The sequence below is a fragment of the Protopterus annectens genome, chromosome 9.part0, assembly GCF_019279795.1.
Source record: "Protopterus annectens isolate FY-2018-M chromosome 9.part0, PAN1.0, whole genome shotgun sequence".
NCBI lineage: Eukaryota > Metazoa > Chordata > Ceratodontiformes > Protopteridae > Protopterus > Protopterus annectens.
Window position 1 is genome coordinate 831,374,133 of NC_056743.1, and position 72,089 is coordinate 831,446,221.

Consider the following 72,089-nt stretch of genomic DNA (forward strand, 5'->3'; position numbering starts at 1 on the left):
AAAGACAAATGTTTACAAGGATACACAAATCATATCTGGAAATAGTGCCTCCCTCCCTACCCCCCACAAAAACAGACTGTCATCTTCTATGCACCCTTCTGGTGTTAAATAGATGAAATTGAAAAAATAAATAGCCACAATGATATATTTTGCATTGTTGCTGTCACATATATAAACAACATATCTCCTCACTCTACTCTCAAAAGACAGCCACCTTCTGTGTAACACTCTGATATCAGAGTGGGATAAAAGTAAATAAGCAAGAGGCCACAATAACATATTTCAACTTGGTGCTGTCATGTATGTATAGACAGCATGATTCCTTACCAATTCCACCAAGTCATCACCACCTGTATACATGTCTATGTTTTGCTTCTCTATCACAGTTTGTTCCACCTGAACAGTACACTAACTCTAGATAAGCTATACCAGTCTTTACAATTCCTGAAGTCTGACTGTGTAGAACATTAAGGAACAAATGATCATGCTGATCTCAGCCTCCAAATAAGCTATAGCAACCTTCTGAGCACACCCGTAAGAGGGGCTAGTTTTAGACTAGATGAGATTCAAGACAGGGGCTGAAGATGAGGGCCTGCCTCTACTAATCCTGTGTCAAAATCCCCATATATAGCTGGGGGGTGTGAGGGAGTCAACAAGCCATCAGAAGTTCTGAGGGCCAGATGCTCTGTGATGTATTTTTTGAAAGATGGTGTGTCAACTATTTTACTGCCATTTAGAAGAGTTATGTATGTGCCACACACACACACACACATACACTAGCCATTCACACTGCATTCTTACTTATTGGCAAACTGGAGGAACACCAGTTCACTTCTGGCATGTCTTTAGGGTGTTGGTAGAAATATGAGCACCTGAATGAAATCCACACATGGACAAAGACATACAGGTTCCATATAGAAGGAGCCACAGCCAAGAACTCAACCAAAGAACCAAGCACTGTGACATGACAACACTAATTGCTGAACTACTGTGCCAGTAATTGGTTGCCTTCACATAAAGCTTGCTCAGACCTCCTAAGACAGCCATGTGCTATATAAAAGGCAGAATAACATGGTCTAAAACTCAAATGCTTGTCAATATTTAGTGACTGCAATCCTTAACAATTTACCGAAAACCATAAATTTTACAAGAAACAGACTACAATAGGAGGCAAAATCACTGACACTCTAGAAAATCAGAGACAACTGAGAGCTCTGAACACATATTAAGACTGTTTTACATAAACCATACCTTCAGTAAAAATAATCCAACTTGTATCAAAGACAGAGATTAATGACTTTATACACTGAGCCAATGACATAATTTTACTTTCATTCAAAGATGGCCTCCTGGCCTTATCTCTGTCTATACCTGAGATGTCTGATTGCAACAGAAATAATGGCTACATTAATGCACTTTTGCCACACACAAACAGAAGTCACAACTTGTATTCCAGCTTGCTTTACAAAATACACATTAGTCCCCCAGAACAAGAATTACAATGATAAACTGTTGGGCCAATATTTCTTCCACAGATAGACCCCATACTCACTGTCTACCCAAACTATCTAGTTTGACTCTGCAAGGAGAAAATAAATGATCAGCTTAATGTATTTCTGATTCACAGAAACAGTAGTCACAGCTTGTAATCAAGATTAATTCACCCAAAGTACACAATAGTCCTGCAATGTCAGAAATATGACAGCATCTACAGACAGCCATTATTTTGTCTTCTTAATCTTCATTCTGTTTGGGATATTGTTATTGCCACTTTTTGGACAATATCACAAGCATCTGCACGTACATCTTCAGAGCCTCTGTCCACCAGATGTAATCTCTTAATTTTTTTTTTATCTCCTCTACATATTCATTTGGAATATTGGTATTATATCTAGTTGGCCTGCATGACTACCTTTGTTTTGTTTAATTTCATTCTAAACTTAGCAATAAGAAACTGAGAGCCTGAGTTACAGTTATAGGTGTGGTGCTCCATCTCTGACTGCAAAGCATATAGTTGATTTGATTGTGGAAATAACCATCGGGGGATATTCATGTATAAAGCAATTGAAAGAGAATGTTTGTTATGAGCAGTGAATTATCTTTTATTTAAATGCCTTTATTCTTGACAGAATTCTGCTAGTCTATATCTTGCTTCATTTCATATTTCAAGGCCATTCTTTCCCATTACTCCAGCTGTACTCTGTCTTTACCAATGTAAATGTGGTACCAATTTTCAGACCCTATACTCCACTGAATTGCTAGGAACTATTAATAACTGACTCATGTTTGACCTCCACACAAATTCGGTCTAGACTAAAATCAACAAAAACCTTAAGACGTCTTTAAAAGGTAAAAACATTTCTTCTCCCCACTGCAAAACCAGGCACCGCAACAATTTGCTTCTTTTTGTTTTATTGAACACAACTGCTCACTAGATTCTTAGGTAATGCAGAAACCTGACTTAGGCTACAACAAAATTGTTACATCAGCTGCTGGTCATCACAGAAAAATATCACCATTGTTTTTCACAATATACCCACCGCTGGCTTGAATTTATTTGAATACTGCTTATTCTATAGACAGATGTATTTTGCACACAGGCTAATATATACAACTAACAGTCAATGGCTCTGGTCATCACACTAAGCTGGCCTGGCATAAACCTTAGTGGATGCTCCACTCCTCTTCTGTCTCATACATGTCAACAATTCCATAAACAGTTATCAAGGATCATGTTTCTTTGAAATGCACAAGTACACTTTGGAACACTATGTCCTTTATTCTAAGATCCATCTCAAAAGATCACATAATTAAACATGCACATTTTACCTGTGGAGGTCCTATAGTAGTATACCAGAAGGCTTGTACTGTGTTTTGAAGTGTTCTGTACATAATTATGTCCATTTTTTTACACTCTCTGTATTACCCAAATGTTTAAGTAGATATGAAATCTGTTAGCTCAGCTACATTTGTACTAAATACATGTATATAATGACAACCATATGTTTGCTAGTCGAGAGACATAAACTGTATTATACCATGAGATTGGTATACTAATGGAAAAGGTGTTTCTTTTCTTAAATAATGTTATTAACCTACTTATAGTTATAAAACACAGGCTAACGTAAATATGTTACATTTTTTTCTGCCCATTCACTTGTAGACAGGTTGCTTTCCTTTACCTTACCTATCTCTTCTCTGACTTCTTTTATTTGACTTTCCGGATACCCTCTATTTTCAAACTTTTCTTTCATGGCACAACATTTACATTAAAATAATTTTCATCTTCTGTTAAGTTACTTAGTCTTTAAAATTGACTCTTTACTATATTTCTTTTTAAATTCTTGTTATGCATGTTATTATACTACAAATAACTACTGCAGTGTAATTCCTTTTTCAAAATTCTAACTTTTAGTCTGTTGGCAGATTTATAATTATATTTGTGTTTTTCACTTTATCTGTATAAGGCAAAATAATAATGTATCTTGTGTATGCATGTCTGTATTTGTCTGTCTGTTTTTATATAGCTTTAGAGTTTACCTTCCTAAGATTCCAGTAAAAACTAGAATTTCCTAATTGAACATTCCAATCAGCAAATGTAAATAAATAATAATGTCTAATTCAGAAGTGAAATGTTTCGTACATCACTAGTCACTAACCTTTATCAATGTCAGTAATTTGATTTCAGCATGAAGTAATGGCTGCCTGTTAGAAGAAGAACACTGCTCCTTTCACTTAGCAGGATCTCCTTCTAGAATGGGAGAGTCAGTCCCCAGTCCAAGCCTGCCATCTATATAGTTACAAGTGGCAGTAGACTTCATAACACACTGAAGGGAAACAAAGCAATGCAATCTTTCGCAAAATACACATTTAAAAAGAAAATTGATTGCATAATATTACAACAGATCATGTGTTTAGCAGCTGCAACAAAAAAAGAGAAACCATCCTACTTTAATCCAGGATTACCTTACAGAGAATATCTGTGGTGCCCCCTTTACCCAAACGCAGCTCATCACCAGATCTGGGTTCACAGTTATATATAACATGACATCTTTGACTTTCCTTCTTCAGCAGAGATATACTTTATGGTTTCTCACCTATACAAAGAAAAGGTATAATTAAAGCTGTGAAAGCTGAATGAACAAAGCTTTCCAGAGCTGTGAAATAAGGCAAATGACCACACTGAGAATATGCAAAAAATGGCTAAAATGTACAGTACCACTCCACTAAAGTTTACACTGATCTTTGTGTAATGTCTGTGAAGTGATTATTTTACTTCTTTTATGCACCTGTTAACCAGGTATACTCACTGGACATGAGTATCTCTTTTAAGAGTGAAAGTGGGGCACTGTCTGGTTAAGTGGCTTGCTCAGATTCACAAACTATTCGGTTACAAGAAGTAGCTCATTGACATTTAACACCTTAATCATCTGTTCTAACTACCAAAAAAATTCTGTTTTTTATGTACATACTACAGTTATATTGCTCTGCTCAGTAATAACCCCTGCTTGAAGAATCAAACCTTGCACCTTCTGGTCTTTAACCTGCCACTTAATCAGCAGGACATCATAACACAGGTTCATAGGTTGGTACTAGGCTATTGGCCCTAGGGCCTATACAAGCCTAGCCAAACAATTCTCCGGATATTTCTTCCCACAGTATTTACTTCCCTAGACCCCTGTTTAGCAGGGTGACTGACATGATCCCCGGGGAGAATTTCTTATCTCCCATCCAGTTGTCAAGGTTCCTTTTGAAGAGGGCCAAGGAGGCGCTCTGCTTGACATGTATGGGCAGTCTATTCCAGAGTATGGGGAGTATCTGGGTCAGGAACCTATCCCTCCAGCATGTTTTGTTCATTGTGATGACAAGGTTTAGATCCCTGGAGTGCATGGCTCTAAGGGATTGTTTTTTTCTTTATGTGGAGCATGTCCAACAGCTCAGGGTTTGACATGGCCTTGTATGTTAAGCAGTGATCGCCTCTTAGCAGACGATATGCCACAGAGTATAGCTGGAGTTTTTTAGATGGTTCATCATAGGGCATCTGCTTTAGGCCTGTGATTCTTTTAGTGAGGTATTTCTGCGGCCTTTCCAGTACGAGTACAATGTTGGCGAATTCCTGCTATGTATATCCATTACAAAAGTGTCATTCACTTGTACAGTGTATGAATCTTGCACAATATGCAAGTCTTTGCATACAGAGGCCTTTCAAAGCTCACTGAATCCTACCTATGTAACTCGCACACAAGTTGTGAGCCTTTACATAGTATGACTCCTTTAGGAATCTCACTAAAGCTCACCTACTGTTATTCAGTCACCTCAGGAATGATTCATCAAAGTGCATTTATTCAAGCCCAGCATAGTAAGATAATGGCTCTAAGGGATGAGTTATGGCATTTGTATACTTTGCATAATGCTGCCACATGAACAATTAGAAAAATCAGAGTAATTCTGCTAATGTTCTGAGGCAATCATAACTTTGGAGACAGAAAAATAAAATAAGAGCAAAATAAAAAGCTTAAGATTGTGCACTGTTACAAATTTCCTATTTACATGTTGGGTTTCATTTTGAAATGCATTATCATAATCCTGGGACATAAGCAACACGTTTTCAACCTGCAAAAAGGTACACCAAGTAGTAAAATGTCTGCTGTAACTGCAACAACAGAAACATATTGCTCTTTCTCTAAAGACACATCTGACTACAAAACTCACATTTTCAGTCTGCAAAACTGTATAACAAGTAGTAAATACAAGTTAGGTCTGCTGTAACTGCCACAAGCTACATTCTGGATACTTCTTTTTATTACAATAAACAGCAAGGCATTAATCATTCTCAAAAGACCCCTCTGTAGTAAATACAGGCTAGGCCTGATGTGAAGTTTGTTAGTTTGTTGCTGAGCTTGCAGTCCAAGTTAAATTGCTCGTTAGCAAGGCATGCACCTTTTCACAGTTACTTGTTTGTAAAAGCTACTGTATCAGTTCAGACCAAAGAAACAGCTGTGGATGCCCCCACCCCACCATTAATTCTATTATTTGAAATACTGTCATAGTGTCATCACTATATATTTTTTCAGTTGTTGGCCAACTTATTTTGGGGCAAGGAATGATACTGCAAACTCCTACTAACAACTAAGCTTTTTTTATTGCATACATAATTTAAAATGTGTTTCTTTTACCTTTACTTAAGCTAAAATTAAACAGTTCAGGAACATACAATCTGGGTTTACACAAAGTGATTGTATCCTGCAGGAGACAGCCTTCTGCTCTTTACAGGTTAGCTATTCTTCTTTTAATACATTCCACCTTTTGCAATACCAGATAAGTCCAGCCACTGTTTTGCATATCTTTTCAGCTAGTGACCTGATATTATGGGGTTACCTTCTTATATACCTTCTATCTCTTCTACTTTCTTTAGCAGCCACTTCCATCTTTTCATCTTGGCCTAGTAAGTCATTGTTCTAATTCAAGATACAAATATTGATTGCTATGTTATATGGATCATTATTTATTTATTTTGGGGGCAATATGCTGATTATTTAACAGTCTGCTGTTATGAAAATTCAGGTAGTACACTAGCCCTTTCTACTCCAAATCAGAGTTACGGAATGCATTAAAGTGTAACATTGTAGGTCCTGTATTATTGCTAATATATCAATATTTATAAGTTAGAAAAAAAGTTGCACATATCTTATAATTTATACTACATGTACGTATATAGATGGTGTACTGAAAAAGAAGGAATGACCCAAATATCAACACTCAGAAAGTCGAACTTGAAAATGTCAATACACTACTACTTATGTGCCAAGTAAAAATACTGGTGCATGCAAAAGAATACATTAAAAAATAGCCTTAAACATAATTTATTGCAGGGGGCAATCCTCCCTGCACCATGCACCCAGTGCTAATTACATATACTAACTTTGAGACTGTACAATCTTGGGGAAGGGGCGTATTTCCCAACCCTGAGAACTGTTGATCTTGCACACCTGTCAACCATCTCTGTAGTCGACAAAATTTTGTCAACTAAACAGATATCGATCAAAGGGGGATTTGTCCTTATTAAGTCCCTATATATATATATATATATATATATATATATATATATATATATATATATATATAGATATATAGATAGATATAGATATATATAGATATATATAGATATATTTACATATAGACAGGTGTGTGTGTGTGTCTGTCTGTCTGTCTGTGCAGTGTATGACTGAACTCATTGCTAAGCAGTTGTGCTTTTCCCTTTTTCTCCTTTCTTTGTTTTTTTGTACACTAGCATACTGCTTCTAGCTGTGTCTTTACTGCTTTACTCTGAAGCTAGCATCTTAAACTATGTCATCACAGTCACCACTGCAGTATTCATAACTTATGGGATTCTCTCCCGTGAAGCTTGTCATCCGGCCAGTCTACCAAAATCTGCCAGTGCTTTAAAGTATGCTGAATATCACCTATACACTCCTCGTGTAGCATGGGGCATAAAGGAGACGTTCAGGCATACCATCCTCAGAACTTTTTTACTGCCAGTCCGAATACTGTTTTTAACTGTCGGTCTGTTTGCCTCTGTCTATTTTTTGCTGTTTTTTCTGTTTGTTGGAATTCTAATGATTACTCCTGTTTGTTGAAGTCCTCATCATTACATATAAGTACACAGTGAGGTTTCTGCTCTTTTCATGGTTTTTTTTTGTACTGTTTTGGGAGTTAATGTCATCCAGGAAGGGTAAATGCCAGTGGGGGCGACAGACTCCCCATGAAGACTACCACAATAAGTGTCTTTTTTGCCTAGGAGCTTCTCATGACCGTACATCCTGTTTGATTTGTCAGGCATTTGTCCCAGAAACCCTTCAGAGTCAGCTTTCTCCCCTTTCATTCTATCTTGAGAACCAGCATCTTAAGCTTCTTTCTAAATATAGTATGACTAGAACTTCCTGCCCCATGGTCCGGCCATCAGTGGAAGTAGAAGGTGAAAAGGATAAGAATAGAATTTTCTGCTGTTCAGCCTCTGCCGGGTGTTTCTCCCGAGGCTGTTACAAATCCAGAGCCTCACCTGGTTGTGTTGCCAGATTTCTCTGCCACGTCCAGGTTGGAGGCTGGTGAGGATCTGGTGGGCAGCATGTCCAACAAGGCTTTGCAGGCATCTGTTACATGCATTCAGGGGGAACCATGGTTGATTGTTTCTGTGGGGCCTAGGGGGGATTCCGTAGTTTCTTCTTAGGGAAGAAGTTCCTACTACAGTTGTGGAATGCCATCCTCGGTTTTCTAAGATGGGCATTTCCTTAAAATAGTAACAGAAAACTAAACATGTTTCTTCTGCTCCTAGGGATCCACAAAGTGTGTGGCAGGCATTTATTCAGGGGTTATTTAATGCTTTACTGCCATTAAGGCTTCCTCAAGGGGTTTTGGTTCCTGCTCCTCCTTGGTCCTCTTTTTCACCTAAAAGGCCAAGGGCATTGTATTTTTCTGAGAAAGAGTTGGAGTCTGATGAAGAATCAATTACTAATTCTACCCAGATTCCTTCTCCTTTGGACTACGGGTCATCATTATCTCAAACAAACTGGCTTCGAGCAGAAATCACTTAACCCAATACTACACATGTATCCTTTTAGTTGTTACATACCTCCCTTCCCTTTCCTCTCTGCAAAAGTTTAAAGATGTGACTCGGTCAATTTTATCCCACACAAGCAATGAGAAAAGTACAATTATTCTATGTGACTTTAATATCAACATGTTAAAGCCCATGAATTTTGAGGTCTTAGACTGCCTCACAGAACAAAGGATGCAACGAGTCAAGCAACCTACCAGACCCAACCTTTGGACAAGAAACCACTACCTCATTGATCTCATCATCTCCAATAGCGCAAACACAATCTTGAACATCACAATTCACGTATCCTCATCTAGCAATCATTGCCTCATCAGTTTCTTCATTTTATGCCCAGCTCTCAAAACTAAAACCAAAATAAATCTCCTTCACATCTAAATCCACTGTCAATATTGAAAAATATCTAACTCTGTCTCTTCCCTTGACTGGGCCCCTAGTCTAGATATCACCAATTTTAATGAAGAAGCTGAACTCTTTACATTATCTCCAGTCTACAAGACAGATAGTTTCCCTTAATCTGTAGACTTTCTAACTCCAAACTGAAAGAGTGGCTAAGCCATGAGTTAAAATCCCTCTCTCTCTTCAACCTCCAGAATAAACCCTGGCACTCCTGGAAATCTAATCCATTCCAGAAAAAAGGGAGCAGTATACACATCAAAGGAACTTGGCAAAAAAGCCAGTAGAAGACACAAAACATTCCATGATATTCCTAAAAACTCCTATTATTATTATTTATCATTTGTATTATTATTTATATTTGTATTATTACTTATATTTGTTTACTCTGGAAGTCCACTGATCTCAATGGACTATTTGCAGGAACAGCACAGGTGAATAGGATCACATAAGGAATGAACAAAACATATTTAAACATACAAGGATGTGCTAAAAATACATATACATATTTACAAATGCAAAAATATGCTACAGCTTTTAGTTCAAGAAGCAGTTTACAATGTCAAAACATGGATGAAAAATGGAATGTTGCTTATTAGAGCTGCATGGAGAAGGTGTAGCCATAATGACTGAGATGGCTTGTGCTACTGGGACAGCAGCATGTTATTATATGGGGAAGAAGAGTAGAAAGAAGTGTGAGAGAGGTGCAAAGACAAGAGACGTAAGACGAATGAGAGGCAGTAAGGAAGGGGATGACAAGATGAGATAAGGAAGGAAAAAATAGGGATACAGGGGTTAGAGAGCTGCTGGGTTCATGCAACTTGACCTGAGTGAGGCAGCTGCACTTTGCATGGGTAAAGAGTTGTAAAGAGGTGTTCCTTGAGCTGCTGTCTGAAGGCTGAGTACTTTTAGATGTCTTGGATTGAGAGTGGAATGGAATCCCATAGTTTAAGTGCTAGGATGGAGTATGCATGGTCAGTGCAATAAAGTTTCCTTTCTGGAGTTAGTAAGGTGAGTTGAGATTAAGAGATACCCCTGAGATTATATGTGAGAAGGGACAATGTCTCAGGAAAAAGGCTTTGTGAATCAATGATCCTTGTAGGAGGTTGGCTCTCATATGTACTGGGAGTCATTTAGCTTTGGCGAGACTTAGGCAGTCATATTCATTACTGGGGGAGTTAGTAATGAACTGGCAGATGGTTTGTAAGGTGGTGGCATTTTTCTTTGAGGTAGCAATTATAACAGGTAGTCCATATTCGAGTTGAGATAAGAGTGTTCCTTTGCCCATGGCAGTTTGGGTGGCTTGGACATAAGAGGTCATAGATTGTTCACCCAGAATAATAGTGTGTTGATCTTTTGTGAGTGTTTTGAATGTGCACTTGAAAGTTAAGTAATTAGTCTAGCCAAATGCCAAGGCAATTAAAGGATGTGGTAGTTTCTATAGCGGTACTGTTAAAATCTTTAATATTAAGGAAGCTGGGTGTGTTGGCTATTTTTGGTTGGTTTCTGGTTGGTTCCAACTAGCATTGCTTTTGCTTTTGAGAGATTGAGTTTAAGTTTCTTGTCTATTAGACACTGGTTGAGGGATTGGAGGTCATCTTGGACCTGAGTTTGAGTAATAGAGTGGAATTTGTTTGACCTATAGATGACCATGTCATCTGCATAAATATTTAGAGATGTCTGAGGATGATCAGATGGGAGTTTGTTGATAAATATGGAAAACAGCAGAAGGGATAAAGTGGAACCCTGGGGCATTACTTTCATAAGTGAAGCTGTTTGAGAGGTGGTGGTGCATACTTTCACCTTGAAAGATCTGTTGGTGAGGAAATCTACAGACCAAGGTTTTGCATCATCAATAATGCCTATTTTGGTTAATTTGTCAAATGGTAATTTATGCTCAATTAGAACAAAGGCTTTTGTGAGGTCAGTAAAGATGGCTCCTGTCATGTTGCCTTTGTCCATATTGGATAGGATGTCATGTGTGAGGGCATAGAGAGCTGTTATGGTGCTGTGTCCAGAACAGAATCCATGTTGCATCCTGGATAGAAGCTGGTATTGATGTAAATAAGAAGTAATCTTAAATACAGCCCTAGGAAATTTTGGAAAGAAATCAATAACCTCAGAGGATGTATCCTGCCTCACACTTCTACAAGTACTTCCTTCAGCTGATCTGCAGATGATTTCCACAGACACTTTCGTGACCTCCTCAGATGTGCTGTAAACACCCCCACAAATGTTCCCTCATCCCACCAACAATATCTTCCTCTCTTACTTCTGACACATCTCATCCAAAGACATTATCTCTTTACTGGAACAATTACAGCAGGAAGATCATCTTGGTATAGATAACCTGCATCCATGGTTCATATACCACTGTTTTGACTTCACTGTTGTACCCCTAAAACACGTCTTTATTCCTTGTTTTACTACCAAAATCACATTTAATATATAGAAATCTGCCATAGTAAAACCATTGCCCAAACAAAAACAAACCGCACTGCCATAACATCCCTGTGCAAAATGTTTGAGAAAATTATCTACCTTCAACTCACAGAAAAGCTTACTAAATACTGCCTCTCACAAAAATAATAGATTCTGGTCAGGGAAGATCACTGCCATAGCCATCTGGTCTATGAACAAGGAAATTCTCAACTCAGTGGACAAAGGCATGTTCTCTGGTATACAATTTCTATAGACCTCATTAGATCCTTTGACTTAGTCAGTCACTCCTCTCTTATAATCCACCTTTCAAAACTAGGCATTAGCCCTGGTGCCATCCTTCCATTCCAAATGTATCTGACAAGCCACCATTTCAAAGAGAACTATACGCCCTGTACTTCTTTTGATGTTGCAGAAGAGATTTAGATCCCAAGAGCAAGTATTTCTAATGCCATTTGACTTGCTGATGTGCAGTAAATCCATCAGTAATTGGTCAGAGGATGCCTTGTATGCCAGACACAGGTAATTTTTGACAGTCTGTAGGACACCTAGTATAGTGACATGGCTTTGAGTCTCCTCCTCTAAACAGATGGCATGCTCCTCTACCACTCCAACCACACCCTACTACCTTGCAGCAAGATCTACAGTCAGACTTCAGTCGTCTCAGTAAGGAGACTATCACTAAAAACATCATAGTAAATGCTTCCAAAACTAACTCTGTGCTTTTGGTACTAAACAAAAACTCAGCAGATGCAGGGGAACTAAATATATAATCAGAGCAACCAACTCTTAGAGCAAGTCTTCTCTTTCAAGTATCTTGGTCTCTGGTTAGATACCTCACTCAACTTTCACCTGCATCTTGATAATGCATGTAAAACAATTAATGACCTACTTTTCTGGTCACAAAAAAGCATCCCCTTTACTCTCACACTCCACCAGGTCTACAGCAAAGAAAGGAATCTTACTTCTTCAAATCAAATTCAGCCTCATTCTTATATCAACAGTCTCTACTAAAAACTCCACCACTGTTCAAACACTAGAAAACAAAATATGTAGACTTATTACACTCTCCCCAAGAAATAAACACCACTGTATAACACTAAAAAAGGTAAACCTGCATGCAGTTAAACAAAGAGCAGGCCTGCTCCTAGGATATCAACTGTTCAAACTCCTACATGATCATACTCTCTCTCCTTTAACCTAAAAACTAATAAAACATGCCCTCACATACAACTTAAGAAACATGAACCGCTACAGTCCTAAAAACTAAAGTTATGTACTTATCATAATGATAGATCTGTGTTGTCTTACTTTCATTTGGTTCAACATGTGGGATGTCTGATCTAGTCAGATCCGACCTCAGCGCATTATAGCAGTGTATTGGATCTGAGAGTTCTGACTACTGCTCTACCCACAATTCCCTCCTACTAGCTGATTTACCTCAGACAGAGTCTGCGGACTGATTTCAAATGGTCTCTAATAATCTTAGGATGGAATGAAGAAAAAAGGGGATATTGTACATTATCCACTTTAGATAAAAATGGAACAAGAGACAGACAGGTTCTCAACAAGATCCGGTCAATTCCCAGAAGAGGAGAAATGACAATTTGGAAAGGAAAAAGAGGGAAGGAAGTTGAACCAGATGAAAATAAGACAACACAGATCTATTGTTATGGTAAGTACATAACTTTCATATCCTATGTTGTCTACTTTTGTCTGATTCAACATGTGAGGCAGATTCCCAAGCCTTGGGTGGACTCATGGAAGGACATTCCTGTGTATGGCACAGCAAAAGGATGTGCGAGTCGTAGACTGCACATCCAAACTACAATGAGATATAAATGTATGAGCTGCAGCCCAAGTCGCTGCTGCACATATATCACTGACAGGTACTCTTTTTTGAGAATGCTGTTGAAGATGCCATTGCACTGGTAGAGTGAGCCTTAGGTTTAGAATGTAAGGACAGCCCTTTTCTCGTATACATAAAAGAAATGCAATCTGCTAGCCATAGAAAACATAATTTTAAACACATGTTGTCCTAACTTTGCCTTGGAATAGGATATAAATCATTGGTCCAATTTTATAAAGTCTTTAGTGTGGTGTTAAGTAGAACCTTGAGTTGTCTGTGGACATCTAACATATGTAAGGTATGTTCTCCCTTGTTAGCAAAGTTTGGGAAAAATACTGGCAAATCAATTTATTTCAGGTTAGATTCCAAAGCCACCTTGGAAAAGAAGGAGGGATTCATCCTCAGTGAAACTCTGTCCTTATGAAAAATAAAGAAGGGCAGTTTCCATGAAAGTGCTTGTAGCTCTGAAACTCGTTTTGCTGATATAATAGTAACCAAAATGATAGTTTTCCAAGAAAGGAATTTTCAACCTGCTGAAACTGCTGATTCAAAGGGTTTTTAGGTCAAAGACTGAAGTAAAACTGTCACATCCCAAGGAGATAACGGATCACAAACAGGTGGTCGCAATAAAAACATTCTTCTAAGAAAGGTCACCTTAAGAGAAGCAGTAGATGAATCATTTTGTCCTGTGCAGCCATCTGGACTTTAACTGTAGAATAACTGGAACCTATACAGAAAATCTTTTCATTTGCTTGTTTTAAGTCTTTTTGATTGATTCCTTCTGAGAAGAAGAAATTATGTGGGCTAATAGGGAAGAAAGCCTAGCATCTCTGCCTGTCATTAAAACTGGAGAAACTATGGGTTCGTTTTAGGGACAAGAGATCTGGTCGAGGCATCCCAGTAGCATGACTGAGGAGATCAAGAGTGGGATCCATAACCTACGGTGGGTGCAGCAGAAGAGGCCTAAGGAAGAGGAAATGTACCTGCTGAGACCAAAAGAGGGCAATGAGGATTACCCTGGTCTTGCAATTCATGGTTTTCTGAATAAACTTGGTGAGAAGAGGAATAGGTAGAAATGCATAAAGTAGATCTGGGTGCCAAAAATGGCTCAGTGACTGTCCCCTGTGGAGGGATGAGGGTGAAGTAACTATTGCATTTGTTGTTGATGTAGAAAGCAAAGAGGTTGCAGCAAGGTTGGCCCCAGCAGCTGAAATTCTCTTTTGCCACTGTATGTTTAACAGACCATTTGTGTGGCAATAGTATAGTTCTGCTCAACCTGTTTGCTAATATATTGGACATGCCAGGAGTGTTTGTTGCTACCAGAAAGCAGTTTGAAGACATTGTCCACTGCCAAACTCACATGGTTTCCTAGCAAAGAGGGTACAGATTTGTTCCATCTTGTCTGTTGATGTACCAGACCACAGATACATTGTCTGAGTGGATGGCAGTAATATCCTTGGACAGACAGTCCTGAAACACCTGCAACACTAGGACAACAACTCTCATCTCCAAGATACTAATGTGAAATTTGGCCTCTATTGATGACCACATCCCTTGAACTGTTTTCCCTTTGAAATGCACTATCCCCAGTGTGGAGGTTTCTGTGATGATTGTGGCCTTCAGAGCACGTGGACAAAAATATCTACCCTGTACAACTGACAGGGATGTACTCTACCATTTTATGTGATTTCCTGCATACCTGCATAAGATGAATTCTGGTGCTGCTGTAGGACTCTCATGTGATATTTGGCTAGAACCAGTGTGATGGAACAAGCCATCAGTCCTAAAAAATATAAAATGAGTCTTGCATTTGGTCAAGGGTGTTGCATCACTTGTAAGGCTACAGACTTTAATAAGTTGAGTCTTGCAATGGGGAGTTTCACAATTTGTTGTGCAATGTCTATTTGGCAACCTATAAATTTTATGCTCTGACAGGGAGGTATCTTGTTCTTCTTGTAATTGACTGATATTCTCAACTGGTTTTCCAGAGACAGAAGGTATGACTGGTGCTGTAAAAGTAGATTCTTGGAGGTAGTAGTTAGGAGCCAATCATCTAAGTAGAGGAAGACCTGGATCCCTTGCAGCCAGTGATGAACTGTTACAACTGCCATCATCTTGGTAAACACCTGGGGAGTTGTGGTGAGAGGGAAAGGCAGTACTCTGAATTGGCAGTGATTCCCTCCCAGCCAGAAATGGAAACCTCCTAGATTGCCTCTGGATCTTGATATTATAAGTAGGCATCCTGGAAATTGATAGAGCACATCCAATCATCCTTCTGCAATAGAGGCAGAATGGACTGCACCATGACCATCCAGAATTTTGTCTGTTTGATATATTGTTTTAGATTGCTGAGAATGATCCAATATTGGTCAAAGTGTCCTGTCTTTTTTGGAACTAAAAAGAACCCGGAATAAACTCTAGATTCTAACTGGTCTGGGGGGACTGGTTGGGTGACTCTTTTGTTTAGCAGCTTTGATACCTCTGTTGCAGCAGATTCCAATTGATTGGTTGGAGTATCAGGAATCTTTAATCTTTTCTTTGGGGCATCCAAAAATGGTATTATATAACCTCTGGTGATAATCCTTTACACCCAAGAATCAGACTTTATGGTTTGCCAGGCTAAAGGGTGTAAGGAGAAGTGTCCTCTGACTGCCTCCAGAGTTCAGCAGTCAGGCAAGTATTCAGGGACATTAGTAAGGTTTCCCCATGAACGGACCATGTAAACCTTGATGTTGCAGTTTGCATGTGCCTCATGGGTGGCATCCAGTAGGATTACCTTCTCCTCTGCCTCATGATGGTCTATCCCCATGGGTGTCCTAGTGAAAACCTTGGGGCTTTTTGAACCACATTTTCCTATGTCCTCTCAAATCCCTAGAAAAGGATCTTTGAGGAGTAGAAAAATGGATTCCCGTGGCAGACAAGGTCATATTGTCCTGTTCACTCATGGCAAGCATTTCCTTTACCTTTGGTCCAAACAAGGTGGTACCATCGTAGCGGGCATTATTAAAGGAAACTTGAAGCGCTCTGTGAAATCACATAGCCACATTCAGGCATGGTGTCGCATGGTAAATTCCTGTGCCAACTGTCCTTGATGTATCATTAGCTGTGTTAGGTAGCAAAGTCATGGCCAAATTTAAGGAAGATTGCAGAGTAGACATTTGGATGTCCACCATCTTTTGGACGTCCATAGGTAAGCTATCTGAAAGAGACTTGGAGAGCTCCTTAATAAAGTTGCTTTGGAAACATGTCAGGTGTGCTAAATAGTTCAATAGTCAAAATGCAAAGGCCAATGAAGCATATGTCCATTTCCCCAGTCTGTCGAATACCCTTGACTCCCTGCTGGGGGAATGGGCAGAAGGAATTTCTTCCAACAGTTCTTTTTTTGTGGCTGCTGATACCACCATACCATCTGCCAGAGGCCCTTAGACTAATGTTTCCTATCTTTAGAGGCAATTAAAATATTGTCTGGCTTTTTGGGAATAGGGTCTGCTGCATCAGGTTCCTTCCAAGCCTTCTGAGCAATGAGATCTACTAAGACATCAGGAGGTAGTACCACCCAGGACACTGAAAAGCCAGAACCAAAGGCTTCAAGAAATGAGAATCATCAGAAGAAGGAGTTTCTGTGGACCATCTCCTCCTCTAGTTCATCAATTCCAGAATGTCTCCAAAGAAGATGTCTTTGGGGGGGAGTGGATCTTGGAGAACCTTCTCCATCGCTGGTGTCTTTAGTAACAGACTCAGGAGAGGAGTCTATATGGTTCCAGTTGCAAGTCTTTTTCCAGAGAATATGTTTCTAGGCCTCTGATGGAGACAACTCAGAGTCAAATGGAGATCTCAAACATTGTGCAGTGTCAAAACTGGTTGAGTCTGGCTTCTCCTATTGACCCTAATGAGAGGAAGGAGGTACAGGATCCAAAGGGAGTCAGGATGGATCCAAACTCAGTACATGCACCAGTCTTCCTGGTTCAGCTAAAGCCCTCTCCACAGCCTCAAAAGCTGACTCCACTAATGGAGTCGAGGAAGAACTACTCATATCAGCAAAGTTAATGGCTTTCCTGACTCCAAAAGAAGATGGCTCCAAGGAGGACCTTAGAGCTGGGCTATCTAGAACTGAAGCACCAAGGAGTAGGGACAGCTCCAAAAACTTCAGAGTCAACTCCATCATCAGGGCTTCGATTCTGGGACTCTGCCCAATCCAAAGGCAATGGTGTTGAGAAAGCGAGAGAAGAACTCAAAGCCAAAGTCTCCAAGGCCATCAGCTCTAATGTCGGTACGGTGGAGAGGTTCATACCCATATGCATCAGCTACAGAAAGGGAGACAGCATTGGAACAAGTATGCGCAGTGTCAAAGGGCCCAAGCCCAATTCCCTCCTTGGAGATAGGGCCAGGAGGGCTCCCAGCTGAATCCTAGTCATCAGAAATGTCCTCATTATTCCTGCATCCATTTTGATTAGGCTTCTGGTGTATTGACCAGACATCTAAGATGAAGCTACAGATGGAGGTCTTGAAGGTAGCTTTTGAAGTATTGGGAAATGAAACCTGGAGCTGATCTGCCCCTGAGAAAAAGAAGGTTTCAACTGCAGAGTTTGGATTCTGGCTTTAGTTGGATCTGACTGCCTCAATAACTTAGGTGCTGGACCCAGAATAGCACTTGGATCCAGAGAACTTTTCTTAGGTTTCTCTACCCTTTCTTCTGGCCTCTTTTCAGTCTGTTTATCTTTATGTTTTGCTCTTTGCTTTTTGTGCTTTGTTTTCTTTATAATATTCCTTCTCTTGTTCCATTTTTTTGTCAGAAGAAGGTGACGTGAAAGGTGCCTTCAATTCACTGGACATCCTGGACCCTGTCTGAGGAGGATGAAGTCCTTTGACTTTCTGCCCTGAAGAGCTCTGTTGCCAAAGGCAACACAGATACTGCAGCTATCCTGCAAGTAGGAAGGACGTAGGCAGTGCACAAAAAGGGAAAGGTGGGTCTTGGGAGGTTTGTGTCCACAGGTTGAACACTTTTTGAATCCAGTGGACTTTTCAAACATCAGAATGATTTTTAAACACTTAGAACAATACCAACCATCTTACAGCACTAGCAACTATCTGAAATCATATAAACAAATATATGATTATAACAATTTTACTAAGCTACAATCCTAAAAGATCTAGAGAAAATCAGTACAACACTATATACTTAACTGTTTCTTCTTCTTCTCTTTCAGCTGTTCCCATTAGGGGTCGCCACAGCGGATCATGCTAACCCATGTAAAACACCAGGAAAAGTAAAGAGATATACTGGAAAGTTCTATCTCGTGCAATCACAAAAAAAGTCTAAATTAGAAATTTAGCAAGCTAAATATAATACTTCTAAATTAACAACTACTCTAAATGGAGGCGGAAGCAGAAAATTAAGTAATGATTTTTGTGAAAAAAGGTGGAGTTCTTGGCAAATTAAATCTGGGGTAAATCAACTAGGAGGGAATTATGGGTAGTGGAGGAGTCAGAGCTCTCAGATCCAGTACTCCAGTACAAGGTGCCGAGGTCAGATCCAACCATATCCAACATCCCACATGTTGAATCAGACAACATCGGATCAAAAATTCCATAATCCAAGCTACATATCTCTGACCATGCATTCTCAATTCTCTGGTGTAAACTGTGGGAGTACCTCACACCTGAAATAAAAGACTCATTCATTTATTTCAAGTTCTGCTCTCTACTAAAATCACATTTAGTTAAATAAGCAGGATGTACCTGTTACCCCTCAAGTCAAATCACTAAAATCTACTTTAACTCTTCTCCACTCTGTCTCAACCACTAAGATCATTTGGTCCATTTCACATCTCAAATTTATTCCACTTTAATTTGTCAAATAGTATGAAACATTTGCACATATTGAAAATTAATATATTAGATTTTCTGTGTCCAAAGTACTAGTCTCTTTCAAAGACCTAGTCTGCCAATTTACTGTTTTACTGTAACATGTGTGATTATACTCTTGTCTACTTTGTATGTCTGGTCAGTTTTTGACCTCTGTCTGAGACTGAAATTGCTTAAAATTGATCAGTGCTCTATCCCAGTACACAAATTCAAATACATAGAAACATAGATAATCCTGGGACCTTAAGGCAACATGTTTACATAACAATTCTAAATGACAGTACAAAGATATCTGTATTATATCCATCCCATTTATAACTAACTGGTCCTGTCTTTTTCAGGTTACAGAGCATTTGTCTTGTCATATAAGCAACAGATATTAAAACACAGTTGTAGTTCTATATGTTCATTTATTTCTTAGTTGAGTATAGTGTGGACAAAACAGTATAGTATGTTACATCACATGACATTCTAACTCGCTAAATACAATGAGACACCTTTCATTCAGGTAGTACCTTGTTACATTAATGGAAATCATAAATGCACTGTGAGACTTCTCAGACCCTCACTTTAAAATACACTCTCAAAGTAAACTGTCATACATGAAATGCTTCTCTACCAGATAAGGCTCAAAGCAGCCTTCCCCAGATTTTCTGTTTGCCAAGAGACTACATCTCTGGCACATACATACAGCTTATCAACTACAATTAGGTACATTCCAGATGAACAGTAAATTGCTAGCATTCTCTCACGGTGCTCTGGATTGTGTGACCGCATTAAATGTTTATTATATTTCTCATAGGTTCATAGGTTCATAGGTAGGTACTAGGCTATCTGCCTGAGGGCATTTTTAAGCCTAGCCAGAGTGTGTCGGCTTTTGCTGCCCCATTGATTAATTAACTGAGCCTCTGTCAAGCAGAGCCAATGAAGTGATCCCAGGGGTGTATTTTCTGTTACCCATCTACTCGTCAAGGCTTCTCTTGAAGAGTGTTAATGAAGTGCTCTGCTTAATGTAGTTAGGAATTTTGTTCCAAAGCATGGGGAGTCTCTGTGAAAGGAATCTATCCCTCCAGCATGTTCTATTTATTGTTGTGGCGGCGAGGTTTAGCTCACTAGAGCACGTGGCTCGCAGTGACTTGGATTTCTTTAGGTGGAGCATGTCCATCAATTCTGAGTTGGACATGGCTTTGTAAGTCAGGCAGAGATCACCTCTGAGTAAGCGATATGCCACTGAGTACAGCCAGAGTTCTTTCAGTCGGGCTGCATAGGACATATGTTTGAGGCCAGTAATCCTCTTGGTGAGGTGCTTTTGTGGTCTTTCCAGCTGTTGGAAGTGTCTTGTGAGGTACATCCCAAATGGGGCATTGTACTCTATGATGGGTCTGATGAGTGACAAGTAGAGGGGCACTATAACCTTTTTATTTCTAGATGCGAGCCCCTTAGTAATTAGATGGGCCACATAGAAGGATTTCCTAACTACTTTGGCAATATGATTGGAGTGCTGGCCATGATTTTTTTTGGTTTGAATTCACTTTCATACTTCTCACCCTTTTCTAACTTTTTGAGAAACTAATCTTTTTACAGGTTGTTGGCTACACAGAAAAAATGCAACATTTTCTCCTCATCTCAGCATGAATTCTGCAAAAGGCAAAACACCATTACTGCCATCTGCAGGGTTACTGACTACCTTCTAACAGATTGTGAACTTGCAAAAACAAGTTTTGTGAATATACAGAAGCCACTCAACAGTATAAGTCACCCTTTCATACTCAGACAACTAAAAACCTTGGACTTTAGGGAAAGACTCTTAAACTGGTTCTAATGCAACAATTAAAATAATCTAGATCACGCTACTCACTGCATGGGTCTGTTACTGCTGGTGCCCCTCGAGACTTAGTCTTTGGGCCACTGATGTTTTTAGTATTCATTAACTCCCTAACTAGCTACTTAAAAAGCCTTAATGTCATCTTACCTGCAGCTGACTGGGTACTCATCAAGTCTAGTGCTTTGCAGGCCAACAGCCAAAGTAGACTACAGGTTACATTATTAAGTCATAGCAGTGACATAAAACAAGAAACTGATGGCTAAATCCACAAAAGCTCAAGTTATACACTTCACTACAAACAAAAACAAAAGTCCCATAGTAAAACATTCTGTCCCAGATAGCTTTAAGCACTACAGGAACTGGCTAGAACCCTCACCCACTCTCTTTCACGCCTCACTCTGAGTTTATCACCAAGAATGTCCTAATATAATTAAGGCTGCCTTCAAAGCAGTTAATTATGCCAAAAAAGAAAAATTATCATCTTGCTAAAATATGATAAAGCATTTCCTTTTATGTCCCCAAACATAAGCAAAAATACAAAACCCCTTAAAACTGTAGCAAATAGGATGTAGGGGGCCATCAACCTTCCATCCTTGGCTTGAAGTATCAATGCATCATATTATATAAGGCCGATTTTTACCAACTGATCACAGAAGTACTTACCTTCCTGAATTTATGCAAACATAAATGGCTCTATCCTCCAATGTACATAACACATATCATGTCTTCTGCTTACCATAACTTAAGGTCATACAGCAATTACATTCTCCTACATGAAAGTTATACTATTCGCTCACACATTTACAAATCATTCTAAGGCAAACTTCCTACTACTAAAGGACAACCTGGAAGGATTTCAACCCTTCCCCCCAAACCTGAGAAAACTGCTGCCTGTGTAGAATTGTTCATGGAAACCCTGTGCAATCATGTTAATGGCTACACAAAGACAGTTGTACCTAGCCAGCAAAAGCACAGGACAAAATAAAACAAACCACCAAGCTGGAATCCCAACATCAATAGGTTGTATAACAATAGGAAGAAAATTGTGACAAATAATAGTAAGTTCAATGCCTTGCAAGGGAAAACTCCCTCATCAATCTAAACAAGTAATTCATGAGTCTAATGAAGCCTACCAAAGCCAGATTTCAAGTAAGACTAGCCTCCCAGGCCAATGACAATCCCAAGGCATTCTTCTGCTATGTCTGCAATCTCAAAGGCAATGTACAACAATGTGCTGAACTAATGAGCCACCTACACTGAGCTTGAAGATATAGCAAATTTACTGGCTGACAAATTAGCTCCTATTCTACACCCCCCCACCCCACCCCAACTCTCCAGCATTAACCCATCCAGAAATACCCTTATCTATAACTCTCTCAACTATCACTAGAAACAGGTTCTCAATGCAGTCTCCAACGCCAAGAATGCTGCATCAATGGGCCTCAAAAATATTCCAGGATGCCTCCTTAGCATGAAACACAATCTATTAGGACCACTAGAATGACTATTTAACCATAGCCTCTAGACAGGCTTTGTTCCAAGTGAATGAAGGACTGCAACTGTCATCCCTCTACACAAGGCAGGTCAAATATGGACCTGGGTAACCACAGACCCATAAGTCTGATTAGTCTCATATGCACAGCCATGGAAAGAATTATCATGGAAATGATAAACAATGACAAAAGAAACCTTCAGACACTGGATCTAACCCAGTTTAGTGTCATCAGAGGCAGGCATGCCTGCAACCTGGTGGACTTCTTTGTCAAGGTCACCAAAGCAAATGATGAGGACAAAATGGTGCATATTGCTTACCTTGACCAGGACAAAGCATTTGATACAATACTCCACTTTGGCACTGTAGACAAACTCATGAAATTAGGTATAAAACTCTATGTCACCCACTAGGCAGCCAGCTGGCTCACAGATACAACCCACAAAATGAGGATAGTGGAGTCTAAATCCACAAAGAGGATAATCACTAGAAGAGTCCTTCAAGGCTCGGTGCTGGGGCTGCTCCTATTTGGCATCCATTTCTTTGAAGTCAAGGCCAACATCAAGGGCCTTTGGCTGACCAAGTTTGCAGATCAGGTGCATTCACCGTCAAACACGAACTGCCTCAAAGCTCTATCCCTGCACTCAATTTCAAATAGACCTTTAAAGTTGATCTATGCCTTGCCAACAAAGCATCTTCTGATCCCGCCATGATGAACCTGTTGAACATCAGCAAAGAAAACAGTTTCAGGACTATCTGATCTAACAACCTCTTCTGCAACATAAACAGTACATGTAGGTGGGACAGGTGTGTGTCTCAAAGACTACCCCTTCTCTGGAACAGACCAGAACCAGAGATCCTCCCTAATTCAATGCAAGCATATCTTGGACCAGTGAATGGGAAGTCAGAAATGTATCTCTTTTCTGGCAGCTATGTCTTTAGTAGACAGTGGCAGCCTGCAATTGCTTGATACTCCATACCCAAGCTTACATACACCCCTTAAATAACCCTAGGGTATAAAAACTTGTCAGGTATACTTGGAAAGCATGGTTAGGCTTAAAAAGGCTTCCTGTGGTCATTAGCCTAGTAATCACCTATGAACCTATGCTGACAACGTTTGGTTTGTAAATTCTAGTAAGTCCTGTGCCCTAGGTCAAAGACCATTCAAGAAATGTGACCTCTTTATGCCAGAGGAAACCCTTCGAACTTACACCTTTTGTCTGGAATAAACTCTTCACTAGGCTAGTAAACATCCCTGCATACGAATCCTTCAAATACAATTTGCTGGAATATTTGTAATACCACAAAGTGGGTGAAAATGCTACTATATGTAAATAGTGATCAATGTACTGTAATGCCCATCCCTAATAAGCTACTCCTTCTGACTCATATGAGTTTCTTTCAGTCACATATTTTGTTCTTGATAACCTGAAAGCTCAGTGTTGGAGTGCTTTTTTTTTTTGTTATTAAAACCTGCTTCTGCTAACTAAACCTTGGAGCATCTGAAGCCTTGGGAAGCCTTGGGAAGAAGAGTACTCTGTCAATCAAGTGATCAATCAATAAACAAATAGGTTCAGACATATTAATCATCTCTCTTATAGACAATATAGAAGAAGGTAGAATATTACAGTAATTGTAGCAACTAGTAAATTACATACATACTACTAATATTCAGGCTTATTACTGAACAATTAAGACATCTTATAAACCAGTGGCCAATGCAGTTCAGCACATTTCATCTAGCAAATACATGTAAAATAATTACATAGTTTAAAGAAGTTCTATATTAATGCATTAGTTGCACTTTTTGTCTGCTGTAGCATAGACTAGATTCAGACCTGCTGAATCTGGTTCTGTTTGTTAAACTGAGCACTAAACCAGGCTATCTTTTGCTGGAGAGGGCCCCCTGCACCCTTGTGGCAGCTAAGTGCAGTTAGGACTCATCTGATTGAAGGCTGCTGGGACAATGCTCAGTTTTGAGTTTTTTTATTGGTTAAATTGTTTAATTCAGTTTGCTCACTGTTTTAACACAGCTCCACAGTGTTAGGCGACCAGCCACTGCTCTTCTGTATTCATCTGTGCAAGCAAAGGAATCTGTTGCATTCTGCTAATCAGAAGTACAATTTTATACTGTATTTTGAACTTTTAAACTGTATTTTTTCTATATTGCTGTTTTTTAACTGTTCTTGCTGATTTGTTGCACTTTTTGCCTGCTATAGCATAGACCTAATTCAGACTTTAAACCAGGCTATATTTTGTTGGAGAGGGCCCCCTTGTACCCTTGTGGCAGAAGAGTGCAGTTAGGACTCATCTTATTGAAGGTTGCTGCCACATGGCTCAGTTTTGTGCATTTTTATAGGTTAAATTGTTTAATTCAGTTTGCTCACCGTTACTACATAAGCTCCACATTTGCATGGGTTTGCACTTGTTTTAATACAGCTCCACGGAATTAGGTGACCAGCCACTACTCTGCTGTATTCATCTGTTTACACATAGCACATCTCAGTGCACCATTGCGCAGTACTGCACAGTGAGGGTAACCACTGGCAGTTATAGATCCAAAACTTCAGTAGATAAATTTTCCCTTCCTAGATGCTCATGATCTGGCTGAGGACTCCTTAAATTACACTTAGCTGCGAGCACCTCAGCTGCACTTTTGCCCTTTAAACAGTCCAAGAAAACACCAAATCTACAATAGTCTCCTACAATTTAGAGAATCCTCACTAGTATAGACCCCTTATAGAGCACCCCATTAGTATAGACTCAGTTTAGAGCAACCAGTTATACTACACCCACTGTAAAAACAGGATTTAACCTAGCATTATGGATTGTCAGTTTCACTGCATTTCTCCTACCAGCCTAATTGACATGGGTATACTGAGGCAGTGCAACTGCCTCATGTACACTGACAACCCTCTACTCTTAAATCACCCAAGTACAATTTGTGAGAGATGCATCTACACTAAGAGTCTGGAATCCTTGCTGTTATATGCACAGAACACTAACACTGAACATGTTGTCAGCTCACATACTACACCTCCTATGCAAACCATGTACTCAACACATAAACCATCATACGTGGAAGTACTCAACAGAAACCTAACTAAACACCAGAGACCTTCCAAACATAAAAATGCTACACCTACCGTATTCCCCTGAAAATAAGACCGGGTCTTATACTCTTTCCCCCACTGAAATACACATTAGGGCTTATTATCAGGGGATGCCTTATTTATCCCTCCCCCCATATAACAATCTACATTTATTCATTTATTCATGTACAAAAATCGACATTTATTCATGTACACAAATTGACATTTATTTATGTACACAAATTGACATTTATTTGGTACTTTTCTGTTATTGGGCAGCAGTTCTAAGTAACGCGTTAACAGTTGTGTGAGAATTCTACATAAACAGTGCAACAAACATTTCACATTCAGAATATCTACACCTTGGCTTTCACAGTGCAATATTTCATGCTTAACAGAAAGTGGAGAAAAATCTCAGTACATGGGTATTGGAGGAGGGGAATAAAAATGAAAGCAGAAGCAATCCATTCTGTTGCCCCGATAATGGAAAAGTTATACAAATACAGTCATGTCATCTTCTTCTGGAACATTGTCATAAGTCTCCAACCCCTGAATTCTGGTCTGAATTTCTTGCAACTCCATTTCTTGTAGAACCATTGGCCCCAATCTGTCATGCCTAGCAGCAGAGCTCTCCTTAAATGAGCATTTCTTGTCCAAGTAGCCTGCTCGTAGTGCATTGGCAACACAGCTGTCAGTGATTTTATCCCATGAATTTTTCACCCAAGTCATGACCTCTTGCAGGCTAGGCTTCACAAAGTTTCCATGCTGATTTGTCTCCATTCTATTTTCAATGTAGTCATTGAGTTCCATGCACAAATGGTCCTTGAATGGCTTGTTTTTTGCAATATCAAGAGTCTGGCGATAGGCAGTCATTCCTGCGGGAATCATTATTTGATCTATTCTTCTCTGTGCAAGGAATTTCTTCAGTGTTGTGAGTGCTGGCTGAATCCCAGACTAACAGACCTCTTTCGCCACCTTGCAAAACAAGTGGCAGCATTACATCGACCCACTTCCTTATAACTGCTTATGTGCACCAGGCTTTTTTGGTTTCAAGAATGTAAATGCCTGAAACACGTTCAATCTTATCTTTTTTTGCCCTTACTAATGATTAGAGATGGGGTTTTCTTTCCATCTAGATGAATTGCCAAAATACAGGTAACGTGTACTCTCGTAACCTGTGGAGGGAATGTAGATTGACGAGGCACCCCTCTGACCAATTGTTGTTTGAGATCCTTGGTCCATAAACACTGCAGTTTCATCCATCGCAATCATGTTGGAGAGTTGGTATTTAGAAAAGTCAATGCCATCAACAAAGGACTTGAACGCAAGTACACGTTTAATAACTTCAGTATCTTCCAGCTTGAACAGTGCTGTCGACCTTCTTAGAGACAGTTCATATCACTGAAGGAAGCCATCCAGCCTATGCTGTGATGCTTTGAATTCTTTTGGGGATATTTCTAACTGTGATGCCATTGCAAGGGCAAATGCTTGAATATCAGCCCTGTGCACAAACAAAGCCTTTGCTCTCCTGTTAGCAATCCATTCACAGATGATGTCTTCCAGCTCAGGAAATAATGGTTGGTGACCTGATCCACACTTGCACTTCTTAGCATTTCCCTCGTTGGTCTGTTGACTGAGGTTATCGTACACTGCACGCCATTTTTGGACCATTCAGAGAACTAACTTCTTCTCTTTTCATAAAGCCATCAGATTCTTTCCACGGGCGTCCTCCACGATTCCTTTCTTATACATGACGGAATAGCTCTTTCCTTTTCCACTCATCTTGTCTGGAGGGGGGTTAACTGAAGTTTTATGAGACCGGAGTGGCAACACAAAATGGCAATGGTTAAGAAGACTCAACCACAGCTGTTCGTTATCAAGTGCATGCGCTTTATCCGCGTTGTCTGTACTTTGACCAATCAAAGTACACCTGCCAGTGTTTACAGGCCAAGGATCTCAACCGTCAAGTGTGAGTGATAATTAGTTTTCCAGTAAGAATCATGAAGGACTCCCAGGGAAAGAATCTTATGACTTTCTGCAAAGAGAAGAAGTTGGGTGTCTGAATAGTCCAAAAATGGCGAGCAGAGTATGATAACCTCAGTCAACGGGTGTCAATAATATTATTTTATAATTCAACATGTCCGTCGTGTTGTTGATGATCTTAACTGGGGCTTATTTTTGGGATAGGGCTTATATCATGACTACTCTGGAAAACCATGCTAGGCCTTATTCTCTGGTTAGGTCTTATTTATGAAGAAATATGGTAATACAGCATCTACAACACTCAATACACATAAAAACACAAGCACCAGTGTCTCACCAAGTAAGTCCCTTAGGCAAAGCACATCTAAACCATTTTTTAGTTATAGGTGACTCCATTGTGAGACACACAGATGTCCCACTCACCAAGCTGAACAAGGAGAAGGTTATGGTCATCTGTCTATCGTGTGCCAGGATCATTCAGATCACACATGCACTCAAGTCTGAACAACAAGTACCCGTATGACGCCGTCATAGTTCATTTTGGTGTAAATGACTTGAGACCTAACTCACTGGACTATATGAAAAGAGACATGATTGAGCTCTATGAATATGTGTCCCAGGCAGGTATGTCCCTTACCCTAACCAGCATTCTACCCTCAACTAGGATGATACCACAATATAAACAAAAAATGATTGACTACAACAATTGGCTTAGTTGTTGGTGTCATTCTAAGGGGATCCAGTTCCTGTCAGCCTGGGATGATGTGGTTGATAGACCATGATGCTTTGCCAGAAATGGCTTCACCTGTCGGCCTGGGATGATGTGGTTGATAGACCACGATGCTTTGCCAGAAATGGCTTCACCTGTCACCTCTTGGCTTTCAGTTACTGGCTAAGCCACTTGCCTCCCCCATAGTTCCTTTTTTTTTTTTTTTTGTTAAGGCAATGTCTCAAGAACAAAATTTCCAATGTGAAAATGTGAAAATATCACTCACAAATAAATTAAAGGTTATGCTGCTAAACACCAGGAGTTTAAATCAGAAATTGCACTCTCTGGAAGCACTCCTCACCCTAGAGGATGTTGATGTCTGTGCAGTCATAGAAACTTGGTTCAGGGCTGCAGACAGTACCCCAGCATTGCAAGACTATAATGCCCTCCACACTTTCAGACCACAAAATGAACATGTGAGAACCAAAGGAGGAGGAGTATCTATCTTCATCAAAGATAAATACACCTCTAGACTGGTTAAGCAGGAAAACTCTGTGGAGTTACTCCAAGTTCAACAAACTGTGGGGAAGACCCCCCTTCAAGTTATCGTTAGCTATAGGCCCCCTTCAAAGAACCAAGATACCCACACTGCTTATTTTGACCTACTTGAGTCGATCAAATTGCAATCAAACACTCTAGTCATGGGCAATTGTAACTATCCCTCCATTGACTGGGAAACTTAAAAGAGTACCAACATGCTTGCATAAAGGTTCCTGGACTTTGTTAACACTAATTCCCTGGAACAAATAGTATGCAACACCACAAGGAGCTCAAATATTCTCAACATGGCCTCACCAACATGGGTGACTGCTGCACTCCCACAACTGTAGGACTCTCCCTGGTTAAATCTGATCACAAATCAGTCACATTTGAAGTAGCTATAACACCTGAATCCCTCTTAGGTGAATGTAGGCTAAAAGGTTTCACCAAAGCTAATTATACCCTCCTAAGGAATGCATAGATAATTTTCAAGCTCCTCTTCTCACAGATGGCATTGATAACTATACTAAGGTATGCACGAATGCCCTGTAGAAACAGTTACACAAATGTATTGTCACAACTATACCTGCTAGGATCAAACCAAGATCCTCAAGAAAAAAACAAGCCTCCCTGGTGGACATCTAGCATTATTAAGTGATACAAGAGTGCGCGGTGGTGTGCTGCGGTAGCGTTGTCGCCTCACAGTTAGACATTGCCCGTTCAGTTCTCAGTTAGAGCATCTTCTGTGTGGCGACATGCGTGAATGGGCATTCCTTCATTGAAGGTTGTGCGTTACGCCCAGCAAGTCAGTACGTAAAAATCTACTGCCAATCATTAGCGGACCGGAGTTCTGCTGTGGCGACCCCTAACCGGGAAAAGCTGAAAGACACAAACAAACAACAGGAAAAAGGTGATATCTAAAAATAAAAATGAGAGGCCCCAGCTCTGGATGAACACCCTCCTCTGCTTGAACAAACAAATAACACAACTTGTAAAATCCTCTTAAGTTTAACTTCAAAAAGAATTCAGCAACCATAGCTAAGAATAACCATAAAGCATTCTTCAGCTGTATCTGTAACCTAAGAGATAGGACTCAGACATGTGCTGAATTAGCTGTGGATGGCATCACACACACACTGATCCTGTGAAAATAGCTAACTAATTATCTGACAGGTCTGGCAAAATTCTAACCCGCCTGCCCCCTCCAAACATTCCACAAACCATTCCCTCTACGTCTCCCCCACCTTACATCTCCAAAGAGCAAGTCATTAATGCTCTCTCCAAGACCAAAAACACAGCCTCTATGGGACTGGATGGCATCCTAGTTTGCAACTACACAGATGAAATACTATTTTATAAATGTTTTGTTGATGACATTTTTTTGGTTTGGAAGGGTGACGAAATTGAACTACAAGAATATGTTTAGTTCTGGGAAACTACTACAAATTTTCTAAGATTTAAGTTGAAATATTCTATAACAGACATTTGTTTTTTGGATCTAGCACTTACAAATACTGATGGGCTGATATCAATGACTGTCTATAGGAAGGAAGTTCAGGCTAGCAGATTTCTACATAACTGCAGTATGTATCCTGGTCTTGTTTTTAAAAGGATAGTTAAAAGCCAATATATGAGCATGAGCAGATTGACTACAGATGCAACATTATGTAACCAGCAGTTGGAAATGTTAAGACAAGAATTTCAGATAAGAGGCTATGATGAAGGGCTTTTGAATGAAGCATCTAACTATGTAGTTAATGAAAGAGATGGTGGAGCCAAACCATAGTTTTAATCAGAACATCCACAGACTAACCAAAAGTCATAATAACAATACTAAGTTTAGGTATATCATGAAATATAGTGTTAATACTATTGGTGTTACTGATATTATATGAGAAATTGGGACATGCTAACTGCTATGCCAGAACTGGGTAAAATAATAGGTGCATCTCCCAGATTTACTTTTAAGAAATGTCCTAGTCCGAAACAGAAAATATGCTATATGGAAATAGATGAAAAGAAGGACCAATCCACTAGAATTAAAAGAAAAGGTACTGTTCCATGCTATAACCATTTTTTGTAAACACATTGATCCTTCTGTTACTTTTGATCATCCACAAACAAAGTATATTTATGAATTTGATTGCGTTGCTACTTATAACACACAAAATCTGGTTTATTAGCTGTGTGCACAACATACACTAGTTTCTATATAGGCAAATCTAATAGAAATTTTAAGGAAATTCGAAAGAATATGCTTACTTATTCCTTGGCTAAGCATATTCATACCAGTGATACAGATCATGCATTTAAATTTAGAGTAATACAAAGGATACTGTTTTAACATAAGAGGTGGTGATATTCTAAATGCCACTGAACTAGCTGAATACAGGTGGATTTTAAAATTGTAGGCTGACCGTGCACCTAGATTAAATGCTTCAAGTTAGTGTAAAACCTGGATTAAAACAAAAGCAAATGAGACTAAAGTGAATGTTGATTGACTGCCTGTATCTGTTGTGTTTTTAAGTTGCTTTTGAGTGTATTTTCATATGTGTTGCTGTGTCTTTAAACTTTAAGTTCTCTGTATAACAAGTTGAGCTCTTATTGGGTGATGGGATAATGTGCTGTACTTAACTGTATTTGAGCTATGTTTTATATGTATTGAAAAGGGATTATTCCCAAAAGCTCTGCAATTTATTTGCATGAAAATAACAATTTTTTTTATTTCTGGTGTTGAGATCCATTTCTGATTGTTCTTACTATTTGTTGCATTTAAGCAACTGATCTGAAATACTCAGCTGTACTCCTTGAAGCTATTTATAAGTAGCAGTACCTGGAGTTCAAAGGCCCTGCTAATGTAAAGAGCTGTGTTACAAAGTATGTGGTACAAAGAAATGTTTTGCTTCAGTTATTTTTTCAGGTAAGCAAGCCAGGCATAGGTGTACAGTGATAAAGCCCTGCCTATGATCCAGCTAATATGAATCTGAACATAATCTTGGGCAACTGTCAGAACTGGTGTGGGTAGAAGAAAGAGGTGATGTGTCTTTGTAATCATACCTCTCTTAAAGGGAGGGGTGGGATGCATGGTCTGGTACTCATTCCTGGTGTATAATCAAAAACTAGGGACCAGAGATCCAGTGACAGCACTGGCTTCAAGGAAGTGTGGCACTCTTTACGGGGTTGCATTACCCACTGAAGCCAATGACACCCTTGCTGGCAACCATTGCAGATTGAATCCTGGGGCAACTATAGACATGTGCAGAAAGGTTAAGGTCTTAACCCTACCCAGCCTCAAAAGTTAACCCCCCACCTTCAGGATGGTGATGGCTCCACTCTCCACTGCTCTGTTGTCAATTACCACATGAATGAATGAGCTGTAAAGGGCACAGAAAAGTTTGATTAAAGTTAGTTTCACAAGAAAAGTACTGTGTACTGTAATTACAGCAAAAACAAAAAAAATAATGTACACAATCTGCAAAAGAATTAAACATTACAGTGCTTCCTATGATCATTTAACAAAGAACTGTACTATAGTCTATTAACTAGAATTCTTAAGCTATAACAATGGTTTCATAAGACACATACAAGACAGAAGATAATGTTAGAGGCAAAAGGAGGTCTGCTTGTTTTAGTTCTCAGGGTTAAGGCTATATACACTGCTAATGTACTTGTAGTCTTGGGTTTGATTCCCTCAATTTCTACTTACAATCTGTGTGACTCTGGTGATATCAACACAGTGCTCCCTGGTTTCCCCTAAAAAGGGAAACTGTGTTTAATGGGCTCACCCTGTTAACATGAAAAAGAGACTCTCAAACCATAGAAGGATGAAACTTCTGCCTGTATAATAGAGATGAATCTTGTTTTCTTTAAAAGCTTGGTTATTGTTTTAGAAAGCAGTGCATAAAATAAAGTTCTAGAAAATGTTCTACCTCTTCATAAATATTTTAAAGAGAAAACCATGTGTATGAGATGCAGTTTTGCACCTATTAGGGTTTTATTGCTCATAATGCAGAATTAAAGTCAAAGCACCTCTTTATTACACCTCGTTCTTCAAAGAGGAAATGATTGGAGCACTGGAGAGCTTTAGCTGCAAGATGAAGTATTTTATGGATCACAAATGGATAGAGTCCAAATGGAGACAGATACTCTGGTGCAAACACTGCTCAGATATTTCTATTATAGTTACATTCTTATGCAGAAGTATTATCTTACACTGCAGAGTAGTTTTTGCAAAAACAGCATAGTAAGAACTGATTTTCAAGTCAGTCTGGCGAAAAAGTGTAAGAACTCTGGAAAGTAGAACCAGGACTGAATATTCCAGAAAATTAAAGCCCAGCTCTGCTTGAAGACTGCTAAAGTCTGCTAATTTGTAAAATTTTGTAAAAAATGAGAAACAATGATGCAACATTATAGGTGTGTTAAACTGCTTACATTTTTGGGGGAGGGGGAGTCAAAAAGGTCTACTCTACAATCAGAAGTCACTGTCCTCCTTATGCAAGCAAGTAACAACTCAGATTTTTTTAATCTTTGTGTTGCCTCTCTTTTTTTGCGAGAGAGTACTTATTGTTTCTCACTTTCCAAGGCAAACTAGAGGCAAACTAGCCATCAGTCGCTAGGAGAGATACCTATCAGATGGACTTTTTGCTACTTATACTGATCTATAAGTATTGCTGCACTATAGCTGCAAGAAAGTCCTATTTTAATAAAGTTACTACTCCCCATGGTCACAGGGACAATCCTGCTCTATTAACACTCCAATCATCACTTCACTACTAGAGAAAAAGTGATCACCTGTGAATACAAACACAGAAAGTATAGTTGTGTAAGTAAACTTACCATAACAGCAGATGTTCTAATAATCACTGCTGCAGTAGCCTTAGCAATTCCTCTTACTTTCACAAGAAATGAACAACTGATCTGAAGATCTGAACAACTGAGTCCTGTCAAGATAGTACCTGTTTTGTCTGTTCCAGAGGAAGAGCAATCTCTGGGACATGTATCTGTCTGTCCAGCATGATCTATTCATGTCAGAGTTCAGGTTTAGATCCTTGGAGTGGGTAACTCTCGTGCAGTTAATTTTGCATATATGCCATATTTCCAAATGTCTGCCTACTCTTCAAAAAAAAAACACTGATCCATATCTATCAATTTTGGCAACATTTGCCATTCTTTTAGCTAGTATAGCTATAAACACTTTATAAGTGTCTATATAAAGCTGTGTCTGAAGGATCTTTGCCATTTTTAGGTAACACAGCCACTACAGCTTTCTTTCAAGATGTTAGTGTTTCCCCTCCTTTTAGAATACTATTAAACAAAATCTTCCAGATCTTTATTATTTTCTTTCCTCCTAATTCCCAAACCTCAACAGGAATATCATCTGCTCCTGGAGACTTCCCTGAAGATTGATTATACATTACTGTTTTTATCTCATCACCCCCATCTTAACTGTTAGTTGTTCAGCCTCATGTACCTCTAAACTTGGCATAATTAAGTCTGCCATAAATATTTCCATTTTTACTCTTTATTGATTTCCACATTTCCCTTCTTTATACAAATTTTCATAAAATTGATTGAATAGCTCTAAAACTTCTACAGGTTCTTTATTTATTTATTTATTTATTTATTTTTCTTTTGTTATGGGTTCCCTTAGTTTGGCGACAACCCTTTCAATGTTCTGTTGCCCAAGTCAGTGTGCTAAAAGTCTTTGTGCTCTGGATTTGTTATCAAAAAAATTGTTGCTTAACTGCAATCTTTCTAAATTCATGCATATTAGCAAAATACTCTCTTACTTTCTCTTTAGCACTCTGCATTTGTTCTCCTTCTTGTTCTGTGAGATCCACCTTATTCTGCAATACTTTAACCTTTGTCAACACTTCTATTACTTCATAACCATATCTCTTTTTTTTAACTCCATTTTAATTTTATCCCAGTCACTTCTGAAGATATTTCTATCTTCCCCATAACTCTTCATTAACTTCCACTACCCATTCTTTAAAGTCCTCTCTTTTTAACAAGTAGGTGGAAAGTTCAAGAGTCTTATTTTTACTACATTATCCTGCAATTTTATCTTAGTTTTTATTGGGGCATGATCAGAAATTGTTATAGGATGTGTGTCAAAGCTTTCAATTAAATGCACATGTTCCTGTGAAATAGCATGTCTATCTGGTCTAGCCCTGTTATTGTACATTGGAGAATAATATGTAAATTCTGCCTGAGTTCCTACTACCAAATTCATATATTCAATACCAAATTTTTTCAAAAATTTCTTCAGAAATCTACCTTATTTTTTCATATTGTCTATTCTAGGTTCACCCTGATACATACTCACTATTCTAAACCATATTCTATTCCCCACTATAAATAACATTCCCTGCTGACATGTGATTATTTCTCCCAATTTTTTAAGCTCTCTAGCAGCAGTTTTTGGTGGAATATAAATACCCCCCTGCCAACAGCCTCTTACTACAACAAATCTACCATTTTTGTTTTTTTCTTTCCCACATATATCACTATTGGAGCCCATTCAGCAATTATTGTAATTACTTCTGTTTTCATTTGCCTCTGATATTCTGCTGAATATCCATTCTGAAATCCTCTCTCTGTCAAATTCACATTCTCAGTTCTTTCCAAATGTGTCCCCTGCCGCACTACTATTTGCACTCTGCATTTCTTAATATAATTGAGTACTCTTTCTTTTTTCTCTATACCTATAAGGCCATCCACAGTCCAGGGTAATATGGGTAGCATAGCCATCATGATAAAAGTTGTATTGTTCCCACCTATTAACCATGTTTTCTTTAAATGTGTATTTCCAGCTTTACTGTTACATGCATATACTAATGTTTGGCAAGCTGATCTTTTGCACAGTTGTTTCTTCTCATCATCGTTTGAACCTATGTGACATTTTTCAAGACATTTTGTTTAAATGAAAACACTCAAACAATAAAACTAAATGCAAGACACTTCCATTCCCTATTCTAAATCTTCAAAACATGAAGTTTAACCCTCCAGAAGGGAACAATTGTCCTAAATTGACAGCTGCACCTACAGGCATTATCTAACCTAAAATTAAGGTTACCCTTAATAAAGTGCAGGCTACAGCTTATGCTCTCACTTACACTGATTGCTGTTTGTTCTTTTCTTATCTCTCTTCCCCTCCCAGATATGAGAAACAGCTTGTATGCTTTCAGAAAACATTATCTTTTAGTCCTAAAAACTGTGAATATAAATGCAAATATAACATAATTCGGGGTATATTTAAAACCAGAAAGTAAATTTGCTTATTTTTAACATGTTGTCACTTTTCTTTTGTAATCAAAAAAATAAGGACACTAATAAAACGTTCTGAAATTAAACTGATTGATTTATATGGAATATATATTTTTGTGCAATATAATATTTTTTGCATTAGCAAATTTATAGGATTCTGTTCCTTTTTAACAACCACTTTACACATTTTATATCTTATCTCATTATTTATATATTTTTTATACATTTACAATATAGATTTTTATCATGATTATGTGCTATACAAAGTGGTAATATTTAATGGTTAGAATGGTTTGAAAGTTAGGATGTTATAGGTGGATGACAAATAACAATTTTTGGAATAGGTCCACTTGTTTTTTATCAGTTTTAATGGTTTTAATACTTTCTGTCATTTGTTATTAAGGAAATTTGAGGGGGTTTTTACCACTAGAGGGAGATAGCAACTAAAAAGAAGTGTTTTAAGAAAAGCATCACAGTTTTACTTTTTATTCATTATTTTTTAATTATTATTTCTTTGATTCTGAAAGAAAAGTGACAACATGTTGAAAGTAAGCACATTTACTTTCTGGTTTTAAATATACACTGATTTATAGTCATTGCATACATTATATTTTACTTAACTTTTACAGTTATTTTGTATTTTTATGCCAATCATAAGTGGACTGGTATTCTGCTGTGGTGACCCCTTACTGGGAAAATCCGAAAGGCATTACTATATATTTGTATTATTAATTGGATTGGTTAATTGAATTATTTTACATGGGTTGCTATTGGAGGGTTTACATATATAAGAATGGTAAGATTAGTGATGTAATCATCTGATGAAGTATGTGTAAAAGGGATTAAAGCACAATGAATTAGTTAAGCATTAATGTGATTTTCAATAAAAGCTTTGCATCTATTATTTTGTCATCCGTTTGCCTGGGACAGTGAACTGCCTTTTTTGGATTTTGCATACCTGAGTTATTCTTATCTTTGTCAATATGGGTTGAGAGAGAATTGACCATTGTGTTTGCAGGATCCAGTGCAGAATTTTCATATGGTATCTTACTAAAGGAACTAAGACAATTGTCTCTGGCATTGATCCCAGGGCCTGTAGAATCAGTCAGGCTGAAATATTGGTACTGCAAATTATTTTCTTGACCTGATTTCTTATTGTTTGTACTCTCAAAAGGGGAAGTGATGCTACCATAGAGACTGTAATTCTATTGACTGGGTCAGTTGTAATTGTGATTTGTTGTGATTGATAGTTATTCCAAGATTTGAACAAGTCTGCAATACTCGATCTCGGACTTGTACCAGTTGATGCCTGGTCAAAGCAGTAATAAGCCAGTCATCCAAGTATGGAAACATGCGGAATCCTTGCAGTCTCAAGTGAGCTGTCACTACTACCATACACTTGGTGAACACCCTGGGTACATTGGTGAGACCAAAGGGCAGTGCTTCTGAATGGATAATGCCTGTCTCTCAGCTGGAAGCACAAGTACCTTCTGGATCACCTGTTCATTTTTATGTGATAGTACACATCTTGAAGGCTTACTGAGCATATCCAGTCATCCTTGCTTAGAAAGGGTAGAATGGATTGAACTGTGACCATCCAGAACATTGTGTGCTTAAATGATTTGTTCAACACTCTGAGATCTTAAATCAGTCTCCAAGCCTCTCTTTCATGGGCTCTAAAAAAATATTGAGTAAGTTCTGGATTCTTTCTAGTGTGGAGAGACCTTTTAGGTGACTCTTTTCTCTAGCAGCTTTTGAATTTCCAGTGCTGCTGCTTCCCTGTGACTTGGTGGAATATCAGGGATTTCTCTGTATAACAGGGGTTGAAGGAAAAAGTGAATAACGTAACATCTGGAAATGATCCTCTGCCCCCAAGTGCCATTTTTTTATATTTAGCCGGGCTGCTTGGTACAGGGATAAGTGATGCCCCCCCCGACTGCCTCCAGAAGCAGGCAATTGGGCCTCCATTCAGGAGTGCTGATAGGGTCTATCAAGGAAGGTATCTCCAGACCCTCAGTTTTGCAGGCTTCCTCAGCCATGGGGGTGTCTTCTATAATTATCGTCCCCCCCTTCTGCCTCTGGAGTAACTACCTCCACCTATGTCCTGGAAAGAACCCTGCAACTTCCTGAACCACATCTTTTGACCTCCCCATTAATTCCCAGAAAAGGTTCATTGAGGGGTCAAAAATCATATGCAGATAAAGTCTTTCTGTCCTTCTCACACCTGAAGAGTGTGTCTTTAACTGTGGGGCCAAACAAGAAAGAACCTTCAAAAGGAGCATTGACAAAAGATGACTTGAAGGGCTCCGCAAAGTTACACAGGTGCATCCAGGCATGCCTCCTAATGGAAATACCTGAACCCCCAACCATTAAGCTGCCTTCTGTAGCATGCAAGATGAGTCATAAACGAATTTGCAATAGATTGAAGGGTAGCCAACTGTGAAGCCACAGACATTTGAACCTCTGCAGTAGTGGTCCCTGAGAGGAAGTTTGAAAACTCCGTAATTAAGTCCCTTTGCAACCTTGTAAAATGTGCCAAATAGTTCAGCGATTGGATAGCAAAAGTCACTGAAGCATACACTCACTTCCCAAATTTGTCCAGAGCCCTTGACTCTCTATTGAGGGGATGGACAGTGGAACTCTGTTCCACATGTTCCTTCGTTGTAGCTGCCACCACAAACATGGCATTAACTGGTACTCCCTTACTCAAATGTTCCCTTCCTACTGGTGGAGCCAGAATCCTGTCCATTCTCTTGGAGATTGCCTCAGTCATATCAGTTTCCTTCAATGCCCACCTGGAAACCAAATCAATGAGTTCATCAGTGAGTGGAGTGACCCAAGAGGTAGACAGGCCAGTCCCAAAAGCTTCCAGAAATACTGACAGTTCAGGAGATTGGATTTTGACAGACCAACCACCCTTCTATCTTAAGATTTCAAGGATGTCTCCAAATAAAACATTATTGGTTGGTGGTTTTGGGCACCTTTCTCCCTCATCAAAGTCTGTATCCTCGGTGACAGACTCCTGAGGGAGTCCAAGTGCCTCCTCTTGCACGTCTTTTTCCTAGGGACTTCTTCAGGGGGATGATCCAGAGAAGTGTCAGAACAGATGACAATACCTGGTTGGGTGCTCTGGACGCTCTAAGCTGGCTGTCCCAGTGCTGTAGAATGCTCAGGATCATGAAGCAAAGACAGCTGAGATGATGAAGGTGGATCCAAGGGGGAGGGACCCTCCTGACTTGCCAGAGCAGAGAAAACCTTCTTCACAACCTCGAAAGCCAACCACTCCAAAGAGATGGAAGCCAATGGAGCTGAGAAAATGAGTTTCTGGCCCCCCAGCTCCTTCCAGGAGGAGGGAGGGACGGAAGAGGCAGGGTTAGGGTTAGCACCCATTACTAAGGTGGTATGAAGGGGGTGAATTTGAGGCTAGTGCTATGGAGGGTTTTAGTGTGAAGTTCAGGAAAGGAAACAGTTTCCCTTTCTCAATATTTTGTGTTTACAATATTTAATGCATTCAGTATTAGGTACGTTCAAACTTCTTAATGCCAGTATTTTAAGTTTGACATTAAGTAGGTTCAGTCGTAAGTAATACACTCATGTATACAGATAGATATACATAGATATTGATATATAAGAAATTGCATTTGAAGTTTTCAGAGTTACAGAATTTACAGCATAATCCAATCTGATATGTGGACAAATAGTACTTTAACCAGCATCATGAATGCAAGTGCACTCAGTTTATTTATGTAAGTGTTAATTCAGAGATGCTTTGAATGAATGCAAAGTTCAATTATTTCTCAGTTCATTAGGGAGGTGGTTTTATAGGGCAGGTCCTAATCTTGGAAAGGCTCTTTCTCCATTTTTTAATTTGGAACGTGGTAGTACAAGGACATCATTCTGTGAGTGTGTGTGTCTTAGTGTATACATTGGTTGTCAGACAGTTTGAAAAAGGTGGAATGGATACTAATGGTATTGGCATTTTTCCTTATTTAGTTATCAAAGCATTTTCTTAATTTTCTTGTTGTAATTTCTTAGAAATAGAAGGTCACCAAACAAAGGAAAAAAGACTGAGGTGAGGGGCTGTTTAGCAAAATGTCAGACTGTCAAGATGGTGGATTCTGTGCAGGAGACATCTTTTAGTTAATACTCTGAGTGGAAGAAGTGGAATGCTTATCTTACCTTTAAATTCTAATAGGTCTGTGCTGCTCACAGGTATGTTTAAAATGTGACGTGTACATGAGTCAAAGCAGAAGATGTCCTTTATTATTTCAGGGCCACTTGGAGTTAAAAACGTTTGTGTAGCCCTTACAATTCCAGAACCATTTAGAGTTAAAGGCTTTTGTGCAGAGTTAAGATTGAAAGCAGCCTTTAGCTTCTTCACTCTAGTTCACATATTTTACTGACTGCTAAAACATTTCAGCAGTTGGTATGATTGTTGGTTGATTTCTTAGCTCTCAACTGTCCAGATTTTTGCCTCATAATTTTGATGTGTTTCTTATAAAATGTGTGGTTTTCTGACAAATTACCAAGGACCGAAATCAGTAAATAATAACAAACATTTGAGTTTCAGATGTCACACCTTTCAGAAAATGCATTAAAGCAAAAACCTGTTATTCTAACAACTTTCCAAGTTTATACGAGTAATATTTAATATTGATCCCTGATCTTGAGACTTTGTTCTCCTGTTATTTTGGGTATTGTCCAGGTTTCTTGTGCTAAGAAGTTGAGAGGTATGGTTGACTTCCATAGCTTCCAAGATTTATATCATAAAGTATTTCAGGGTATACTTTAGCCATGGGCAATGCTTACCTTTCATTTAGTAGGAGGATGTGCTTATGCAGCATTGCATTAACAAGTGTGGTAAAATGATATAAAGCTTCTTCATGTTTACTTGAATGTTATGAGGGAGACTGATCTGAGCTGTTTAGCTCTGAATGGACTGTCTAAGATGTTTTTGGAATGTGCAAAGTTAGGAGAAAGTGGATAGTTTAAATAAGATCGTGCCAGTGAAAACTGGTCACTATTTGTGTGTCATCTTCTATGAAGATGGGAGTCTTTCCCTGAGTTTATGGTGTGTGTGGTGGCATATTTATCAGCTGGTAGAGACTCCACTGGAAGAAGAAGGAGAAGAAAAATGTATCAAACTAGTGTTATCTGTGCTGGAGTCTCCGAGTGTTATTATGTTGTCATCTCTGGATTTTGTACAAAATCTGAATTAGCAGACTAGAATATGTTTTACAGAAGAGACAGGGGATGCAGATAACAAATAGAACTATGATGTGGTTCCCATTACTTAATGCAACTGGGTTCCAAAATGGGTCTTTTCCTGCTTTCATTAAACTATTGCAATTGGAAGAGTCTCAGGTTTCAGGTGTTTTTTGATGATCAGACATGTTTATCAGAAAATTCAGTGTTGTTATTTTTTTTTTTATTAGAAAGGATATACAACATCTTGATGGATATCTTTAAAAAGTTAAGAGAGGTAGAAATAGTAGATTCAAACATATGTTCAAACCTATATTGAGTTTTGATTTTGAAAACACAAGTGAGTTTGCTATAAAGAAAGATTTTTTTCATTGGCAATGCCTCTTTTTTATATCAGTTGTAATAATTAAAAATAATGGACCACTGGGAGTTTATTTTAGGCAATAAGTATTAGGTTTAAATAAACATCTGTTTACAAAAAAAGGTAGAAACATTAAAATATTGCTGAGCATACTGGCTTTCAACATCAAATGCCTGTTTGAAAGTGGCAAAATTGTCGGAATTGTAGGTTTATTTTGGAAAGTCCATATATTAGTCTACCCTGTTGAGAAAGACTACTGCGGAGAAAGGTTATTTCAATTGCAATAGCACCTTCGTGGTTTTCCATGTAACCTATGATTACTGCCTCTGTTTTATAACCAGAAGGCAAAATGTAAACTTACGTAAAAAATATATGAACATCAGATGTCAATAAAAAATAAAGACATTCAAGAAATGTACTTTTTAGACACATATTAGAATATATAGGCATTTTGGATTGTGTGGTTTAGAATATGAGAGGAGGAGATTTTTGATCATTACTTGAAACCAATGAAATAGAGTGGCAATTTCTGTAAAAAACAATGATATCCATAGATTTAGACACATTGCTTTGTTGATAAGGTGTGTGTTATGTAAGGAATTTCTTACAATAAACACATGTTGGTCAAAAGGGCACTGTCCACATAGGTTCCCAAAGTCTAAACAGTTTGGTCAACTCTTAGGGGCATATTGTCAATATAGTAGTTCCCTGGAATAAATTACTTTCCAAAGGATATGATAATGCATTTTTGGCATTTAGTTTTAGTCCATGATTCTGGCACCAGTTCTTTTTTGGGACAAACCTTTAGGGTGGCTAAGTCTTTTGGGTATTCCACAACTGTTCCTAACCTGCAGCCATTTGCTAACTTAGTCAATCAGATTCCTTTACAATTGGCTATTAATTCAGAAAAGTAGATGCCAAACAGGAGAGATTCAGGGGATACTGCTTGAGACTGGTCTTTGTAGAGGTAGCTTCCAATATTTTGATCTCCTGCTCTCCTGATTTCCCGATTTCCTGGTCTCTGAACCAGTTGGCAATTCAATGTGTGATTTAGGGGGTTTGTTCCCTGTTTATTTTGCTTTTTTACCAAGACTGAATGGGTCATTTTGTCAAAAAGCTTTAGCCAGATTGAGGCATGGAGTGCATACCATTTTACCTTCATCCATTGCTTTGGTGACCCTTTTAAAAACCTCCACCAGGTTGAGTAAGCAAGATCTACCCATAACAAATCTAAACTGAGATTGGTCTTGGAAGTTATGTATGTCCTTATTGATTAGTGCCATGATAATTCTTTCCATGGTTTTGCATATGAGGCTAGTCAAATTTATGGGTCTGTAATTGGTTGGGTCTGTGGGGGGTCCTTCCTTATGCAGGGGAAATGACTTTAGGTGTTGTCCATTTGCCTAGTACAAAACCTGTATGGAGGCTGAGGTTGAACAATGTTATTAGGGTGGTGGCTAATTCATGTTTCATGCTTTTTAAGATGTATCCAAGGATATTGCCAGGACCAATAGCTGCACTATTTTTAGCTTTTGATAGTACTTTTAGGATTTGGTCTTGTGGTAGCTGGAGGCAAGCAAGTTTCAAGTATATCTTGTAGGACAGATGAAGGGGAAAGAGGAGTAAAGACAGAGCTAAATGTATTGGTCAGTAGGCTTGCTATATTATCATCCTCAATGCAGGTCACATCATTCACAATCAGCTCAGCATATTGCTGTGTTGTGCCTCTCAGATTCTGAACATAACCAAAAAAGGCCTTGTGATTGGTTTGGGTGACTATTTTAGTCTCAAATGTGACTTTGGTAGATTTTATTAAGCTCCTCAGTCATTTGTTTATTTCAGTGATAAGGGTTATATTATGCTGGGAATTTGTCTTCTTCCTTTTGGTCAAAATTATCATCCTTTTATTGTAAAGCTTGTTGATATTTGTCATATGTGTCTCATAAATATGGAAATCATTTCACTGCAATCTGCAATTAACTGACTCTTTGACCATGCACATCACAGTCTCTGTGAGTTTGAGAATCATTCTCTCTCTCTGTAATGTGGCCTGTAGTGTCCTGCACTTACATTTCTATGCTGTGAGTTCACTTCATCATGTCTAACTGTTTACAAGCAGATCTTTTCAAAATGTTAGGTTGCTCTAGTGATGTCATTTGAAAGAAACTTTACTTTTTGTTTTTATACACAAAGCAATGCTTGATACAAAAGTGTTTTGTTTATGTCTGAAATAAATCAGTAGTAAAACTTCAGAAACCCAATTTTTACACTCTCAGGTAATGTTACACTTATCCCAGAATCTAGCTGATATCTGTTAGATGTCCCATATATACACCGCATTTCATTCCAGAGATTTTTACTGTGGCAACTCTTGATTCTTTTATCTTGCCTAACAAAGAAGCTATATATATGACATCAACATGCATATCAAGTGCGTCAAACAAACATACATCAACATGCATATTAAGTGTGTCAATCAAACATACATCAACATGCATATCAAGTGCATCAATCAAACATACATCAACATGCATATCAAGTGCATCAAACAAACATACATCAACATGCATATCAAGTGTGTCAATCAAACATACATCAACATGCATATCAAGTGTGTCAATCAAACATACATCAACATGCATATCAAGTGTGTCAATCAAACATACATCAACATGCATATCAAGTGTGTCAATCAAACATACATCAACATGCATATCAAGTGTGTCAATCAAACATACATCAACATGCATATCAAGTGCATCAAACAAACATACATCAACATGCATATCAAGTGTGTCAATCAAACATACATCAACATGCATATCAAGTGCATCAAACAAACATACATCAACATGCATATCAAGTGTGTCAATCAAACATACATCAACATGCATATCAAGTGCATCAAACAAACATACATCAACATGCATATCAAGTGTGTCAATCAAACATACATCAACATGCATATCAAGTGCATCAATCAAACATACATCAACATGCATATCAAGTGCATCAAACAAACATACATCAACATGCATATCAAGTGCGTCAAACAAACATATCAATGTCTTCTTTATTTGAGTCAGTCTTGAATTTTTCAAGTCAACCAGATTACTATAGGTACTATCCATGTGAACATTAGCTTTATTTGCAGATCATTGCAAAAACATGTTTTGCTTGTTTTCCTTGGCTTGCATACTTCATAAAAATGATTATGGTGTCCATACTCAGTACAGTCTCAGTACAGGGCTAAAAAAGGTTCCAACATCCTGATAACCATAAATTGAACAAAATTGTGATATATGAGATTAACACTTTTCAAGTTTAACTGCATTATTAGACTCCTGCTTAAAATTAATTTGTTGCTGTCATACATTTTAAAGCATTTCTCACTACACAAATTACCTTGTCTAGTGCTAACAGACTTCAACCTTATTTCAGTTTTTTACACACCTACATTTATTGTAAACTACTTCATCTGAATGCTGATTACATCTGTATTTGTACCACAGCCTCCAGACTGGCTTTGTTCCTGCAGAGTGAAGGACAGCAACAGATATCCATCTCCATAAAGGAGGACCATCAACAGACCCAGAAAATTACAGACCCATAAGTCTGACTAGTTTTATATGTAAAGCCATGGAAAGAATCATCATGAACCTGATAAATAAGGAGATAGGAGAGTTCCAAACATTGGACCTGACCCAGTTTGGCTTTGTCAAGGGCAGGTCATGCCTACTGAAACTGGTGAATTTCTTTGAAAAAGTCACTAAGGCCAAGGATGAGTGTAAAACAGTACATACCACCTACCTCAACCTGGCCAAGACATTTGACACAATTCCCCACTTTATATATATTATTATAAATAAACTCACAAAACTGGGCATAAATCTCTATGTCACAAGATGGATAGGCAATTAGCTCATGGACTGGACATGTGGTTAAAGTAAGTGAATCCAGATCCAGTAAGAAGTCAGTTACTAGTGGTTAGCCACAGGGCTCAGTACTGGGACCACCCCTGCTTGGAATATACTTCTCTGAAGTCAAGGCTAATGTAGAAGACCTTTAATAGACTAATTTTGCTGACAACTGCAAGATGGGCCCAATCACCGAATCCCCCAATGATATAGATATCTTTCAGAAGGAGCTGACTCAGACAAACGATTGGTGCCAGAGGCATGGCCTAAAACTAAATGCAAAAAAATGCATAATCATACCTTTTGGGAAGTCAAATACCCCTGAAAATGACAACATTAATAACACACTCTTAAGATTGGACTCAGAGGTGAGAGATCTAGGTACACAGATAGTAGACTGAACTTTGACCACTATGTGTCCACAGTGGTAAGGAAGTCCTTATATGTGATGCAACTTATAAGTGAAAGCATTGTATCCAGATCCAAGGAAGTTATAGTCCCACTGTACTCAGCCCTCATCAAACCAATAATTGAGTACAATGCACTTTTTGGCATGTACTTGACCAGGCACTTACAACATCTAAAAGCCCTTTCCCTTTACTCTATCTCCTACCGATTATTAAGGGGTGACATATGCTTAACCTACAAAGCACTCACAAATCCAGCCCTGATATAGTTGCTACACATATGCAAGTCAAACTGCACAAGGGTCACCCGATCTAGGGATCTAACCCTGATCTGTGACATGAACAACATATGCTGGAGAGACAGACTTGTGTGTCAGAGATCACCTCTTCTCTGGAACAGGCTTCCTATTCACGTAAAGCAGAGCCCTTCCATCACCCTCTTTGCACACAGTTTGGATCAATGAATGGAGAATGGTAAATTCCCTGCTGGGGTGGCTCCCATGTCCCTTATGGGCAGGGGCAGTCTGTAAAATACTCAGAGGTATAGGCACAAACCTAAGCCATCTTCTAGCCCTTAGGGAGCAAAAATCTGGTAAACTTCAGGTAATAATTGCTAGGCGTGTAAAGGCTCTTAAGCTTTAAGCCTAGTAATCTCCTATGAATCTATAAATAAGCAGCCGTTAACTCTAGGTAGCACACCAGGTGTCCACTTTGCATTGTAGCCTTATTTTATACATAATCACTGTATATTAATCAGATCAGACAATAGTAGTAGAAGTAGCGAACGTAAACTCGTCAACTCAAAAAGTAATAATAGAAAATATATAATTCTACAGCATCACTAAGTATTTGAAAGTAATCCAAGCAAGGCAGGCAGTCTGTTTCCAGTCAAAAATCTTTTATTAAGTACACAGACAAGCTATCCAAGTAAAACAAAAATAGAGTAATAATTTCCTCACAAGCTTTCTAAATATATATATATATTTTTTATCAGACATGGGAGTGGTTTATTGTGCTGTAAAACAAAGTGTTATTGGTACACATGTTAAATTCACATCCCTTCCCCCATCAGTGTGACATTCGAGCTAGTCCTGCCCTACCTAGTAGCTGTCATAATAATATATAGCCCTAATGTACTTTAATGGTACATCTTATTTAACCAAATGATTAAGTAGATTATTAAGTCTGTGATTTTATACAAGGCAATATACTACATGGCTGGAAATATATCAACCTTAGTTCATTTTGCGATCAGAAATTATATATAAATATATACATATACATTTTGCATGTAAAAATCAGTTTCTATTTTCATAACCTATTGTTAACAAAGATCGCTTTCGTCCTTCTAGACTTCTTCAGGTCTATGTACAAGAACCCTAAAAACCTATATAATTGTATAATTAGTTAGTATTGTTATTACCATCATTTTGAATAAATACAGACATTTATTTTTTGTGTTTAAACGTTAATAGCAGCAAAATTAAGAAAAAAAAATATCTTCTTTGTGTTGTCTACTTAAATATTTGAAAATCCAATAAGATATCACACCAGTCCTTTGGAAGTGCTGGCTAGTGGTTGAAGGTGCAGGAATTCATTAAGAATATTTTAGTAATCACAAAAGCTGACAGAAATTCCCATCTACTTTTGAGTTCTGTGATGCAGATAACATTTTCTAAAACCTCCTGACCATATTCTAAAAAAAGTTGAACCTTGCATTAGTCTTTTATGTGGCATATTGTCACATGGTTTGTTATTGTCTTTACAGGCTAAATTCAGCATCCCATCCTGGTGTACTTGATTGGTCACCCATTCACTCCACTCTCCTTTAAGACTTTTGTGATGCCCTCACTCACTCTGACATGCATTCGCCTAACAATGTGGAAAGCTGTAGAAAATGGCTGATCCCAGTGATCTATTTTTTGCTTCCTGTATCTGTTGTAGGCCTTGCTTAATCAGTTTGGCTAAATAAATATAATGGAGCAAAGAAAAGAGAGAACAAGAGCCAACAGAAGAAAATAGCCTATTAGTTGATTTTATTAGCATTTTTATTCTCTAATATAATAGCATTGTATAAAGTAAATAAGTCATATTCGTTGTACTGACTAGTGCAGTTGACACCACAGCATGTGATTTCAAAATAGTCTATACCGTGCTTTTAGTCAGTGGTGATTAAGAGATAGATTGACAGATTGATATAGATAGATAGATAGATAGATAGATAGATAGATAGATAGATAGATAGATAGATATTGTTTTACATTGATTTTCTAGCCAGGATAGAGGACAGATCCATCACTGAAAGTGTCCAAGTCAAAGGGAAAAAGTACAGTAGCAAACGATTCATAATATATGACTAAAAATAAAATAATTTAAACATACATAAGCTATATCTGTGTGGTAAGTAAATGGTGATCATACAATGAGCTGGTCATGAGTTACATGTAACATAATTAGCATAAATTAGTATTTAATTGCAGTTAATAAATTCTGGCCTAGATATATAAGGCAGTTTTTATGTATATTATGTGCAAGTATATTAGGGAAAAGAAAGAATACATGGGAGGGGAGAGATAAAGCAGAGTAGTTGCTAAAGAATGTCATGAAATGAGTAGAAACAGAGTTCAAGAGGTTTAGCGTAGCAGTAGCTATCAGACTGTACTTGAAGTAAAAAAGCTTATAAATTTAGATCACTCAGGAAGGTATTAATATACTTAAATGTTTACTGTGTCACATATGTTCAGTGGGCTTTTTGTGTTACAGAACCTTTCATGTTCAAATCTGGCCTCAGTATAATAATATAGCACTTTGGAAAGAAAATACAGGCCAGTAACCCAAAACCAGAGGACAGAATTGCAAATATCTCAACAGCAACGACATACTTCCCTTTTGTGCTGAGGTATGCTGGTATGAATGACAACCAAACACTAACAAAAATGATCATACTGAATGTGATGAACTTAGCCTCATTATATCTGTCTGGTAATTTCCTTACTAAAAAGGCAGCCATGAAGCATACACTACTTAACAATCCAAGGTATCCCAGCATACAGTAGAACATTGTCAGAGATCCTTCATTGCATTCAACAATTATTTTTTCTTTGTAAGTGTCTCTGTTCTTTTCTGGGAAAGGTGATGAAGAAACAAGCCAAATGCTACATATAAAAACCTGTACAGCAGCACAGAAAAGACCGATCATGCTTGGAGTCCTGGATCCCATCCACCACTTCTGCATGCTTCCTGGTCTTGTTGAACGAAAAGCAATGCCAACAATAATGGTTTTTGCCAAGATAGCAGAGATGCAAGCAGAAAATGTTATACCAAATGCTGTCTGTCTAACCATGCAGGTTATCTTGCTTGGTTTTCCAATAAATATAACGGAGCAAAGAAAACAGAGAACAAGAGCCAACAGAAGAAAGTAGCTCAGATTGTGGTTGTTTGCTTTCACTATGGGTGTGTCACGGTGAATAACAAAAATCCACAATATAAAAGCTGGAAAAGCAGAAAGAAAAACAATGACACCAGTTAATGTTGCACCCAAAGGATCATCAAAAGACAAATATTCTGTAAGCTTTGAAATGCAGCCTGTCCTTCCGTCGTCAGACCAAGTATCTTCTGAGCACTTCAGACAGTTTGTAGCATCTGTTAAAAGAATATGAGGTAAGTTACTCTATATGTAAAGAAACAAAAAATATACTTGTGCACTACTGCACATTTCTGGGTACTAAGTACTTATTCCAAGAGGTGCAAAGAGAATGCAATATTGATCTAGAGAAGCAAAAGTATTTTTTCACTAGGGACTGCCTGATTATTTCATATGCATGCAGTGTATTATTCCTGTAATATGTAACCCAGATGCTTGTAGCACTGGGATTTATACCATTGTGCTTTTTCCATTCAAGTATATTCCTGATATTCTTTGTTGAAGTTATTGGAAATTAAATGTGCAGTGACCTTATATCTAGTGCGGCAGATCCTCTGACAATCTGTTTTAGGTAGTGAGAGAATGCAGTGTGTACTGTATTACTGCATATGTATATTTCATATGTTAAAGCATTGCTTCCTGAAGTGGCATGTCATGTGATATGCCCCTTTGTAAAAGCAGTCAGGGTAAAGATGTTGAGGAGGCTGTAGGTATTTTCTCAGGGCTAGTCTTGTTTATTAGATAATAACCTTCTTACTCCCACCCAACATGGCTTCAGACTTCACCACAGTACTTCTACAGCTCTGCTCTCATTTACTCAAACAGTATCAGAAGCCCATGACAACAACCTACTAGTTTCCTGTCTTTTCCTTGACCTCTCCAAAGCTTTTGATACTGTCTCTCACTCTAAACTAATTAATAAACTCTACAACCTTCATCTCTCCACCCCATCTTTAAGCTGGTTCTCAAGCTACTTATCTAATAGAAAACAATCCATACGCTGGAAAACTGTCATCTCTCAGTTCCTTCCTGTTCACACCAGTGTACCCCAAGGCTCAATACTGGGACCTCTCTTTTTCAATATTTTCATTAACAGTCTATGCCCTGCCTCCAACCTCTCTACAGTCTTACAATATGCCGACTCCACTCTTATTACCACTGCCCATAGCATCCCTGAACTCCTTATTCTTACCCAGGACACTTTCACATCCATAAAAACCTGGTTCACCAACAATCAACTGGTTCTAAACCCTAAAAAGACAAAACTTCTACTTTTCCTTCCCAAAACACTGGCACCTCACAAATCCACTTTCTCTATTACCTCCGACAACAATGCCACTATAAGACCTGAACCCTTTACAAAATTACTTGGTGCTATAATTGATGATGAATTAAACTTCAACATAGATATCCATCATTCCATAAAGAAAACCCACCAGAAACTTGGTCTCCTCTACCGGAATAACAAACTGCTCCCTTCTTCTGCCAAACCCTCCTTGGACCAGTCTCTCTTACTACCCTGTCTTCTGTATGCCGCTCCAGTTTTTACCAACCTTCAGTCTTCACTTCTCTCCAAACTAGTGCAAACATACAATAAAGTAGCTAGATTCACCTCTAATCTATCTAACAAATTCCACCACTGTGTTGCCCTTAAATCATTATAATGGCCCAAATTCCCTAAACAATTGTCCCTTTCTCACCTGTATATCACACACTCACTTCTTCATAATCCCATATCCTGCCTCTCCATCTCTAACATTGTGTCCCTACATAACCCCCGCTGTCAACTGCGCACATCTGACAAACACCTTCTTGACATCTATAAGCCTTCAAAAAATATTGGTATGTCCCTGTATGAGTACTCTATAGCCCACACCTGGAATTCCCTTCCAGTGAAAATAAGAAACATCCCTCATAAGCTTCAATTCAAACAGGAACTCAAACATTATCTTCTTAACACCTGGTCCTGCCCTTCCCAAGCCCCTACCTGACTTTCTGACTGATTTCTTCCTATATTCTCTTTATGATCACTTCAGATTCTCTCACTGTTTTTCCACCCACTTTCTTCCTTTCTCACTACTCTAACACTGCAATTTAGTATATCACATTCTCCTCATGTAAATACTCCTACTCAGGACCTACATCTGTTACTATGTATTTGGAATTTGTGAAAGGTATACAATAATTTTTTTGACATTGTCTATCTCACTTTTTGTCACTTGTTCATTACTACTGTTTTAAATTATCGTCCTATTGAAATATTGCAGTTTTTTATCTTTCTATTAGGCCCTGCTGTTTTGAATAGCCTGTATATGTAATTGGAGCTTTTCTCCTCAGGTCTCCAGTGAAAATGGGCCTTTGGCTCAGTTGGACCAACCCGGTTAATAAATAACAATAAATTAATTAATTAATTAATTAATTAATAAAAATAAATTAAGCATTCTAATGAGCATCCAAATGCTGCATGTTGTCTGATGTGAAGAAATATATTTGTACTTAAGAGTTCATGTTCTTGAAAGTGCATAATTTTATTTCTCAACTAGAAAAAATGGTCCAACCACAGCCATTAGGAAATCTGCTAGGCAATTTATCAGAAGGATCCAGAAAGTCAATTTAATCCGCATGATGAGTGGAACAGCTAAGAATCCTAAAAGTTACTGTATGTCACATTTCTGCATATTGTTGTGGAAAAGTATTTAAATTAAATTATTTTACATTTCAAGATAAGGACAAAGACCAAAAATAGTAGTAATTGTTAAGTTGTTAAGGAACTATAGTGACTTTCTCGTTAAACAAATGTCAACAAAAATATAATATAATATAATATATAAATAAATAAATCCTGTTGCAGTGGCTGTGATACATGTTCACAGGAAATTACTGTTAGCTCGTGGCAGTAGAAACAAGCAAGAACTGAAGTGATATAAATCTTAAATGTCATTAAAAAACATTAGAGCCAGTAGAATGGGGAAGTAATATATTTACTGTTCTAAAATGAGCAATTACTAGAAAATGAAAATCAAAATCTAAATCAAATGTAATTGAAGGAAAGAATACTGTAAAGGAGATAAAAGAAATGGAGGTGGGATCCTTACAAAAGGAAGGAGCAAACTGCATAGAAATAAATGGAATTTGTGGGAGCAATAAATGCAAAATAATGTTCAGGAGCAAGAATAAGATTAAAACTAACAGAACCTGTGCCATTTATGTAATGTTAAAGTGAATGATAATTGTTTAAAAGAATACATATAATATTGCATGAAAAATATCACTATGACTTGTCATATTTTCTATTAAAGTATATGCATCTATGTTGTGTACGGGGGGAGCTATCCATTACCCTGCCTAGTGTCCCATTTGACCATGATCCGGCTCTGCTCTTGAATATACAGATCATACTCTAAAGACAGGGATATGATAGCCTGCCACTGTAAAAATAAAAGCAATAAGGCAAGTCCCAAACCCAGACGATAAGCAAACATTAGAGAGGTTTCTATGAATAATACCTTTTTCTAATATTTTGAAACAAGTGAGCCTCTAAAATCTGGCAGATGTAGACTTAAAATAAGGCTAGGAACAGGAAACGAGATTTGAAATGCTCTAAACAGTAGTTATTGAAGCACCAGCATTAAAATAAAATGACAGAATAAGCCAGTTGTGCTGCAAGCCATTGGCAGTCAGATCAGTATAGGAGCAGAATTCCTACAAGAAAATAAACTAGATACCAGCGCCTCAAGACTGCCAACAGATGCATAAATGATGTATGCACCATAGAAAATGAATTGTTTGCAATAGTTCGGGAATACAAGAAAGTCCATGAATATATCTACAGCAAAGTCATTTAGGTAGAAAAAAAGATAGAACTAAAGTATATGTCACTGTACAAAATACCTCCCAAGATTGTGAAGGATGTTGCTTAATCTACAAAAGTATAATTTAAAACTAATACACAGACTAGGCAGATGACTACACATTCCAGGTATGTTGAGCAAAGTATATTTAACAAAGTAGCAAAGAAGCATGAGTAATTGTTTGAAAAAAGAATTAGAGAGTCTTGAGTTAATTCTTATTACCATTAACACATAAAAAGTAAAAGAATTTCATACTTGTACTGATTTTTTTTTATAAATGCAGTTACTGAAATTAGTTACAAAGACAGGCTGACCTGAACAAAGATCATCTGTAAGGAATGAAATATATCATTTCAATGAAGTAATATTATATGCAAAGCATAGTAAAAGAAATTATAGAACAAAATCAGATGAAACTTGTATATTCCTATGCACAGATCATAAAATGATGAAAAAGGAGAAAACGTAAGAATACAAGTGATCTGTGAAAGTTTCCCATCTAAAGCTGAAGTACTTAGATTAATCAAAGTCCTAATCAAGTCATGTAGAAGCCGGAACTCTGAAAAGAAAGAATTACAGATGTTTGCAAAAATGAACACGTAGACACAAGAAGGGATGTGGTGCCTTGAACTGGAAATCCTCTCCAGTCAGAACTAATTATCTTTGCAATGTGGCATTGTATGGCCACTAACTGATTGAGACTATATATATTAACTATTTAGTTTTAATTTTACACACCAGATTGTGAAAATCTTGATTTTATTGTTTCTCCTCATTTGCCCCTTACTGCTGAAAGCACTGCACTCCATAAGGCTGGGTGTCATGGTGGACCTGAGAAATAGTGAAAGCAGTTCAGCAAATGAAAATCAAAGCCATAAGGCACTCTCTGGAAAATGTTTCCACTTTAATGTAAAAAGTTGTCAACAATCTCAGCCAGATTAAAACAACTTCTGTTCATCATAAAACAGTCCTCCAGCATTTATAGGATATCTTCCAGTCACAAAGTTTGGATCATGGAGAAGAGAAGGACTGTGGCCAAACATTCCCAGTTCATTCAGCATACACAGAAATGGGAATGTTTGGCCACAGTCCTACTCTTCTCCATGATCCAAACTTTGTGACTGGAAAAGAGTAGGAGAAGAGTAGGACTGTGGCCAAACATTCCCATTTCTGTGTATAGAGAAGGACTGTGGCCAAACATTCCCAGTTCATTCAGCATACACAGAAATGGACACACAAGGTAGAATTTAAGTTTGGTGACACTAAGAATAGGGCCACGAAAACAACTTGAGGATTATTAGTCTTCCTGAAAGGCAAACAGTACAAATCCAATAAATTTATTCAAAAAGAACTGCAGCAGTTGCTGGGCTGCAACAGGATGCTGGTGGTTAAAAGAACATACAGAATTACTCAGAAGGTCAATAATCCTAACTTACCAAGACATTTTGACATAAAATATTTGGACTTCAATGACAGAGAGATGGTTTTAAAAAGGGCTAGAGAATTGGGCAATAATTTAAGCTGGCTGGACACCATGTGCAGTTTGTCCCAGATTATAGGCATGAGTAATTACATTTGTTTCTTTTAAAGAAGGAAGGTCTTTGCATCAGTGCTTAAAAAAGCAAGGGAACTGGAATTCTCTGTGCAACTCAGGTACTCTACAACTCTGACTTTTACAATTGGAGACTCTACATAGACTTTGTATTCAGCGGAGGAAGATGACAATCTCTTACTGACTCTGGGTGCTAATGTGGTCAAGGATTAATGGTCAAGAAACCAGAAAATATGGGACAGACCAGCAACCGTTTCCCCAATCAAATCCCTAGTGGGGAAAAAAGGAAAAAGGCATTAGAGCTTTGGCAAAAAATTGATCGGACAGAAAATCCTAGGAAGGTATGCAGATGACTTCCTTGATGGACTTTGAATTTGCCAATAAGTGTGCAGCTTTAGAAATCCCTAGTGCTTCACAGTATGAGTCTGAATTGACATTCCATACACCAGAAATTCCAGTACAGGATGTTTTATAACTTTTTTATAACTACCTATAGTTCTCATATTGAACAAAATGTTATAAAACATTAAGATTATAGCAGTTAATCAATGTATATTATAAATTACACATGCTGCGGTAGCGTTGTCGCATCACAGTTAAACGTTGCCTGTTCGATTCTCAGTTAAAGCGTCTACTGTGTGACGACATGCGTGAATGGGCGTTCCTTCGTTGAAGGTTGTGCGTTAGGCCCGGCAAGCCAGCATGTAAAACTCTACTGCCAATCATTAGCGGACCGGAGTTTCCGCTGTGGCGACCCCTAACCGGGAAAAAGCCGAAAGACTCACACACACATTATATGAAGGACTGATATGTTAAATTTAATATGTTTGCACAAAATAACTTCAGTGATAGTGGTGTATTATTCAAACAGAAAATGTTCTGTAAACATAAGTGAGATGAATATAATGCTTTCACATATATTAATGTAAACAATACACTGTGTAGAATTTAACTAATAAAATGTATTAGTTTTAACCACACTCAAAGAACAGCTGAAGTCAATATAATTTTACTCATTTAAGTTTATCTGTTTTCTTTCAATGTCCTTCAGAATATCTTTGTTATGTGTGTTTTTTATGGAATCCAATAATTACATTATATTCTCATGTATGTGCTTTATTCAGCTTGAAAAGAAAGACTAGAATTTTTTATTTCATTGTACATGCTTTCTTATTATAGCTATGCATTGCATTAATAAAAATATACTTGCAAATATATAGCATAATAGTGTGCATATATTAAAACTGGTTATTATCTAATTTATTTTATAATTTCATTTAATTATATTTTAAATATTAAGTGACAATTTAAGTAATGTTATATAAAACGCTATTTAATTGCATAGTGTACTCTGTTATATAAGAGCTCCTGCAGGTACTCACATGCCATTAGCTAATGGCTCATCTGCTTTCTGCCACTTGCTTGAAACAACAAGTATCCTACCTGTTAATATATCATTCTGAATACACACACATGTGCATCTGCCCAGAGCCCTAACTTTGAGTCTAGAAATCCCATCTGCTCTCTAGCTTTAATGCCAAACCTCTCTCCCCAAACCTAACCCTAAATCCCCCAATCAATCCCAAACTATAATTATAAATCCCACTCCCTAACCAAATCCCTAAATCCAATTCTTTCCAAATCTTAATCCCAAACTTTACTCCATAAATTTAAATCTCACTGTCCTTCTCTAATCCAAATCTCAGCCACACTTCCCAACCCTAATACTAGAACTCCCGCTTACTCCCTAACCATAAAAGGCAGATTCACTCGCTAACCTAAACCCTAACAATAACTATTCTAGTTGCCAACTAAAATTTAGCATAGAATTTGCACTTCATCCCAAACATTCCATACAGCTGTTGCACATAACTTACTTTTTTGGTTTTGCAAATTACATATGGGCAAATGTTGATCACAATTAGCAGAGATATGCAGTTGTATAAATATTATAGTATAAATATATAACTTTTAAATATGGTAAGCAAATTTCAAGAATGACATTGCAGTTAACACATATTGTCTAGATTTGTTTATTGCTCATAAAAGTATTAATGCTGCTTCTGAGTATGAGAGGCTGACATGTTTTATAGCACTATTGCTTGCCTACATATTTAATTAGAAATTAAACTAGTGATCACTCGTTTAAGAAATATCAAAAGTTTGCTAATATATGAACATTTTCTTTTTAAATAGTGAATTCATTTAATGCATGTTTTAATTCTTATTTTTTATCTTAGTTGCCATTTGAGACTTTGCTATTGTGTTGTATTTTTTGTCTTGGTATCTTGGTCTGCATATTTATGGTGTTTAGTAGCAAGTATCTTTAACATTTTATGCTATACGTATTTGAAAATAAGACATACAGTCCTGCTCTGTCTAATTTTAAATCAGTAGTTAAAGCATGTGCTGGATCTTGTAGTGTTACTAAATTTTATAAATGTAAACAATAAATACAAGTACTATTATAATGTAAGTAGTATTGTAGGGGTCTATATTACGAGAATGAAACCTTAGATAGTCGAATACCTAAAAGTCAATCTCTAAATAACGAAATATGAAAATTGTGAATGGCCTTTTCCACATAGAGAAACAATGTTGTTGGCCAAACTAAAAAAAAAGTTTTAAACAGGAATCAAGTGAGGGCTGTGCCCCCACACCCCTCCTAACTAAATATACCAACTCCGAGATCACTCTACATTGTAAAAAGGGCAAAATCTGCGTAACGGCTAAATGACTTGTTTTCCTGTGTAAAAATAGACTTTCGCAATTTTTACATTTCGATATTTAGTGATCGACCTTTAGTTATTCAACTGCCTAAGGTTTCAGTCTCATGATATAGACCCGTATTGCAGATCATGAGTTCATTTTACAAACTATGAGGTTTTAAAAGGAGTGTATGGTAGGTGATGCTGTCCATTTTTTAATTCTGAGCACAAAATGTTATGTTTTAGAAAAGATATAAATATCTATTTAAAGTAATATAAAAAATACACTTACAATGTTTTCTCAGCTTTCTGATGGAGCTCCCTTGGTTATAGATTTGTTTTGTGTGTGTGCGTATGTGCATGTGCGCGTGTGTGCATGTGCGCGCATGCGCGCGCTTGTGTGTGTGTGTGTGTGTGTGTGTGTGTGTGTGTGTGTGTGTGTGTGTGTGTGTGTGTGTGTGTGTGTCTGGACTCTTCTGTCTTCATTATTTTTGTTACAGATATATGAATATTATCTGCAAAAGTCTTCTGCCATTCCATTTCCGAGTTACTTGGGGGTAGGGAGATTGGTGCCAGTGAGACTTTGAAGGCTTGGAACAAAACTATGAATCTGTGACTGGCTGTGAGATGTTATGATCTACACAGTTTATCTCTCATATATGGAACAGATTTGATACAACAGTAGCTAGTAATCTGGTCATTTATCATTGCACATTTTATAAATGAGCCTTAATTAATGTGTGATAGTTAATAATAACATGTCTGCCATCATGAGCAATAGTCAGGAATTATCAGTCTCATTACAGGTGGGTAAAACAAAATCCACACAGAGAGCTATAACTTACAAACACAGTCTGGACTTTAAGAATAAAATGAACAAAAGAACAAAACTATTAATAATGCACATTTTAAGCACTCACAAATTTGTGTGAATTATAGGAAATTTGTGATTTTCATTCTAGCTAAGATTGAATGTGATGAGAGAGAGCTGGTCCCTGGAGACATAGTAAAATAATACAGATGAAACTGATTTGGCAGCTAAAGTTAAACTCCACCAAGTTCCCAGGAAATAATGAATGTGTTTGTATTGCTCCCATTTAAAAAAAAATCAGCCGAATTCAATAAGCCTTACATGGTCCATTTCTACAGTATGCATATTGAGGTGTGATGTGCACATGGTAGCAAACAGTTTTAGATTCTGTAAGTGTCATGCAGAGGCATGCAGCACAACTCAAACAAGGTAAACAGCATGGCAGCATAAGCGGCTGAACTGCATGCTAATCAATCAATTGAACATAGTACAGCTATTCAACAAGCTATAAAGCAACCATGTAGACTCAGTGCTGGCTTTCTCCTGTGAATTCCAAAACCTACTGGAATACAGTCACGGAAAGGAGAGTACATGGACAGAATGCTAGGAGCTGCTGCTGCTTTATTTCATGTGTATGTGCAACGGGCTGAAGCCTGTGCTGCTGCTACTGAAAATAGAGCTAGGGCAAAAAGGAGAAGAGTTTTAATCCCCATTTAACTTTTCACAACCTACACAACATGGAAGTTGTAGAGTGCTACAGGGTGGATAGGGATACACTACAGCAACTCTATGACCTCTGCTGTCCTCAACTCAGAGCCATGGCCAACCGAGGGGAACCCATCCCACTGGAGACAAAGGTATGTGTAGCACTTAGAATCTTAGCTACAGGTACCATTCAGAGACAAACAAGGGACATGCTTGTGGTGTCACAGGCATCAGCAACCAGAATACACCATCAGTTCCTGAGTCCTATGCTCCAGCATGCCAGTGACCATATATATTTTTCCCATACTCCCGAAGAGAAAGATAGAAATATGCAGGAATTGTATCATGTAGCACACTACCCTGAAGTACTGCCATAGATTGTACACTTATAGAAATTAAGGCACTAGTGCATGAACAGAAAGGGCTACCACTCTATCAAGTGCCAAGTCATCTGTAATGCCAAGGGAATCATCTTGAGCATGTGTGCTGGCAACCCTTGCAGCTACCATGACTCACATATCTGACACACATCCCAACTCTACCAGATATTTGCTGGGGGGATATCCCACAGGAATTATTACTGGAGGATGTAAGCTAGGCACTGGAACAGTGGCTGATGACACCAATCAGAAATGCACACACACCCACAGAAGAAAGCCATAATGAGGCACCTCTCAAGCCAGAAATATCACAGAACATGTGTGTGGGCTGCTGAAGTTATGGTTCCTGTGCCTAGATACATCTGGGGGAGCCCTGCAGTACAGTTCATGAACATGTACAGAAATATTCACAGTATGTGCCATGCTATACAACATAATCCTGAGGAAACAGCTTCAGCAGGATCAGCAAGGGGAAGAGGCACACATCCCAGCACCAATGCCAAGGTCAGCACAGTCACAGGCAGATGAGAAGTCAGAGGGAGGACCACCAGCTGCTGTGGGTGTAGGCACACGTAGGCATCCTCAGTATGCCCTTGCATTGGCTAAGAGACAATGCATAGCACACTCACTCACCACCTAGGGGCCTAAAACCTTCCTCCTGTGCACATACATATAGTAACATTGATGCCAGGCAATTCACACAACCTTTACGTCCACACATATTGGCTGTGTACTGCTTGCATCAGACAGTCAGCCCTGAACTAAACCTGTTGCAACTGCTGCATTTATAAGGTAAGTCTTGAACCTGGAGTATATTGTGTAATAATTTGAATGAGTGGCATATCATTGTATTTCATTACTTGGTACTGTAAGCAAGTAAAAGGTGGGAATTTTTTACAGAAATAACTTTAACATGTGACAGCAGAGACTTGTGTGTCTTATATGTGCTCATTATTAAGTAATAGGCCTCAAGCATCAAAGATGTACACAGTCATACCTGGGTCTTCTATTCACTAAAGGGTTCCCTATTAGGTGATCGAAGACACATTCTCTCGAATGTGTCTTGATTGAACTTTATAGAGAGAAACAGCAAAATACCAAAGCGGCATATAAGTAGCAACAAAGAAAAACTCAAACAGCAAGCCACGAACAGCGGAAAGTAAGCAAAAGGACGCCAATAACAAGTTAACGTATTTTAATAGAAACGTTTTCACTACTGTTGCACAGTAGCTTCCTCAGACAAAGAAACCAAGGCGCCAAAGCACTTTTTAAAAAGCAGAAGGTGAACAAGGTGATGTCATATCCTGTACAGGTAAACGATACACCCATAACCTGTTAATAGGAACACCACAAGTATAAAAACATAAGGGTGTTAAAACAAACGTGTACCTGTTAATGCAATGCATAATACATACTAAATATGTCTTTACTAGCAAGTTGTATCCACATAAAACAGGAACTTAACATGCAGTAGATAAGTATGTAAATATAAAATCTAAAATCCAAACTGTGCTAAAAAAACACAGAGAGAGATTCTCCAGTAACATAAAATAAATACCTAGAACGTTATTCATAGTACAAAACCAGCTCATCAAACAACGTTTTGACATACAATTAAGAAGAACGTTCAATCTTTAAATTTAAAAAGCGTACTTTAAATTTCTAATTTAAGTATGAACAATATAAATAAATAAAACCCTATAAACTTAGGTTATCCAAAAAAGTGATGTATATAACCTAAGAGTTAAGATCTAAGGTAGCTTTTATATTTTAAAATAACAGAAAAGCGGCATATAAGCAAATTCTTTCCCTGGGAAAGAAATTGCTTGGCCACCTTTGGTAGTTTGCCTTCTTCGTTACTGTAGTGTGGTCTCTGAGTTGGTGTATTTAAGTAGGGGAGATGTGGGGGGCACAGCCCCCCACATCGGGGAGTGGGGACAAAGTCCCCCACATTAGAAATAGTTTGTGGTGTGTGTGTGTTGTGTGTTTGTTTCTCGAAACAGCGATTTTTTTTTTTTCCCTGGGAAAAAAAATTTGCTGTTCTGAGTGTTTGAGATTGTAAGCTTTCGCTTACATGGGGTTGATGAATCAGCGTTCGCTTTTCTAAGCGTTCAGTGATTTAATATAGACCCCACTAAAGTGCTACTTATTATACAAATGGCAGATTGTGCCCCATTACAATGGATGAGTGAATATGCAGCAGGAAAGCAATTCTAGGATATGAAACTGCACTATCACTCAAGCACCTCCAGTATACTGTCATCCCTAGATTTTACCTGGCTAATAGATAAACTGAACAGTTGTTTAACCCTTACATCTCAGCTGTTTGAGTCCAAAACCTGATGGGTTTGTGATGGGAATGAGGAGTTGCGATATCATGTGAAGGAAAATGGAAATATGTCTTTAAATGTGTTTAGAGTCTCATAACTATTAGTTTGATAACTTTATTACAAAGAATAATAAGAAACCTACATTCATCTTAGTGTTTTATAAAAGGACATAGCTTGGAAGCTGGTTCCTCAAATGTAAGGGTCTTTGTGTGGTAGAGTAGTGGCTCTGTGTGGAGCTTCAACTTTCCAGACATTTTATGGTTCACGTAGGCCCTCTGCTGGGTGTGGCCTGAAGGAAGATTTTGTGCAGAATATTTTGTCTTATGAACAGACAGAGAGAGAAAAAGATGGATGTATTTACCAGTTGGCATTGCCTTTACTACAAAATGTGTCATAGTTGGGAAAAAGAGGCTACATGGAACTTACTTTGTAAAGAACCTGCATGTGCTGTTGTTAATGGACTGGATTTTGTGGACTTCCTTTTACAAAGCGTGTGGTAGAAAAGTATTTGTGGTAATAGACCAGTAGTACAATCCTGACTGGGTTTCTTTTCTGTTACTCTCAATAATTTTATGGTCATACTTATAAATAAACCTTAACTTCAAACTGAAAAGCTTGTATAACAGCCTGTTTCTGTTACTGCAGCCACAATAAATTTATTGACTGGTGGATGCAGAGGGCATAACTACAACTTTGTTATAATGCGGGAGACTTCAAGTTACCTGAAAGTAAATGTTCAGCCTGAGTTGTTCTTCTCCACTCCAGAAAGGAGCTCAGGTCTTCATGGTACATCCACTCTAATAAGTAAAATATCCACCTTGGTGGTAATCTCAAAAAACAGTGTACCTCTGAAAACATTCAGACTGGAAGGTAATGTGTAAGATTATTTGGTAGCATTTGAGAGATGTATGGAAACAGAAAAAGGTAGGTTCCCATGTATAACCTGGAATCACTGAAAGTATACCTTGACAAAGAGGTTATCAATGAGCACAACTACCAAAAACAAGAAAAGGAAATTTTGTCTAGGGCTATGGTTTTACCTGAGGCATAGTAGCATAAATTTCAAATTTGGATATTCACTCTAGACAGACTGCTAAGGCTACGGATGGCTGAAGTAATACATGTTTTGAAATTGTAGCTAGTTTCTTATGTAAATAATGTAACTGCAATTCTAGAAGTCTTGTCTACAGATACGTTTAATAAGGCAATACCTAGGAATTTAAAAAATTAGTATATCTGAGTGACCCAAAATCACAACATGCTTAGTGATACTAAAGGACCACCAGGGGGGTACACTACAAGGCATGTGATACCGCTTAATCTATGGGTAAAACTAGCAATGTTTTAGTAAGTGGTCACTCTTTCATTAGGTACTTTGACTCCACAATCACAAGACTGGACAAAGACAAGGTTACACTTAGTTGTCTTTCTGGTGCCAGGAACTCTGATGTAACAAGGGTTCTAAACTCCCTCTCACTGGGCAAATATTATTATGACCTAGTGAAAGTCCATGTGGGTGTGATTTACTTAGGGTGCACAACACTGAGGAGGTCATGCGAAGAGGCATGCTGGCTCTTGCAATGTATGTGTCCAGTACAGGTAAGACACTGGTCCTAAATGGAGTCCTTCCTTCCTTCAGAATGATACCTATATACAATGAGAAGGTGACTGGCTTCAAAAATTGGCTTAGTAGTTGGTGTTATTCTAGGAGAGTCCAGTATGTGTCCAACTTGCTTCACCAAGGCCATCTAAGACACATCTCATTCCATTACTTCTGTATATTGGCTAAACCAACTGCTGCCCTCATAGTGCATTTTTTGCAGAGTCATGCTAAAGGACTTCACAATGTAGCAGACATCAGTGTAGCTATTTCCAATCCTAAATCAGACCACATCGGGGTAGCTTTTTTTGGTCAAAATGTCTTAACAACAAATTGTCTACTCTTCAAGTTATCCTGCAACTTGAACCCACATATTTGTGCAATTATTGAGACTTCCTTTCAGTATAAAGATAGCACCCCTTCCATACCTGAGTTTTGTAGCTAACATGCATTCAGGTGTGATGGCAACTTCAGTGACTTTCCACATTTGCCAAGGGCCACATTACCTCTATGCAGATCCCTAGAACTGTAAAGCTTCTGCAGTCGATAATTCTGACTTTGGGGATTTCAGGCAGACAAACCTCATCAAACTATATGATGAACTATCTAAATTAACTTGTGACATCACTATAACTGATACTAACACAGTTGCTATTTATACAAAGGAGTTCTGTTCCCACATAGATGAATTCCTCAACTGGCTGTCCATGCAACAGTCAGATATAATGGGAAGTTTAAGAACAAACCATCCTTGTAGTCCACCAGCTTAAATGAACTTTGCAACAAGAGAAAAACACTTCTTAAATCATACAACAGATCTAAAATTCCTCATATTATAGAGCAAGAACACCAGTGAGGAATTAAAAGCTACTGTCAGGGCTAATAAGGTAAAACCATTAGGTTAATTTAGCTTTGAAAGCCAAAGATAAACTAAGTCCAATTTTTAGTTATATTAAGAAATTAAAAAGTAACACCTAGTAATGTTCTGTACTTATCCAGAATTGCACTACCATGCAGACATAGGAACTATACTAGCAGGTAAATTTAGTGCAAATGTTACCCCTGAAAACTATCATAATTTCACAAATTCCTACATCCCTTATACTTCTTAATATCACAAAGAAACATATACTGAAGGGGTCTTCAAAGACCAAAAATGTTATATCCATGTGACCTGAACATTTAACGAGATTCCTAATGAATTGCACAAAACATGTCCTTGTTAAATTTCTCCTTAATTAAACCTAAGCTTAGCTCCAGGATTTATCCACAAATTATGTCAAATTACAGTGATGATGCCCCTACACAAGGACAGTCCTTTCACTTACCCATAAACTATAGCCTCATTACCCTTACTAATCTAAATTGCAAAGTCATATTATGCTTCATACTTGACCTCATAAACTATGATAGCACAACCCTGTCAGGCTATAACCACCTCCATTTGGCTTTGTCAAACCGAGACCATCACTATTCATCTTTAACTTCTTCAAGAAGGTCACACAGGCTATAAATAGTGGTCATTCTGTTCACACAGATTATTTGTATTTGGACTAAGCATTTAAGTCTATACTCCATGCTGACATCATTCATTTAAGCTATAAACAAATGAAATTGGTTATTTCAAGTGCAAAAAGGGAAACTGGCTTGGCTTAAAATGTCCCACACAGGCAATTAGCCTAGTACTTTACCTATGAACCTATGAAGTGTCTTTAAAGTAGATGCATTCATAATGAGGTAGATAGCAAATTGGCTGAAAGACAGAACCCACATAGCTAAGAAGGCAGACACTGCCTTGAAAAGTATGGAAATAAGCAGTGGTTTGCCCCAGGACTCAGTACTGTTACACCTCATTTTCACCCCAGGACTCAGTACTGTTACACCTCATTTTCACCCCAGGACTCAGTACTGTTGCACCTCATTTTCACCCCAGGAATCAGTACTGTTACACCTCATTTTCACCCCAGGGCTCAGTACTGTTACACCTCATTTTCACCCCAGGACTCAGTACTGTTACACCTCATTGTCACCCCAGGACTCAGTACTGTTGCACCTCATTTTCACCCCAGGACTCAGTACTGTTACACCTCATTTTCACCCCAGAAATCAATACTCTTACACCTCATTTTCACCCCAGGACTCAGTACTGTTACACCTCATTTTCACCCCAGGACTCAGTACTGTTACACCTCATTTTCACCCCAGGAATCAGTACTGTTACACCTCATTTTCACCCCAGGAATCAGTACTGTTACACCTCATTTTCACCCAGGACTCAGTACTGTTACACCTCATTGTCACCCCAGGACTCAGTACTGTTACACCTCATTGTCACCCCAGGACTCAGTACTGTTACACCTCATTGTCACCCCAGGACGCAGTACTGTTACACCTCATTTTCACCCCAGGAATCAGTACTGTTACACCTCATTGTCACCCCAGGACTCAGTACTGTTACACCTCATTTTCACCCCAGGAATCAGTACTGTTACACCTCATTTTCACCCCAGGACTCAGTACTGTTACACCTCATTGTCACCCCAGGACTCAGTACTGTTACACCTCATTGTCACCCCAGGACTCAGTACTGTTACACCTCATTGTCACCCCAGGACTCAGTACTGTTACACCTCATTGTCACCCCAGGACTCAGTACTGTTACACCTCATTTTCACCCCAGGAATCAGTACTGTTACACCTCATTTTCACCCCAGGACTCAGTACTGTTACACCTCATTGTCACCCCAGGACTCAGTACTGTTACACCTCATTGTCACCCCAGGACTCAGTACTGTTACAACTCATTTTCACCCCAGGACTCAGTACTGTTACACCTCATTGTCACCCCAGGAATCAGTACTGTTACACCTCATTGTCACCCCAGGACTCAGTACTGTTACACCTCATTGTCACCCCAGGACTCAGTACTGTTACACCTCATTTTCACCCCAGGACTCAGTACTGTTACACCTCATTGTCACCCCAGGACTCAGTACTGTTACACCTCATTTTCACCCCAGGACTCAGTACTGTTACACCTCATTGTCACCCCAGGACTCAGTACTGTTACACCTCATTGTCACCCCAGGACTCAGTACTGTTACACCTCATTTTCACCCCAGGACTCAGTACTGTTACAACTCATTTTCACCCCAGGACTCAGTACTGTTACACCTCATTGTCACCCCAGGACTCAGTACTGTTACACCTCATTTTCACTGTCTGTTTTTATGATCTCCATACAAGGAATCAGGGCAACCTTTTGTGAACTGCGTTTTTAGATGACTATGAACTGGGCATTACTGTAAAATCTCTCTCTGATAACCATCCATTACAGCAGCAACTAACACTTGTAAAGAAGTAATATACAGAAAAAGAGATAAAACTAAATACAAAAGGTATAGTTTTGTCACATTTGGGAAGAAAAAGCTCTTTCCCTCAATGTACAGCAAGGACAAAATCTTACTCCAAACTGATAATATATTTAGGGATCTTGGACACTGGGTCAGTAACTCCCTCTCCTTCAACCACCATGTCACACCAGTAGTGAGAATGTCCTTCTGTTTACACTGGGTCAGTAACTCCCTCTCCTTCAACCACCATGTCACACCAGTAGTGAGAATGTCCTTCTGTTTACACTGGGTCAGTAACTCCCTCTCCTTCAACCACCATGTCACACCAGTAGTGAGAATGTCCTTCTGTTTACACTGGGTCAGTAACTCCCTCTGCTTCAACCACCATGTCACACCAGTAGTGAGAATGTCCTTCTGTTTACACTGGGTCAGTAACTCCCTCTCCTTCAACCACCATGTCACACCAGTAGTGAGAATGTCCTTCTGTTTACACTGGGTCAGTAACTCCCTCTCCTTCAACCACAATGTCACACCAGTAGTGAGAATGTCCTTCTGTTTACACTGGGTCAGTAACTCCCTCTCCTTCAACCACCATGTCACACCAGTAGTGAGAATGTCCTTCTGTTTACACTGGGTCAGTAACTCCCTCTCCTTCAACCACCATGTCACACCAGTAGTGAGAATGTCCTTCTGTTTACACTGGGTCAGTAACTCCCTCTCCTTCAACCACCATGTCACACCAGTAGTGAGAATGTCCTTCTGTTTACACTGGGTCAGTAACTCCCTCTCCTTCAACCACCATGTCACACCAGTAGTGAGAATGTCCTTCTGTTTACACTGGGTCAGTAACTCCCTCTCCTTCAACCACCATGTCACACCAGTAGTGAGAATGTCCTTCTGTTTACACTGGGTCAGTAACTCCCTCTCCTTCAACCACCATGTCACACCAGTAATGAGAATGTCCTTCTGTTTACACTGGGTCAGTAACTCCCTCTCCTTCAACCACCATGTCACACCAGTAGTGAGAATGTCCTTCTGTTTACACTGGGTCAGTAACTCCCTCTCCTTCAACCACCATGTCACACCAGTAGTGAGAATGTCCTTCTGTTTACACTGGGTCAGTAACTCCCTCTCCTTCAACCACCATGTCACACCAGTAGTGAGAATGTCCTTCTGTTTACACTGGGTCAGTAACTCCCTCTCCTTCAACCACCATGTCACACCAGTAGTGAGAATGTCCTTCTGTTTACACTGGGTCAGTAACTCCCTCTCCTTCAACCACCATGTCACACCAGTAGTGAGAATGTCCTTCTGTTTACACTGGGTCAGTAACTCCCTCTCCTTCAACCACCATGTCACAACTGTAGTGAGAATGTCCTTCTGTTTACACTGGGTCAGTAACTCCCTCTCCTTCAACCACCATGTCACACCAGTAGTGAGAATGTCCTTCTGTTTACACTGGGTCAGTAACTCCCTCTCCTTCAACCACCATGTCACACCAGTAGTGAGAATGTCCTTCTGTTTACACTGGGTCAGTAACTCCCTCTCCTTCAACCACCATGTCACACCAGTAGTGAGAATGTCCTTCTGTTTACACTGGGTCAGTAACTCCCTCTCCTTCAACCACCATGTCACACCAGTAGTGAGAATGTCCTTCTGTTTACACTGGGTCAGTAACTCCCTCTCCTTCAACCACCATGTCACACCAGTAGTGAGAATGTCCTTCTGTTTACACTGGGTCAGTAACTCCCTCTCCTTCAACCACCATGTCACACCAGTAGTGAGAATGTCCTTCTGTTTACACTGGGTCAGTAACTCCCTCTCCTTCAACCACCATGTCACACCAGTAGTGAGAATGTCCTTCTGTTTACACTGGGTCAGTAACTCCCTCTCCTTCAACCACCATGTCACACCAGTAGTGAGAATGTCCTTCTGTTTACACTGGGTCAGTAACTCCCTCTCCTTCAACCACCATGTCACACCAGTAGTGAGAATGTCCTTATGTTTACACTGGATCAGTAACTCCCTCTCCTTCAACCACCATGTCACACCAGTAGTGAGAATGTCCTTCTGTTTACACTGGGTCAGTAACTCCCTCTCCTTCAACCACCATGTCACAACTGTAGTGAGAATGTCCTTCTGTTTACACTGGGTCAGTAACTCCCTCTCCTTCAACCACCATGTCACACCAGTAGTGAGAATGTCCTTCTGTTTACACTGGGTCAGTAACTCCCTCTCCTTCAACCACCATGTCACACCAGTAGTGAGAATGTCCTTCTGTTTACACTGGGTCAGTAACTCCCTCTCCTTCAACCACCATGTCACACCAGTAGTGAGAATGTCCTTCTGTTTACACTGGGTCAGTAACTCCCTCTCCTTCAACCACCATGTCACACCAGTAGTGAGAATGTCCTTCTGTTTACACTGGGTCAGTAACTCCCTCTCCTTCAACCACCATGTCACACCAGTAGTGAGAATGTCCTTCTGTTTACACTGGGTCAGTAACTCCCTCTCCTTCAACCACCATGTCACACCAGTAGTGAGAATGTCCTTCTGTTTACACTGGGTCAATAGCTCCCTCTCCTTCAACCACCATGTCACACCAGTAGTGAGAATGTCCTTCTGTTTACACTGGGTCAGTAACTCCCTCTCCTTCAACCACCATGTCACAACTGTAGTGAGTATGTCCTTCTGTTTATAGGTTCATAGGTAAGTACTAAGCTGGCTGCCTTTACAGTCCAAACACTATTAAACACCTTACCCATTATGTCATCCTCCAACCGAATGAACCCAACAACAGACACAAATAATAAAGGCATATTATTCAAGTCAAAAGAAATTATAATCCCTTTGTATGTAGCCCTAATTAGAGCAATGGTGAAGTACGGCACCCCTTGAGGATGTCACTTTCTAGATGTATAAAGAAACTTACAAGGCCCCAAATGTTCCTAATATAAAAGATTGCTGTCCAATGTGCCTGAGCTACCAGGAGAGGCTTGAATGGTTGTCCCTTTTACTTTGTTTCTTATAGGCTCCTGTTGGGTTTTCTGTGTATTACATTCTGTGCCATTACAGATCCCACACTCCTTGAGCTTCTGTGACTGTACAAGCCACGTAGGTCCACCAACACCAGAACTAGGACAACTTTGTCACCCAGCACCTACCAGACCTATGGAATAGAATTCCCCTTCAAATTAAACAAAGTGACAATCTAGCATCCTTCAAATTAAACCAGATTGATTGGATAGGACCTGCAAATTTACTCCAACATTGACCTGCTTTGACCTTCTTGAGAAGGAAAGCACAGCATAAGGGTGGGTATCATCATAGCGTAAATGATCTTGTGACTCAGTTATATATTTTATTTTTTATTTTTATTTAACGTTTGTTGATCAGGGGGAAAGTCTGACTAGGACAGGGCCTAATTTCAGTGGAGGCCCAGGGAGAAATGGTCCAGAAGCATATTGGAATGTTGGAGGAAACCAGAGTTCCTGGAGGAAACCCACACGAATGCAGGGAGGACATGCAGACACCACACATAATTCACTCCAGCCGAGAATCGAACCAGAGAATCTCTTGTTGTGAGGCGACAATGTTAATTGCTGCACTACTGCTCCTAAAATTTCTTATCATCTTATGATCCTATTCTAAATAGCTACTTGTCTGATTAGAATGCCTGCTGATAACTAAAATAGTAAGCATCAAGTCAGGTTGCATGTACCAAGAGCAAATAATAAGTCTTCAGCCAAGAAAGTTCCTAAGCCTGCAAAAAAAGAAAAATAAAACCATCTGAGTTAGTTTATTTTAACTGTTCGGGAAAAAGGCACAGAGCAAAACAATACACAGTAACAGCAATACTCTAAGTGCAAAACGTATTACTAGCCAACAAGCTACACTTAAAAGCAAGCCTACAGTAAGCGATAATGGCAATCTTCAGTTGTTAAAGCAGGAAAAGAGGTCAGTGAGGAGACTGATAAGGAAGAGCCTATAGAATACAGTCAGAGAAGTTGGTGTATGAACTGAAGAAACCATAGGTGAATAGGGGAATCTTACACAGAAAGAAAAGGAAAGGGAAACTTGTACAGAGTTCGAAGCTTCTCGCCACTACATCAGCCAGAAACAGATGGAAGACTCTAAGCCTAAGGAAAGTAAGATTACTAATGAAGTGGGGAAAGGGAACCCACCAGTAACACTGAGAGAAGAAATTATTTCTGGTGTCACCTTTTCTATAGGATGACCTAGCTGAAAGGACAAAACGTATCTTTATTTGTAGAAGAGGGGCACATAACATCCACTTCATGTCAAAATAATTATGAAAATAATGCATACCTGGTTGACCTCCAGATTCTCCACACCTTTTTCTAGAAGGTCAAGTGGGAAGCCAATATACTTAGTAAAACTAGACAGGATGTAGCAAGAACTGAAGGAAATGCTAAGGAATAAAAACACCCACATTACTCTCATACTTTGAAGTAAGAAATTACCACTCTACATGGCAACCAAAGACAAAGAGCAAATACTGACCAATTTTTTAGTTCCAATACATTTTAGAGTACCTGTAATTAACTCAGCACATAGCCATATTTTAGGTGGTCATTTAGAAATGGACAAGGCAAAAGTTAGGATTTTAGTTAGATTTTCCTAGCCTGTTACTAAGAAGGATATATAATGTTTTTGTGCAGTTTGCCCAGAATGTCAAAGGACATAAAGTCAGCCAGGAGATTTAGAACCCTTTAATGTCCTTACCTAAATCAACAATCCATTTTGAAAGAATAACAATGGACAAATTCAGTAAGGGCTATCAGTATATTTTGGTAATAAAATATCTTGATTATAAAAACAAATTTCCTGAGGCAGAATTCTTAATAAAAAACTGATGCAAAGTCCATAGTAAAGTAACTCATACTGTTTTATCCAAGAATAAGAATTCCTTAAGAAATTTGTGTTTAGATTAATGTGTGAATTTAATCAATGGATAAAAAGGTGAAACAGCAGGGGACATCTGTAAACCACACTCAGACAAATAGGTAAGTTTTAATAAAATAAAACTTTAAAGGTTATGTTACAATAGGATATGGAAATGGACTGGAGAAATTGGAACCGACTGCTTCCATACCTTCTCATTACTGTAAAAGAAGGAGCTCGATCCTTAACTAGTTTCACACCACTTAACCGCTATATAGATGATGTCCCTATGGCTTGCTAGATATAAAACATAAAAGGAGATAATGCTCCCTTCCATATGTGATAGAGCATTTTACAGATGCTGGTCAGGTTAAGATCCATAATGCCTTTACTAAAACAAATATAGTTTAAAGAGAGTACACAGAATCCAGAACAGAACAGGTAAGAAATCTCTGAGGATTCAAACCAGGGGATAAAGTATTTATGTTAGTAACTACTGCTAAAATT